Here is a 71,881-nt window from a genome sequence, read left to right on the forward strand (position 1 = left end):
TCACGCCATTATGCGGGCCGCAAGTAGAGGTGACATGGGCCGCAATTTTGAGACCCAGGCATTAGAGCCTCTTAATGCGTGTTTTCTTTAGGGTTCCACCGGCGTGGAATTACCAAAAATAGAGAGGGCATAGCCTAACATATGAAACAGGAAAAGACCGCCGTGTAATCCCGTTATTTCAACAATGTAACTGTATTCTGAATACCACCTTTTTAAATGGTAACTGTAACGGAATACAGTTACTCATATTTTGTATTTTAAATTCAAACATGTATTCCGTTACTCCCCAACTCTGTTGACTGATTATTGACCCGAGGATGAGGAGAGGCCAGCACACCGCACTATACATCAACGGGACTCAGGTGGAGAGGGTGAAGACCTTCTAATTCCTCTACAGGTGCACAGTGGAGAGTATCCCGACAAACTCCATCATAGTATGGGAACAGCACCACTCAGGACAGGAAAGCTCTCCAGCGTGTCATTAAACGGCACAATTCATCTGTGGAGTACCCTTCCCACCACTACAGGACATTTACAACACTTGGGTCAGGAAAAGGGCACACAACATCATCAAGCACCGCACCACCCCACAGCACACATTGTTCTCACTCCTGCCATCTGGCAAATGCTACAGGAGTGTGAAAGCAAGGACAACCAGACTAACAAACAGTTTCAATCCAAAGGCTATCAGGCTACTGAATTACTGACTTATGACCTGTAATTTGCAATTTTGTACAGTTGTATACAACATAACACAACTTCAGACACTATCAACATTTTAATACCACATACTCTGTATATATTTACCACTGTGACAGTGTTGCAACTACTTGCAATTTAAATTCTGACTACACCTACACATAAGCTACAAGTGCTACAAACTTGTACTTGTTTTACTTTATTTATTATTTTCAATGCTATATTCTATGCTCAGAGTTAAGTTTAGTCTTTATTTTTATTTTTATTTTATGTTTGTTTTTATTTAGTTGTGTGAAGGGAACCTGCAAAGTAAGAATTCCATTGCTCTGCTTAACCACTTGAATCTCTTGAATCTTTCACAGGAGTTGGGCCTAGAAGCTGAAGGCTCTGTTACCCATTCTATTTTTGAAAACTATAGAATATGGCAAAATGGTAAATTGTTATTGTACATGTACAACGAAATTGTGTACAGTGAGGAACTACACTAAGCCTACAGTATAAGTGTTGTGTTGGGATAGTAAGGTAGTATCAAGTCTCTAAGATATGAGTTTTGGAATATACTTCCAGAAGCTTGGAGAGCATGAAAGCTACTTAAAGACATTACAAGAAAGCTTGCCTAAGAGAGGTCAGATTGTGTTGTAAAATAAAGGTGGTCATCCCAAATATTAACTTTAAGCTTGTTAGACTTGTGCAGGGGCAGCATTGTTGCCGTACAACAAGAAGGTCCACGGCAACTCCAGCATCTGGGCCTTTCTGTCTGGAGTTTGCATGCAGTTTGAATCAATGCGAGTTCTCTCTGGGTAATATCTCTCCCACAGTGCAAACACATGCAGTTAGTGGGGTTAGGTTAATTGGTAATTCTAAATCGCCTGTAGGTGTGTATGGTATATGAGTGTGAATGGTTGTCTGTCTCTGCCTGTAAGCACTGCAAAAGACTAGCAACCTGTCCACGGTGTACCCAGCCTCTTGTACTATGGCGGCTGAGATAAATTCCAGCCCCGCAAGATAGATAGATGGATGGGTGGAATTGTCCAAACTCTACATTTCCCTTATATACTGTACTTGCATATGTGTTTGCACATTTCAAAATTACCGTTTCTATTTGCTACTTTCATAGCAAAATAAAAAGCAATAACAGGTGCCTCAAGACTTTTGCACAGTACTGTTTTTATCATAAAGTAGTAAAACATCTCAGTTTAGGCATTTGGTATGTTTATAATATGTTATATGGTCAATAAAATATTAATTTATGAGATTTGCAAACTGCTGGATTCTGTCTGTGAAGGTTCTCAGTCATCCAGGTCATCGTAGTCTAAAGAGCTTGGAAAGAAAAGCATCTGGACTTGTTTAAGTTGCTTGAAGACGTTGCACCTCTGTCTGCCATCTATAATCCAGTTTTGAGAACCCTTCCTAGATGCCTTAACGCCCACTCACATCCTGGGCCATCTAACCTCAGGAAATCACATGATAGGATGGGGCCAGGTTTCACAATGAGCTCACCCGAAACTCTGGCTGATTGTGACCCACACCTGTTTTCACACCTCGGCTCATATGATTAGGTAGAGGATCATCAGGGGGTCCTTTGTCCCTCTTTGGGGGGGAAACTCCCACTGGGTTTATATCTGGGACTCTCCACCATTTGACCCTTAGAACCGAAGAAGCTACTCAGATGAGAGGTGAAACGTCTTCAAGCAACTTAAACAAGTCCAGAGGCTTTTCTTTCCAAGCTCCGTAGACTGGTGGATTCTGTTTTTTTATTGATGTTTTAAACCAAGTTCCAACTTTTAAAATTATTTGATTTTTCTTCTAGAAAACTCTTAGACACCTGCCACAGCATTCTGCACATATAGTAGACAGTACCCTAAACATATACATACCCATGGTGAGAAAAGGCAGTTTGTCATAAGAACCATGAGGGTAAACACTGTACAGGTGAGCTCCAGTCACATCAACTCCTCCAACAATCAGAGATGACCCCACGTGACCCTGGTACCTGACAAATCAAACAGATGGCATTACCACAACATCCAGCTTTTTTTGTTAGAGGAATACGGAGCACATCCTCCAAAATGTGCACATGTGAATAAGCAACAAAACAAAAACAATAGAGTACAGAGACAATGAGGGTACACGAATGCTTATCGCTCCAGCAAGCCCTAGTTCAGAAGCTAATGATAGAAAATTATCCAATTTAAATTTTAGTAAAATAATAGTGTGTAACCCTTGTTTATTTTCCCATAATAAGTTAGCTTTACCCAACCATAGCAGCTCTATGCCCGACAATTTGAATATTGCTTGTTTAGCATCCAACTATTAGTTACTTATGCTCTATTGCTCTCACCTGAACAGCATTTGTTTGAGCTGTCTGGTAACCATAGCAACAAGTGGGGGTCGCCCAGTGTTGAGCATGTGAAGTTCCACATTGGATGACATGATTTGTGTAGTTATCTCTGCATCTGCAGCAACACCAGCTCCACAGCAGCTACAAAACATACAAAAAAATTGTTAGACAAGTCAAACAATAACCCGTTTGACGAACATGGCATAAGTATCTCTGCTTAGCCTTTGACGCATAAAGAAAAAAAAGCCACATTTTTGTACTTTTGTACATTTTTATGCATTTTTTAATTTCTTTTGTTTTGGAGATACATGGCAGAACGGTATACCATGTATTGCCTCAAGTCTTATTATCCCTCTCTGTTTTTATTCTTCTTTGTCTCTTTGTTTTTTGTGTTTTTAAGAGAGAAGGAGAGAGATCTGAAGAAAGTAAATAAGCCATATAGTTGCTGAATCTGTCCTCATTTTGAAAATTAAGTCTGTCCTCCGAAGTAGACCCTTGCCTCAGCAAGTATAAGTGTCAGTATAACAATGCATCCATAGTGTCTATAGCTGTCCATGTGTATGACACCCAGGAAGGTGCCAGTTTGCTCTGATGATGTGTGGTGCATCTCCTGCCCTGGAACTGGAGAAGCATCAGACAAGGGGCACCAGGAGACAAGGAGGAGGAGACATGAGAACTAAGGAGGCATTGGCCAAGTCAGGAACTGAAAAGTCATCAGCAATTTTGAAGAAAAAAATTAAATGTTAGCAATAGTATTTGCATTCTAGCTATTGGAATGTTTTTCTCTGAAGAGAGAATGATGGCAGAATCAGCACTAGACGAGCAGATAGGGGCCACAAGAGGTAGACTTTGGAATGTGACCATTTAGTTTGTAAGCTGATTCAGGCAGATGGCTGGCTGATGGGCCATACTGGTTTAAATCTTGACATCAGGAAAGAAATCAAGAAACTGAATAAAATGAAGCTGGCATGCTAGGAGCCTTGCCGCCATCGGGGGTCTTGTTTTCTAGTGAGAGCTATCTTCAAAGTGAGTGAGGAGTCAATTCGACTTGTCCTGTAAAATTAATGAGTAAACTTACTAGATTTTTGGAGCAATGTAGTGAATTTTCATGCAGTTTTTGTCAGCCACAACCATGTCATCTGTAGCTCTGGTATCTGCTCCCAAGATGACTCCATCCTAACACCACAAAAAGGAAATATAAAAGTTAACACACTTTAAATGATAATTCAGCTTCCTAGTGTATTACTAGTGTTGTCCAACCACTGATGATTAATCCAAACCTTGTATACAATTCCAGCAATGGTGGTGCCTGTCTTCCTGGCATTAGGAGCTTTGTAACCAGCCTGAGACAAATTAGACTCCAGCACGGCATTCCTGGTAATGACACGGCAGAGAAAAGGGAAGACAGAGAGCCTCATATTAGTGTGAAATCGCTAATCTTTTTTTTTTTTTTGTTCCGCCATTAATGTCGTAAAGCCGTTTTTGTAAACGCTGTTAAATCCAGTTTGTGTACCTGCGGCTGTTCTCAAAAGAGAAACCTCCCGGCTGAAGCGCAAAGGAATTCAGACTGTGCAGCATATTAGGTGCTGATTCTAAAGTAAAAGACTAAAAATCAAAGAAAACCCTTGTCGCGGTGCGTCAGTTTGTGTAGGTGCTTCTCAGAAGTTTTCGCTTTTACTTTCACTTCTCAGAACAAGTCCCGCCTTACCCGCTGTAAAAAAATATCCACATCCGTCTGACATTTGCTCTTTTCTCTTATCTGTTCTCGTTGTTTATTGTTATTCGTTCTAAACAATTATTCATTTCCATGAAAAATGTGTTCAAAGAATAGTAAAGATATATGAGTTTTGTTAATTTGTTAACACGAATAATCTCATAAACCACTAAAATTAACTTCTGAATTACATTGGTAATGTTTCTTTGCAGTGTATTAAACGTTACCTGCAAAGATGGAACCTGCTCCCGGAGGCTTAAACTGGCTTAAAGTGGCAGTTTAAGTGAGGCATCAGGATGAAACCTTTAGTCTGGGTTTAGTCTTTTTCTCCTCGCTTTTTTTTTTTTTTTTTAAATGTTAAGGCCTAGACATCTATTGTAGACTATCTTTTCACCATTAGTGGTCAAGAACTGAACTGGAATTCAAAAAATAAAATAGCGTTATGGCACCTTCAGTAGGTTATTAAATCTGTCAGTTTAACTGTCTAAGATATTTTTTAATGTACTGCAGGCTGGCGACAATAACAAACGGACATCAGTCTCCTTACACCCTAAACATATCCCTTTTTTTCTCCTCGTGTCATGGCGCAGATGTTTACGTTGGGCTTGTAACATAGTTAAAAAGGTTCAAGTAGCCTTTTTGTTTGTACTGATACATAAAGAAAGTTCTGCCAACAAAATAAAAATAAATAAATAAATAAATAAATAAATACAGCTAAATAGGACAATGTCACCATCTAGTGTCAAAAGTCATCCCGCACTGACTAGAAATGGCAAATGACTGTGGATAATCCTCAGCGTGATGAAGGATTAACGTTAGTGGTGTGATACGATGTTGGTATTCGCCCTAAACCAGGGCCAGGGTCATTACTGCCAATGCCAATACTGATATAGATACTTTTAAATTTAATTCAATTCACTTTTATTTATACTGGTTGATTGGTGCTGCGGCACTGATGCGGATGCTGTACCAGTATGTTGTGGTGAAGAAAAAGCGCTTATGTATGGAAAGATTTTCACGGACACAATACATACTCAACTCTACTGCTCCAGCCACAGATGCATTTTCCTTACAAATGTGGGGCCATTTAAGGAGACATAAACAGGCTTTAAACAGTGTGAGATTTACTGGGAACAAGCATTGTTACAACAAGGAAATCATCAACCAAACATAAGTGTCTAAAATTTTTGTACTAAGTTTATTTGGCCAATCTGCACAGCTTTATGTTGTGTCACATATATCATTTCAGAAAGGGCTCTGTAATACACTTGAAATGGGCCACACGTTGGAACAGAGAGTAGCAATGTGGCTCTGAAACAAGTATTAGTAGAGAAATACTTAAATATATCTTTTGATATATGTACAGCGGTGCCACTGAAGCAGATAAGGATGCTCAGCTCACAGCTGACTCACAGTTCAAGATGAAGGCAAACATAGAGAATCAAGGCTGAGATGGTTTGGACATGTACAGAGGATGTTGAAGGTTGAGCTGCAAGGTGCGAGTAGAAAAAGAAGACAGAAGAAGAGGAGGTTAGGGTGAGTGTGAGACCTAACAGGACCTAAAATTAATTAGTAAAAAAAAAATCTTGATCAGTCGGTTTATTTGTTTATTTATTTTTGCATGAAGAAATTAATGATAGTTTGCTACCTACTACAGACACATGGCTGTCTGTGATGACACCTCAAAGGAGATGTTTCTTTTTTGTCTGTTGTTTTTTTCCAGCCTTGTGTCTGTTGTGTTTGTTGGTGTCAATTTTGTCTGTCATATCATTGTTTTTCTGCTCAGTTTCTGTATGTTATTCTTTACAGAAGAAAATTGATGGTTTCTTACTCCACCTCTACCTTTGAAATGAAGTCTTTGTAAATTGGCAGCAGATTTGGCAGCTAATGCTTCCCAAATGATTAGGGAAGACTAGCTTCACTACCTAAAGAATTACAATTCTCTGAGAATGTATATGCCCCCTTCCTGATTTCTGACATTTTTGCCTTGTTTTGAGATCTTTTAGCCTAATGTTGTTCATGAGACTAAAATCATCTCACTGTGGTAATGTAAATATAATATGGCCAATATTATATGTATTGTCAGATTATCATGATATAACAGCAGTGAGCTTGAACTCTGGGTCAAAGATTCAAGTTGCAGTTATTTATATTTCCTATTACCGTAAATCTTCACTCAAAGACAAGTATCTGTGACAGTATAGATGTATTATATATAAGAGACAAATATTGTTTGTTTAATATGTTGGCATTACTAAATTTGGCTCAATGCTTACATACATGTGTAAAAAGAAAATGTACGAGCTGTGAAAACTGTTTCTGACAAAATGAAGAGTAGACTGATATATTAAATATTCCTTTATTGTGTGAGAAAATCAGACCATGTCATAACTAGGGCTGGGTATCGTCACTGATTTCTAGAATCGATTCAATTCCGATTCACAAGGTCCCAAATCGATTCGATCCACGATTCGATTTAATTCGATTCGATTCGATTTAAATCTGGGAAATTTTGACAGTCAGAAGTATAATTCAGATCAGAACATTTACATATTTTTGTATCTATAAAAAGGAAGCTGACACTCGCAAGACTTTATCCAAGGTGTGAGCATCACAGCAGATGCCTTTGTGTCAAAGTAGCTGAAGATAAAACACAGAAAAACATGAAGGTGATTTTCCTGGCCTGGGATTTTATAAAAATATTCTGCAGTACATCAAAAACGAAAGAAAACCATTAATTAATGAACATTACCTCTGACGTTACAGCGGTTTTATTAGACACACGGCTAAGCATTTTGCATTTTGAATAATATTAAAAAGTTTAAATTTGTTCAGTATTGAACAGCAGAAATGAGGCTTTCTTTTCGGAAGAATGTAAAAGGGAAAAAAACAGCGGCCGACAGCCTGTAAACAACAGTAGACTTGTGCGTAACAAGCAAGCGAATAATGCAGAAAGCGAAACTGTTCGAGAGAGAGAGGGGGGGGAGAGAGGGAGAGAGAGAGAGAGCTGCGCATCGCAATGGAAGCAAAACAGTAAAAGAGTGAATTCATGACGATGTTTATGTGAAGCGTTTGGATCTTCTTTTGCTGCTGGTTCGGTCAATATTGTTTGGAGAGAGATCAAACTAACAGCTTTAGAATCAGCGCATAAAGGGCGTGAACACAAAGCGCGGACCCGGATCAGCGAGCTGTCGGCTTTCAGCCCCGACTGTGAGAAAGGCGACATCTAACTGATTCTGATCCGCGGGTCGCGCTGTGTGTTTAAGTCTATGTGCAGAATCCCTGTACCTGCTCTCATTTACTGTTTGGTGGTTCTTGAAATTTTGTGAGATGTCACCAGAGATTCTGGCATTTCGGACAAAATAAATTTATATTAAAAAATCGATTCAGGATTTTAATGAATCGATTTTACGTTATCCAAGCCAGAATCGATTTTAATCGATGAATCGATTATAAAAACCCACCCCTAGTCATAACTGCTTTAAGTCATACAGAATAGATATCAGAGCCTTAAACAGGATGACTTCTGCTAAATCGCTGCAGGGCACTGAAGCTGGTTTTATGCATAAAACCGGAATAGTGTACAGGGAAGGCCAAGTTTGCGGCCTACAGGAAGCGGTGTCTGAAAAGGGCTGGGAAAATCATCAAAGACCCCAGTCACCCACCACATGGACTCTTCACCCTCCTGCCCTCTGGGAGGCGCTACAGGAGCCTCCGGACTAAGACCACCAGGTACCGGAACAGCTTCTTCCCCACAGCTGTCAGACTCCTGAACTCTGCCTCCTGACATCTGACCCACGTTAACACATGGACTGAACATACACACACCCACAATGGACAACCGTACCCTCAAACACACAATAATAACATGGACTGAACCACCACTCACAACCACTAGCACTTTATATAGCCTCTGTAGGAATTATATCTCACTTATCTTAACTGCACTACTGTATAGCTCTGTGTAAATAATCATTCTGTACATTCGATAATTTTTAACCCTACAACTGTTTACAACTTGCATAGTTCCCATTTCTGTATAGCTGTATATCTCAGATTTCTGTAAAGTTATTTATTTCATATTCTGTATAGTTTTTCATATTTATATCCTGTTCATATCCTGTACATAGCTTGTACTCACTACAGCCTGTACATACTTATAGTTATAGAATATTCACAACATACTTCATACCGTGTACATTATAACATACCATAATAGACCCATTTCTGTAATATACTCACATATCTATATTATTGCTAATATATATTGTAATATATCTATATCACTAAAGCACTTCTGGATGGATGCAAACTGCATTTCGTTGCCCTGTACCTGTGCATGTGCAATGACAATAAAGTTGAATTCTATTCTATTCTATTCTATTCTAAATGGGTCAAACTGGGCAGAAAGTACACAAACACATAACATCCTCATAGAATATGATGTAACATATAGATCAACTTACCTCAGAATATATAAAGCATATAAACAATTACAGCAATATGATGCAACAAACACAGCAGTGCTACTAATCCAAAATACTCAAAGCTTCATAGAACTGAAACAAACATTTGTTATTCTGCTGCTGATACATACTTTAGGTTTCTGAATATTAAACTTGTTTCTGCCTTTCATAGTGTGTAACTTGAAGGCCCTGAGTACTTTCTCCCACACTGAAAACACTGGAATGATAACATTATTTGAACATTACCTAATAAGACTGATTCAGGGCAGACAATTAGTTATGTTAAACTTTTCTAGTAGTCCTTCACAAACAGGGAACAGTCTGTCTATTCTCTCCATCTGTCAGCTGCTGCTGGCTCTTCCTCCTCCTCTTCCTCACACACTGCTGAGTTTGTCCTGGTGGATCATCAGGGGTGCGAAGCCTCACAGATGATGCGCAGCAGTGGGTCCCTCAGTCTGTCCTCACTCTGGACACTTGCAGTTGTCACACATGGAAATCAAATGTGTGATAAGCTGCAGGATTCAAACACAAGTGTAACTTATAAACACATGTTCATACTTTTATTCCACAATCAGAGAAAAAGAAACAGAGAGAGAGTGCAGGACAGACAGACAGGTGACAGTCTCGGGTGTACACACTGCTACAAAACAGCACAAGAGAAGGAGGATTTAGTGTTTGTGTTATTAGGAGTGCTAAACAAGAAGAGTTCCCAGATGGTACAGTGGACACATGTGTGACTCCTGTGATTAAAGCATCTTTCTTTCAGCTTAACGAGTGAACCGTCAGCTCGTTCAAACACACGTTAAAATCCGTTTGGCTCGACACCACCGAACAGAGGCAGCAATATAACATAGCTAACATTAACAGTGCAGTGAATCCTGCTTGTGCAGTGATATTCAGGACTGCAAACCGAGCAGCATCACTCGGCTTGTTGTGTTTGTGAATATATGACTGACTTTAATTATCCATAAAATCATCACATTCTCTGTAAGATTAAGGTCGACTATTGGTCGTCGCGTGGCGGTGACATAATCGCACTTAAAATGCGTACTTCAAGCGTGCAGACCCTGAATTGGGACACAGCCAGTGTTTCTTAGTTCTTTCATGTCCCTGCACTAAGTCTTGCTTATAGTCGTCTCAGTGGTCATTGTCGTAGTTTTCGCTGTTCTTAGTTTCTCCAGTTTAGGTTTTAGTTTAGGTAGCCACAGTCCCTGCTGTTTTGTTATGCCTTTGTATCAGCCCACAATACAGGCTCGCCTTTTTTTAAAAGTTCAGTTCTGCCTCCTCGCCTGTGTCTGCTCCTGGGTCCTCCATTCTCTCTCCACTCGGTCTGCGGGGCAGACCGTGACAATGGGGTGGAGGACATCTAGAGGGCTGTGATAGAAAAGGATGTTAGCGGCAGATAGAGGCTGATGTGGCGACCTTTATAGGGAGCAGCTGAAAGAAGAATTAGAAAAAATGCACTCTGGGATTAACACACAAGTCACCACCTGATACACATTGAGACATCCTTTAGAATGGGCAGAGCAAGAACTCTTGCTCTTCGTCTAATAATACTCTGCTGCCCGTATTATTACTAGGACTTCTTCTACCCACCACATCTCCCCCAATCCTGAAGCAACTTCACTGGCTCCCGGTCAAATTTCGCATCCATTTTAAAATAATTCTGTATACATTCAAGGCTATTCATTCTCTCTCTCCACCGTACCTCTCTGACTTATTACAGATGAAGCTCCCATCCCGCTGCCTCAGATCTTCATCTTCTCTTTCTCTCTCTGTTCCCTCTGCTCGTCTGATCACAATGGGAGGGAGGGCCTTTAGCTGCTCTGCCCCTCGACTTTGGAATTCCCTACCCCCGGACCTCAGAAATATTAGTTCATTCTCTCTTTTTAAGTCCACCCTCAAAACTCATCTGTTTAAAATTGCCTATTCTTAAATTTCTGTATGTTTTAACTTTTATCTTCTATTTTTATCATTGTGTATATTTCCAGTTTTTATCTGTTGTACAGTGTCCTTGGGTGCTTTGAAAGGCGCTATTTAAATAAAATGTATTATTATTATTATTATTATTATTTGATTCGTACTTTGAAATATAACTACTTTTTTTCAACATTTCACAACTCCACAAGAACAAAAATACACACAAATACACATGGGGAAACAGTTTGTCTTGAAACAACAACTGCAATCTCTTAATTTCAACTTTATATTCAAAATGATCCATTGTAATTTTTTTCTTAAATTTCTCCCATTGCTCTTTTTTTTCTCATGGTCTGATTTTTGTTTGTTTTCTTTGTTGTCTGTCCAATGGCATATCAAGATGAAATAAATGTAGTACATTAACCTTAGTCACCATTGCCCCCTTCTCTGTTGCCCATACCCACTCAAACTGCAGGACCACCTTTTACCTGAAAATGTCCCTGTTGGGGCATTATAATTAAAACCACAGAAAAAATGCGTTTTATAACCACTAGTGAGATTTGGAAAATATTTAAGTTGTTTTTTTAAAACTTCTGTTGAGCACTAAAAATTGTGAGGATACTCATTTCTAATCTTTTCCCTCTCAGTCTCTTCAAGTAACACCACAAAAGACCCAGCCAATGCCCAGACAATACACGATCAAGCTGCTTTTATGGTCGAGCTCCCTGGAGTGATGTGGACAGCAAATGGGTTACCTGCTTAACCATAAATTCCGCTTCTGTCAGAAGTGTACGGGGACGGCCAAGTTTGCGGGATCATAAAACCAGCTTCAGTGCCCTGCAGCGATTTTGTAGAAAGGCAAGTAGAGACTTGTATCCTTTTTTATATCCTGAAAGCTTCGTCTATAGTTATCGTCTTCTAAATATTCATTTATTAAAACTATCGATAAAATCTATGAAAACGTCTTACTACATATAAAACTGTATCATTTGCATATATAATATTAAAAGTAAATGTAAATGATTCTGCAGCAAGCAGAAGGAGGCTCTTAACATATGATTATAAGCTTCTGCTTTTATTTACATTAGTGTACTTCCTTTTAGAAACTGTCCGTAGGCATGTTAATGTGCTGTTCCCACACTTCTCATCAATGCCTTGCACAGTATGTAAAGCCTGTTGTTTGACAAGGGTCTAACAAAGAGTGACTAATTCCAATTTCCAACGGATCAGGAATATCATGCTGCTTTGTCATGTAGCTAAAGTCAGTGCCAAGGGATTCCTGATGTTGTGTATTCTTGTTCTGAAGGCGAAAGGCGGAGACATACGGGAAATAAGAGCGCAAGTCCCACCAAACACACACAGCAAAAGTCTCCGATTCGTCAAGGTTGTTTAATTGACAGTTTGTCTGTAAAATCAGCAAACAGCATTTAGTCACGAGTGCACTTCACCAGATATCAAAACGCTTAGTCAATATGGCAGACACACAGCAGAAATGGTTTAGGGCCATCACGACGTTGTGAGATCGGCTAATGAGTAGCGCCGCTACGTAACCTATTGCGACACAGGCTTACCCTTGACGGGAAGTGGGTGGTCTTATACCAAGAACCAGACGCACGGTGAGCGAGAAATGGTATCTAAAAATTGTTTAAGTTGTCTAGACACTTGCTGGGTGTACATAAATATACTACGCGGCTAACCAGCATTGTACAAGGACAGTAACGGATAACTTTTACGTAAGTTATGACCGATTTCTTTTGATTGTTTTTGTGGAAACACTACAATTAGCAGGAATGACAATGTGAGTTCGTTGGCTAATGCGACGTGACTGCCGTGGACATGGGTTCCTAGCATCGACGCTAGCTGCTGTTTCGTAGCATCGTAATGAAATCCTAAATTTAAAGTGTCTTTGCCACATTATTAGTATCACAGTTATTACTGTTATTACTGTGGTATTACAGTTATTACTAAACGTATGAAAAACTCAGTAAATGATTATTCAGTTTAATTAACTCAACGCTGTACGATACGATGATGCTAAAACAAGCTGCGAAGTTGTGTGTTTGAAACAAAACAGATACAATTCTTTCCTAACTGGTGTTATTTATTTATTTGTGTCTTTCTATATAGTCGTTGTCATCATGGTCTCTGCGGCTGTGCTCCATCTGTGGGTTTTAGCTTGGCTGGCTTCTGTTCTCGCTGCTGGTCAGTATCATCAACAGTACAATTCATCTTTAGTCACTGGGGAGTGTTATCTTTTAGTATACACGCAAGAATGAATCAAAATGGACACTCAGAATGTAGATTGTTTTTGACAACATTTTTAGTGTCATATTTCCTGCTGCCCCAGTGTGGGTATAATAACACACTTTCAGAAGGTTTTTTTAAGCATATTTTACCACGTTCAAGGTAAGGTAATTCAATTGTGAGTAAAAAATACTGGCTGAATTGATATCAGCTCAGTAATAAATACAAGTACTAGTAAACATTGCTGATTACATATTTGAGAATTATTATCTGTCAAAGGGAAAACGGCGATGCAGCTTCATGTGAGATGTGGACCAAAGGGTTATTTTAGAGGTGATGCAGTTGTTACCTAATAAAAGCCTTTCTTTAGTGCTGCAAAGATGATGCACAAAATAGAGCTTTCTCATCTGATTCCTTGTGTCCTAGCATGTGTGTTTTGTGGCGGTGATAGAGCGAATAATCTTGATTCATTGCTTATTTCTTTATATTGTGGTTCTAGAGAACCAGATTTTGTACTCATTTTTATTGACATATCTTTAAGCATTAGTTCCCCTGGCTTTCTGATGGTCTTTTACAGTTTTCCCTAAGCACTGGCTGCTTCCCCCCCCACTCATTTCACTTTCATTTTCAGTCCAGTCTTTGTTCCTGGCCATTATCATAAGAAGGTTGTTTCTTTTCTTTGTTAAGACCCTTAACACTAAATCATTCAAATATAAAAAGGCACCTAACTTAGTGTTGTCTACACATAACAGACAACTTAGCAAAGAGCCTATTTTAAGTTGCCAGGTTGGTGGACAGTGGAGGACAAAAGAAGTGACAGTCCTAAAACACTATCTACAGTAATTGAAGAGTGTTTGAAAATTATTTCCTTAAAAATAGAAGAAACAAAATCCAGCAAAGACCTGATCAGGTGATCAATCTACTATTTGCTGAAACCTCATCAGTAATGGTCACAATCAATAAGCCACATTTAAGGAGGGAAACAGGACAGAAAGGCTGAGGCAAGCCAAATCATACAAAAAATAGACTCAGAATCAGTTCTGAGCAGTTGTGCTACATGTAACACTGGCTTTATTTGAATGAATTATCTAATTAGTCATCTAGACACTGGTTCTATCCAACTAATGTGAGAGTGGAAACAGTGTTTTGTCATTGACATTGTGTACCAGTTCAAAATGCAAATGAAGTGTTTTGTTTTAACTTTACCTCTGCAGGCCTTTTTTGTAAAGGCTGAGATAAACTGTACTTTTCAAAATTGAAGAATTGAGGTGATTTAAAGAAAAAAAAGAGCAGGCCTCTGGACAGAGAATTCTAATTAAAAAGTTAAAGTTGAAAATACAACACATATATAGTTTTACAATTTTTTTTTTATTACATATGGTTAGTAAGGACAAGTGAGAAAAAGCACATGCAGTTGATATTGAAACAGACAAGCTCAGGTAAGATGGGGAGCAGCATATGGAAAGGAGAGATAGACAGAAGAGCAGTGTGAGACCTAACAGGACCTAAAATTAATTAGTAAAAAAAAATCTTGATCAGTCGGTTTATTTGTTTATTTATTTTTGCATGAAGAAATTAATGATAGTTTGCTACCTACTACAGACACATGGCTGTCTGTGATGACACATCAAAAGAGATGTTTCTTTTTTGTCTGTTGTTTTTCTCCAGCCTTGTGTCTGTTGTGTTTGTTGGTGTCAATTTTTTCTGTCATATCATTGTTTTTCTGCTCAGTTTCTGTATGTTATTCTTTACAGAAGAAAATTGATGGTTTCTTACTCCACCTCTACCTTTGAAATGAAGTGATGGTTAAAGCTCTTCCTATTGTCTTTGTAAATTGGCAGCAGATTTGGCAGCTAATGCTTCCCAAATGATTAGGGAAGACTAGCTTCACTACCTAAAGAATTACAATTCTCTGAGAATGAATATGGCCCCTTCCTGATTTCTGATATTTTTGCTTTGTTTTGAGATCTTTTAGCCTGCCTCGCTCTGTCAAACAAGTTCTACTTTTGTTGGTTTTTATCGATCTGGGTGTGACCACCGAAATTAAACTCAGCTTTCTGAAACATATGATTAATCACAGTTAATTCATAATTTATCAAGAACTGAGATAGTGCAAACATTATATTGAAGTTCTTCCTCCCAATGGTGGCACAGGTAGCTATTAGGTTCGTAGGCAATTACCTTTTCACATAGGGCCTTGTTGGTTTTGATATCTTTATTTCCTTTATAATTCAAATAATTTACAAAATCAATTTTGTATTTACCTGGGTTTTCTTTGTTTAAAATACAGTTTGTTTGATGATTTCAAACGTAAGCGTGAATGATGCGCAAAAAAAATAAGCATTTATGGTAAAGGTTAAATAATTTGTACATCTGTACTTCATATGTACAGATGTTTGGGGGCCATCAGAATCCCTCCAGCTTTCTCTGTTTCAGGGAAGCTAGTTACAAGCCAGCATGATGAGCACAACGTTTTAGCTATGCCCACCTCCACCTCAACCTTATATATCCCAAAAGTTGGGAAATTGTAACTGCAATGTTAATTATGTAATGACTGTAAAGACATTGTGCTGTACTGTAACTAGTGTAAAAGATGATTATTTTTCTGACTTGGTATAACCATGGACACCATGTGTGTCCATGTTGCCATGACAGGCGGAGTTTAATGTTGCATTAAAAAGAGGAATGTGGTCACGTCTCATCACACTTAGCAGCAGATGTTCCTATTGTGGTTGTATTGCTTAGACTGTGACAGGAACTGTGGGTAATTTGATGGCTCAGACTCACAGAAATGTATTAATAATCTTGTTGCTGACACAAGCACAGTGCTCATCAGCTATATTTTTCTGAGTTTTACTCTGCATGTGGGTTTACTTTTTTTTTTTGTGTGTGTTTGGTTTTTTGTTTTGACCTTCAGAAGACGACTATCATTTGGTGATAGCCCCACAGTCTCCAGTGGTTCAGATTGGGTCTAACTTGACAGCTATCTGCATGATCAACAACACAACTGAAGTCACAGCAGATGATCTCTACTGGAAGCTTTCTGAAATTATACCCAAAGAGCATTACATCAAGATCAACAGTTCAGCACTTAATGTCACTGTCACCATCAGAAGTGAAAAGTCTGAATGGTTATTTTGCAGCTGCAAGACAGAGTCACACTATGTTGTCCTAAACAGGGGCAAATTTACTCATGGGATTTGGCTGAGGAAAGGCTGTAAGTTCTTATTGTCATAACTTGAAAATCTATTGCTGTTTTTACCCAAATGCAGCTATAATTCTTTTTTTTTTCGATCGGTTGTGATAACAGTAGTTTGTTTTCCTTTCTGTGTTTCCAATAGTATATGATGACAGAATTATTAGCCCCCCTATGAAAATTTAATTTTCAAGTATTCAAGTATTTTCCAAGTGCTGTGAAACACAGCTTTTCCAAATATCTTGGTTTTATTTTGGATATCTATATTATTTTACTTTGCACACAGAAACAAAATTAGTTAAGACAAACTAATACCAGGGTTAAAATGATTAACCCTGATGCTATTAGTCAATTGTGTATCATTTTTTGGAGAAAACAGCCTGTAGTGTTGTCTTGATGTATGTTGAATCATACAGGCAAGGAAATGCCAAAAATGTTCATCTGGCTGTAGTGTTTAAAATGGGAGAAACGTTGATACCATAGATGTATCTGGAGGCTGAAGGGTACCACTGGCCGTTGCCAGTATTTATTTATTTTTGGGGGGTGAAATACTTCTTATTGTGGGCTAATATAAATACTTAATGCTGTTTTCTAAATAAAACTAGTCTGTTAAGAAATACTATGTTGAAAATCCCTTTCTCTGTTAAAAAGCAAACAGCAAAACTTTGATAAAAACTTTGAATTTCATAAAGGGGTAATTATTTTGTCCTCATTTGTAAGCTGAATTTAAATTTAATATATATATATATAAACCACCTGATAATGATACAGAAAAAATGCACTGAAAATTGTAATTTTGTGGCATGCAGAGATAAACTTTGTGAGTTTAGTTTTTGTTTTGTTTAAATATCAGATCGCCCGGAGAAGCCAAAGAATCTGTCCTGTATAGCAGTTCAGGAGAGCGACACTATCTCATCAAACATCAAATGTCAGTGGGAAGCAGTAGGACATCAAACGGAAGCTGTCCCTACAAATTATACACTGTTTATTAGACAAACGGGGTGAGTACACGCTTCATGAATCATTACTTTTTTTGTTTACAATTCTGTTTTTCATTCATTATGGTGAAACTAAGTCAAGCTGTATGTTAAAGCCAGCTCATCACAGTAGTGTTGTATTACATTTTTATGTTCCTGGTATGGACAATTTAAACATGTAATGTCTGTCAGTGTCAAGTTGTATAGCCACACGGCCACAATCAAATATGAACACACGAAACATGGGCACCTTGACACATAGGGGGTAATTTATCCTGACCACTTAATCTAACATGCATGTGTTTGGACTGTGGGAGGAAGCTAGAGTACCTCAAGAGAACCCATGCAGGGGCAAAGAGACCATGCATACCCTGATTGTGCAAATCTTTGCACCATTATGCCACCTAAATGTAATGTGACTTTTTAAACTAGTAATGAATACCAGTTGTCAAGCTTTGTGTAGGTTTTACTGTCAAGTAAATTGTCTTCTACTTCTTTTTTTAGTGATAAAATTTATACTGCATCAATATTAGGGCCAGTAAACAAAACCACAGTGGATCTGAATCTCTTTCCTCATCATATGGAACTGGAGATTTGGGTGGTGGCACAAAATGAACTTGGAAAAGAAGAGTCTGAACATCTGATAAAGCTTGCTAATTGCTTTGGTAAGTAAATAGTACATTTGATTATTATGTTTAACATATTTGCATGTTCTGAGCCAGTAGTCTAAAACGTATATTCAGATTAAGTGATGTTGATTGTCTTGAATTCTGTGTGTGTGTGTGTGTGTGTGTGTGTGTGTGTGTGTGTGTGTGTGTGTGTGTGTGTGACAGTAAAAACAAAGCCTCCATCCGTCGCAGTCATTTCAGAGGCAGTTTTTCCCACCTCCCTTGTGATGAGCTGGAATTCTTCTATTGATAAAAGTTATCTGGAAACGATATATGAAATTAGATTCTGCCCATTGGGATCTCAAAAGTGGTTTTATGTAAGTATGTTTGTATACCCTTCCATCAAAAATTGCCATTGTAAAAGACAATATTACCATATTTCTAAAAGATTCAAACTATTGTGTAAACCTGTAAATCAGTTAAGATTCCAGTGTTGTGTTATGTATTAATGAACAAATCTGCAGAAATTGTATTACTGACAATTTTAAGAAAATCTGATTTAGTTTCATGACATGTTGAATCTGTTCTCCACAAAGCTCTTGAGAGTGATTGAGAATGAAGGTTTACTTTAGCACAGTAATATGTTTTTTTGTGTTCTATACAACCTTCTACAGTGTCCCTGTACAGTGTGTACACCATTTTATCTTTGTAGCACTTGCTCAAGGTGCTCAAATGGTAACACAGTGGCTCTGTGGTTAGTACTGTTGCCTCAAAGCAAGAGGGTCCTGTATTTGCTGAAATCTTAGAGTCTTAATATTTTAAATGTGATTCTTCTCAGACTGGTACATATTAACTCTTGTTTTATTTTTAAGTGACATATGGTTTATGTTTTTAGGTACCTCTGGCAGACACTTCGAGGTATATACAGTCCTTTAGACTCCAGAACCTGCAACCAGACACAGTTTATGTCACTCAGGTACGGTGCAAATATAATAATAATAACAAGCACTGTGGTTACTGGAGTGACTGGAGTAGCAACGTTACCGAGAGAACACCAGAGGATTGTGAGTATTATGAATTCCAGTTCGGACTAGTTTCAGTAAAAGCATTTCATCAAATGAAATATTTTGCTACAGACAATTAGCACAGTTATGATTAATAAATTGTTCACTTAATACTATGTTATACACGATGAATAAACTATTCAGACTCTGAAGTCCTCAAGAGCTTTTTGTATCCAAAAGCATAAAGATTGAAAATAAAAACCTCTGGCAGTGAGAAGATTTACTGAACCTGTGAAACTGCATACATTGTCCACCCATGTGTTTACGGGTTCTTTTGTCCTTTTGATAAACTAAAAGATTTAATATTCTGTTCTTTTTCTTTTACCTAGTACCAAAAAGTAAACCAGATGTATGGATAATCACGTCGGAGGAAGGCCTAAATAAACGACAAATTGAGTTCATTTGTAAGGTAAATTTCCATCACATTCAATTTAACATTTAAAAACAGTTTTATCTAACAATACTCCTGTTGTCATAAGCACAAAGCATTAGAATTTATTTGACATGAAAGGTTTAACATAAATGATAGACATTCTACAGATGGACCAAAACATTTAGATACATTTTTAACTGAACTGAACCAGTTAAAAACACAAACAAAAGGAACTATTGCTGCCAACCCTAACTCACCACAGCCAACATGTTAGAACAGACTGTCATAGACTATTTTCATAGTCTTCAGTATAGTTAATTATAGTTAAAATATTTTATTCATTATAGCAAGCAGTTTGATGAATGGCTAGATCAATAAAATTTTAACAGAATAGAATGAATGAGTTGGACAGATTGCGATATAGTCCTGGATATAGTCAATGGTTTGAATAACAGATTTAAAAATTGGAATACGAGAGGTCATTTAATAATATTTGTTCTTTTCTTTCAGACACACTAAAGATTTCCTTAATTTTTATGTATAGCCTTATTCGGATAATATAACAATCCAGTTTAAAAATCATCTTATTTTATTGTCACACCAAGTTGTAGATTTGCACTTTGCACCAGTTGTTGTAATTGCATATGTTTGCTTTTCAAATATATGCTACTAACAGGCAAGTTACATATTGTAACATCAACAGTGTTAACATAGATAAAGGGTGTTTCTCTCATCTCTTGTTTATTTTTTAAGGCATAATTTGATATTTGTGGCTATACCAAAATTTTGGCAAGTAACTAATATCAGCCAATATATTGGCCCCACAGATTTATCTGTCGGGCTCTATTGAACACACTGTTCAGTGTGATAAATAACATAAATAATTTTGTTTCATAGACACACTGGCATTTTGGTTTTTTTTTTAGCATTTATGCTAGCCCTTCTTAGGCCCTAGGGACCATTTTTGGCCCATTGACTTCCATTATAAACGCTATTTTTCACTGCAGAATTATTAACGTTAATGTCTTGGTGATTACTTATGTTTCCCTTTCGTTTTGGTCTATGAGCCTTAGAGTTGTAATTTTTTTATTTGTCCACCGGGTGGCGCCCTTGCTCCACATTTGATCCCTGCTGGAAAACAGCGGGCTGCTTGGACAGACCTGCCGGAAATGAAGCCTCATTTCCGGCGTGCAGCAGCAGCTTCGCCCGCTGATCGGGCGGGACCATTTTTTGGTCCCTAGTATTTAGTATTTATTGTCATTGTCAAGAACAATGAAATTGCGTTTGGGGCTTCCATACAACCCAAAAAAAAGAAGAAAATAATAAATACCCCTTAAAACCCAAGTGTACATATTTAACCCAGTGTGACTCCAATGCAATAAGACAATCCTTAGCAATAATGTTCGTAGAAATTCAGACAAAGACCTGAGAAACATGACAAAATACAACAATGCAACCTATTCAATATTATTGTACTGTGAGATATGATATCAGATATGATAGTTATCTATTTAAGAAAGAGGGGGGGGGGGGGCAGGAGGGGGAAGAGAATAAAGATATGATGCACCAATGCAGACCAGTTCATTGCTATTAAGAAGTTGGATATGGTTATTGTCCGTGAGAGGGGGGCAGAGAGTTCAGGAGCCTCACAGCCTGTGGATACAGGCTGTTGGCCAGTCTGGATGTTCTGGCCTGTATAGACCTGTACCTTCTCCCTTAGGGCAGCAGATGGAAAAGGTGGCGCGCAGGGTGATGTTGGTCCCGCAGGATACTGTGCACCCTCCTCAGACAGCGAGTGGGGAAGATGTTACTGATCTCTGGCAGACTTGTTCCAATAATTCTGCCAGCTTCTTTCACCACCCGCTGGAGTGCTTGCTGATCGGCCTTGGTGCAGCTGGGGAACCACACTAGAAATCCATACGTCAGAACGCTGCTGATGGCACAGTTGTAGAAGTTCAACATCAGAGATCTGGGAATGTGTGCGCTCCGCAGTCTCCTCAGGTAGTAGAGGCGCTGTTGGGCCTTCCGTACAACTGAGGTGATATGGTTGCCCCAGGACAGGTCCTCGGTCACAGTTACCCCCAAGAATTTAAAACTGCTCACCCTCTCCACCGCCTCACTGCCAATGAAGAGAGGCAGATGGTTGTTATGACCCCTCTTCCGGAAATCTACAATGATCTCCTTGGTCTTTTTGGTGTTTAAGACCAAGTTATTGTCGTGGCACCATGACTCTAGTTGTTGCACCTCTGTCCTATAGTTTGTCTCATCATTGTTGGATATAAGTCCGAGCACTGTAGTGTCATCTGCAAACTTAACAATGAGATTGGACGCGCAGGAGGAAATACAGTCATGGGTGAAGAGAGTGTATAGCAGAGGGCTCAGAACACACCCCTGAGGGGCACCGGTGTTGACCACAAGGGTGGAAGAGGTGTTCTTACCCACTCTGACACTCTGTCTACGGTTAGTGAGGAAGTCCACAATCCAGTTGCACAGAGAGGAGTTAAGTCCCAGTTGGTGGAGTTTGGGACGGAGTTTGTATGGCCGGATGGTATTAAAAGCCGAGCTGTAGTCTACAAAGAGGAGCCGTGCATAGGTGTTCCTGTGTTCCAAGTGCTTCAGTAATGTGTGCAGCACTGTGGCGATCGCATCCTCGGTTGACCGGTTCTCCCTGTATGCAAACTGGTGTGAGTCCAGGGATGGTGGAAAAGCAGCTCTGATGTGTTTAATGACCAGTCTCTCCAGGCATTTGGCGGGAATGGGGGTGAGTGCCACAGGTCTGAAATCGTTCAGACATGTGACATTTGACTGTTTTGGGATGGGAACGATGGTTGCTGCTTTGAAACAGGATGGTACCAGTGAACAGGACAACGAGGTGTTATATATAGAGGTGAAGACGTCCGCCAGGTCCGCAGCACAGTCTTTTAGCACCCGGCCCAGCACTCCATCCGGCCCGGCCGCCTTCCTGGTGTTAATGCTCCGGAACACACGCCTCAGCTCATGAGTGCTCAGGACCGGAGCAGGGTCGGTTGAGGGGAGAGGGGACAGGACAGGGTCGGTGTTCTCCCTGTCAAAACGGGCATAAAAGAGATTTAGATCCTCAGCCAGAGTAGAACTGTCGGCTGAGGGTGATGGTGTTCTTCTTTTGTAGTCCGTGATAGCCCTGATGCCCTCCCAGACCTGCCTTGGGTTTGTGTTGTTCTCAAACCTGGCCTCGATACGCTCGATAGGACCATGAGAGGGTGCATTTTTTTTTAGTCATCAGGAAATGACGTATTTGTTGTCACGTGGTATCGGACGTGTGGGCTGGAAAAAGCAGTCCCCGGTGATCGTGCCCCGGTGATCGTCGCGACTTACCCCGGCAACATGCACTTATTTCGGCCTAGAGGAGGAGCATTTGCCGCCTGGAGACCATTTTCTGGTCCTGAAAAAAAAAAAAAAAAAGGCGATCGAAATGAATGTTGGTGCCAATCTTTAGTCCATCTAAAGGCCTAATTATAATAACAATTGAATATTACCTCAAATGGTTTTTTTGGAAAATATTCAAGTTTTATGTTTTTTGGGGCAAAAAAAGCAGTGCGCTCATGTGACGAAACCGGGATATAAAGGGTTAAAATCCGCGAAATGTAATTAAAACTTGACATGAATATTTCAAGGAGAAGTAGGTCTAAAAGATTGGCTAATTTAAAGTGGAATAAAATATTAATATATAAATTTTTTATAGCACTTTTTTGGGCGTGGTCGATTAGGACCGATAGTGTGTGCATTTTATGAAATGCGCTCCTGCAAAAAAAATAAAAGTGGATCGAAATGAATGTTAGTGCCAATCTTTGGTCCATCTAAAGGCCTAATTATAATAACAAACAAATATTACTTCAAATGTTTTTTTTGGAAAATATTTAGTTTTTTGTTTTTTGGAGCTAAAAAAACAGGGCGCTCATGTAATAAAACTGGGATTTAAAGGGTTAAAACAACGAAAATATAATTAAAACTTTATATGAATATTTCAGGGAGAAGTAGTTTTAAAAGACTGACCAATTTAAAGTGGAAAAAAATATGAATATATAATCTTTTTATTGCACTGTTGGGGCGGGACCATTTTTGGTCCCCAGGGCTCTAAAGGGATGCATTTTTAAGGGCCAGCCAAGGGCTAGCAGTCATGTTGGTTGTTTTTGTGTAATAATGAGAACTGTCTGCATACTGTCTGCAACTTTGCTCATCCAGGATCCAGAGTTTTCCAATGGGAGGATAAGAAGATTTAACATAATGATTGAGAAACAAAAGGATAGTATCAGGAATGGAACTTGGGAGATTATTCCAGTGAACAGAAGTCTGACAGATGGCAGCTCAAGTAAAAAACAGATCACTCCACTAAAAACGATTACCTTGGATGATGAGGAGTCTGTGACCGTGTATGTCACAGCCATAAATTCTGTGGGGGCATCTCCTCAGGCAAAGTTGATCATTTCCCGCAAAACACGGGGTAAGTGTCCATGTTGACCTTGAATTTACAGGCGTGACATTTAGACACAACTGTGACATATAATCTAAAGCAGTCCAGATAATATTTTCAGCATAAAATCACACACACAAATTAGAATGTTCTTGATTAATAAGTAACAGTAACAGAGACGTACGATGGTATCCAAAGGGACCCAGCAGCAACCATGAACCAGGATGCCATGTGGTTTATGATCATAATTTTTAACTCTCAGCTGTTTGCGAAGCCCCAGGTATAAAACTGCAGTTAACAGAATCAGTATAGTGGTGTGAGTAATGTATGATTATATGCCTAGTATACACATAGTAGATAATTTCAGAACTTTAACTCAAAGTTCTTAGCAGGTTTTAACTCGAGGTCAGATGAGTTTTATAATTTACTAAATGTAGTTTATTCACTAAGTCTGGTCCAAATCAAGACCGAATGTATGACAAATTGGGCTATGGTTATATTTGTTATTTCATGTGTGTGTGTGTCTGTTACAGAACCTCCTGCAGTGGAAAAAACGGAGGTACAGTCCCATAACGGTCAGCTGTTTCTTTCATGGAAACCCCCTAACAGAACAGTGTCCGAGTATGTGGTGGAATGGGTCAGTGATGGTGAGAGAAACTGGCAGAGGGAAAATGGAAAAACAAACTACACTGCAATTAAAGGTATTTTTTCTGTTTTTCTGAGGGTTTAGGAAACAAAAAGTTGTTGTACAACCCTCTTGAAGAAATATGGAATAACCACGTTTGGAGAATGTTCATTTAGTTGTTTAAAGGCATATGGCACCCATCATAAAATCTCTCTCGTGTCATGGCTGTTGTTGAAGCTGTTGTTTAGTTTGAGCTGTCATAAAGAGGAGACTGACTGTACTGTGCAGATGGCACTTTAGGTAGATCTTTTTAAAAAGCGATAAAAAGGTGGAGTCAAAAAGCTAGTCTCTGATTTCATTGTTTAATGATAATGATATGGCGTTATAAAGAGTCAAGTTTCTTATTGATAAGCAACACAAATGATAAATATGTTATAGTGACTTTAATACAACCTTGTTAAAGCAAGAAAGTATTCTCTTGTAACAAGGAATTAATATATTTTGCATACACTGCAGCGGATCTTAAAGCAAAACCTTTAAGTTAACTTTTACTATGGCTGCTAATACTAATAGCTTCTGTTGCTTTACTCTAACTGCATGTTGTATAAGATTGCTATTAATTAAAGAGTGCTTTTCCCCCCTTTTTTAACCTTGATGTCAAATCTAGGGGACCTTAAGCAATTTGTTCAATACAGAATATCAGTGTACCCTATATATGGCAAACTGGTTGGGAAGCCAGTCCTTGAACGAGCCTATTTTGAACAAGGAGGTAAGAGATCATACTTGTCAATTAATCAATAGTAAACCATTGTATTTTGAATTGTTGTGGATATTATAATTTGAATAATGCTGTCTCGTAAAATTGATGTTAACGCCATAACCGTTATAATGTCATTTTAACGAGATTGTATAGAATGCATTTGATGATTCTATGCAAAATTTTTATATTAATCATTTGACAAGTTATATATTGTCTATCAGTTATTTCCACAGAGATGTTCTTAAAGTCAGTTTGTTGTTATTTTTATTTTTTTGTACAGTTCCATCACAAGGCCCTATTGTTAACCTGAGTGGTGACCCAGGATGTTACACAGCCAAGCTGGAGTGGGATGAGATTCCTCTGATAAAACGACGCGGCTTCATCACAAACTACACAATATACTATCGAAGTGGGACTGAAACTCGTGGTATCTACTGGTTCCATGTTGTGCTGAACTGTTAGGTTAGCTTTTTAAAATGAAAACACTCAATTGCCAGGCTAACCTTTGATTTCTGTTGTTCTTTCTTGCAGGCATAACTGTGCCAGCTAACACCACCTCATACACTTTGACATCATTATCACGCAACACAAAGTATGACATTTGGATAAAGGCTTCAACTATCAGAGGCTCAGTCAATGGCTCTAACCACTCGTTCACTACTCTGAAATATGGTCAGTACATGATCCAACTAGTTGAGAAATGTCACAAAGTCAGTTTTACCATTTCCAAAGTGTCTGTGTAGGGTCTCAGTCAATCGAGGTGTTGTAATCTTGAGAGATTGAAAAGAAGGCTACTGGAGCGTCTTGGATGAGAGGCTAATTGAAGTTTAGATTTTTACCATTGGTTTTTGAATTGCTGTTAACCCTTTGTCTTATCTATATATCTTTTTCACCTCACAGCACCAGGAGAAATTGAAGGCATTGTGGTAGGAGTGAGCCTTGGGTTTCTGTTTGTTGTTCTCATGACCATGCTGCTCTGTTTCTGCAAAAAAGATGTGTAAGTTACCCATAAATATCTCTTGGGATGTTTACCGCCTCTCAGTGAATGGCTGTAAACTGAACACGTACATCTAGGGTTTCCATTTACTCTTTGTTGCATCTTACCTTTTCCAAGACTGCAGGCATTTTAACGTGCCTTTGGGTGTACAGCACTTTAGTCATTGGATGAGGCACATAATACTAGTTTATTTTGAGCATACCAATCTTAAAAATTGTAAACATTCATTACTTCATACACAATATTCATCATAATAGCTCCACTGAAACTGTGATTTCAATATTTTTGGAGTTATTGTATTTTTCTATATAAGTATGTTTTGTTTTTTTCTTTTCTACAGGATCAAGGACAACTTTTGGCCTCAGATTCCAAATCCCGGAGATAGCACCATTGGAAACTGGTCTCCAGATTATCCTTTGAAAGTAAGAGTTTCACATTAGTGCATAGGTGTCAAACTCTGGCCCGTGGGCCAAATGTAATTAGGCTGCAGGCCAAATTTGGCGAAGCCATACCAAATTACTATTAGAGCTGGCCTACTGGTATTATACAGCTAATATATATATTGTTTAGTATTAAGCTTTGTTTGTTCCATATTCAGTTTTTCAGCAAAACGTGTTTGAGTCCATAAGAAAAGATTCATTCTTATATCTGGAGGAATAAATATCTTTCAATAAATATTAACGTTAGCCTGCGACTTTGTTCCAGTTTTGAATTTTGGCCCACTGTGTATTTGAGTTTGACACCCCTGCATTAGTGTGTCAGCATGACCAGAATAATGGTAATAAAAAAAATATTAAACCACCAGGACATAGCACAAATGATTGCTTGCATAAAGCAGATTGCTCATTCTCAACCCTGTTTGTCATCACTGCATAGACATTTCTGTTAGCTAATGACACTTGCCTCATACAACAAGGTCAGAGTACTGAGTGAAGAACTGTCTTCCATGTTTCGTGTCATGCATAAAATGTCAGCTGAAAGCATTGCAGGTACAGCTTTCAGAGAGGTCCAGTGACTAAAAGAATTACCCCATTAATAGTGTCCTAATTTACAAATCCCTTTCATAGGAGAGGAAGCACAGAGGTGTCAAACTAACAAGCTTTTTTTTATTGAAACATTTTTGCCTCTATTGGATAGTGGAGCAGTGCAGATAGAGAAGAAAGTGGTGAGGGAGGGGGAAAACTTGCAGCAAAGGGCCACGGTTTGAACTCGAACCTGGGCTGTACTTTGGCCAAGTGGCATGTGGATGCCTGCTGAAGCACTGAGTTACAGTGGCACGGCAAAATTAGGCTTTAAAACTGACTAATATGTCTAATATGTCTTTATCTGTAGATAGCTTAATACTGTCCCGTTTTGTATTTAATCAGATGCATTTCTCTTTTGCTTTCTTTTTCTACAGGCAGAGGCACCAAGAGAGAACTGTCTATCTGGCATCAGTGTGCTTAATGTGGATGTTTGTGATGCAAAGTGTGTATTTGAGGAGGACAAGGCAAGTCTGCCTCTGAAAAAGGACAAGTATCTGTCTGAGGAGCACAGCAGTGGAATCGGTGGCTCCTCCTGCATGTCCTCACCTCGACAGAGTGTGTCTGACAGTGATGAGGGTGGTGATATGGCTGACACCACGGCCAGCACTATTCAGTACTCCTCTGTAGTCGCCTCCAGTGGTTACAAGGGCCAGAACCCAAGCTCTCTGCCCCAGCAGTCCATTTTTTCACGGTCTGAGTCCACACAGCCACTGCTGGACTGTGAAGAGAACCATGACACCATGGTGCAGGAGGGCAGCAGACAGTGTTTCCTGAGACAGCCCTGCTTTACTCACAATGCAGGGAATGAAAATGCCACCGACAGTAATGACTTCAACCCGTTGGAGATGGAGCAGCAAGAGGTGCTGGACTTCTGTCCCCTGGAAGAAGACACTGAACACACAGCACCTGCAGATTGCCAATCTGATGACTGGATACCAGCACCGGTCTCCAGCTACATGCCTCAGCTGGGTGGCTACAGGCCACAGTAAGAACTCAGATGGCTCGTCTGATACATGCATCACCTACATATGTGGTCTTGTGCCTTTGTTAGTCCTGGGTGTTTATTTAAAGTATTGAACAAATCCCAGTATATCTTTTGCACTTAATCAAATGTAAATAGTCCCATTATATTACACTGTAAAGAGTAATGTGAATTAGAGCTTGCGGTTGTCGTTTGCACGCTTTACTCTCACAAGGAAAAATTACATAGCCAGTTCTTTGTAAATAAAACAACATCTTCAACATAATGACGAAATACAATTTTATACTAACATAAACTGCTAATGGCATGCCAGACTGCTCAGTGCAGCCTAATGTCCTTAATCTCACTTGAATTTTAATTTTTAAGTGACAGTTTATAGCTGAATGTAAAGTCTTATGTTTTTATTGCATTTATTAAAGGCACCATGAAGCTCTTAAAATGTTGAAACTGTTGTTTTTCAGTTTTCCTAATGTTAATTCCAGATGTTGTTGGAAGATGTGTTTTCTCACCTAAGGCTGTGTCAAAGCAAGCATTATATCTTAATTTGTTGTATCACAATGTTAAAACAATTTGGAATACCGTGTGGTCATAAACAGCATTGCTTCAGCTCTGATCAATCACTGCTGATTGTATTTCTTTTTCAAATGTCACCATGCTAAAGCTTAACAATAAAACATGAAGGGAAGTCAGTAAGCTTCGTTTTTTTTATTTTTGCTAGACATTCCAATGAACTGCTTTGAGTCACACGTAAGTAACCTGGGAGATGCCTAATTGCTTGCTTATGGGGTACATTCTGAGATGAAGGAAACGATTCTCTCTTCCAGAGTTTCTTGCTGACTACTTGCCTCCTGCTGCACTGGAAGTAGAACATTGACAGCATATAGTGGAGCCAGTAATCTAACTTTACATTTATATCTACATTTTATAAATGTTGGAAGTCCCAGTGAGACAAGTTTGTGGACACCAGGACACTTCCTAATATGAGTGATCATCCTAAAAGGACCTTAGTCAAGGAGGTGACTAAAAACCTAATGGGCACTCTGACAGAATTTCAGCGTTGCTCTGTGGAGCAAGGAGAACCTTTCATTAACTATTTCTGCAGCACTCCAATAATCAGGTGTATATGGTATATGCAGTGTTGGTCAAGTTAGTTGAAAAAAGTAATCAGTAACTAATTACTGATTACTTCCCCAAAAAAGCAATCCAGTTTACTGATTACTTATTTTCAAAAGTAATTAGTTACTTAGTTACTTTTTAAAAACACGATTTACAACCTGAATAGGTGATAAAGCGAAAGGTCTTTCAGCCCAATTCTACTTTTTCTGTATAATCCATCATACAAAATGTAATCAAATGGCAAAGTCTCTTTTTTTAAACTTGTTTTATCAGTTTTAATCTTTTAACTTTACAGGGAGTGCAGAATTATTAGGCAAATGAGTATTTTGTCCACATCATCCTCTTCATGCATGTTGTCTTACTTTTCCTTTTCTTTGGCAAAATGGGTCAAAAGAAGGACTTGACAGGCTCAGAAAAGTCAAAAATAGTGAGATATCTTGCAGAGGGATGCAGCAGTCTCAAAACTGCAAAGCTTCTGAAGCGTGATCATCGAACAATCAAGCGTTTCATTCAAAATAGTCAACAGGGTCGCAAGAAGCGTGTGGAAAAACCAAGGTGCAAAATAACTGCCCATGAACTGAGAAAAGTCGAGCGTGCAGCTGCCAAGATGCCACTTGCCACCAGTTTGGCCATATTTCAGAGCTGCAACATCACTGGAGTGCCCAAAAGCACAAGGTGTGCAATACTCAGAGACATGGCCAAGGTAAGAAAGGCTGAAAGACGACCACCACTGAACAAGACACAAGCTGAAACGTCAAGACTGGGCCAAGAAATATCTCAAGACTGGTTTTTCTAAGGTTTTATGGACTGATGAAATGAGAGTGAGTCTTGATGGGCCAGATGGATGGGCCCGTGGCTGGATTGGTAAAGGGCAGAGAGCTCCAGTCCGACTCAGACGCCAGCAAGGTGGAGGTGGAGTACTGGTTAGGGCTGGTATCATCAAAGATGAGCTCGTGGGGCCTTTTCGGGTTGAGGATGGAGTCAAGCTCAACTCCCAGTCCTACTGCCAGTTTCTGGAAGACACCTTCTTCAAGCAGTGGTACAGGAAGAAGTCTGCATCCTTCAAGAAAAACATGATTTTCATGCAGGACAATGCTCCATCACACGCGTCCAAGTACTCCACAGCGTGGCTGGCAAGAAAGGGTATAAAAGAAGAAAAACTAATGACATGGCCACCTTGTTCACCTGATCTGATCCCCATTGAGAACCTGTGGTCCATCATCAAATGTGAGATTTACAAGGAGGGAAAACAGTACACCTCTCTGAACAGTGTCTGGGAGGCTGTGGTTGCTGCTGCACGCAATGTTGATGGTGAACAGATCAAAACACTGACAGAATCCATGGATGGCAGGCTTTTGAGTGTCCTTGCAAAGAAAGGTGGCTATATTGGTCGCCGATTTGTTTTTGTTTTGTTTTTGAATGTCAGAAATGTATATTTGTGAATGTGGAGATGTTATATTGGTTTCACTGGTAAAAATAAATAATTGAAATGGGTATATATTTGTTTTTTGTTAAGTTGCCTAATAATTATGCACAGTAATAGTCACCTGCACACACAGATATCCCCCTAAAATAGCTAAAACTAAAAACAAACTAAAAACTACTTCCAAAAACATTCAGCTTTGATATTAATGAGTTTTTTGGGTTCATTGAGAACATGGTTGTTGTTCAATAATAAAATTATTCCTCAAAAATACAACTTGCCTAATAATTCTGCACTCCCTATATGCATCAAGCAAAAATTTAATTATATGCAACATTCTCTGACTTAAATTAGTTTAACATTTAAACCTATTTTCTGCACATTCCAGCACATAAAATAAAATATTTTTTGTGTTTACACTCAGTCTTTCAAATAGATGCAAGTAAAACACAGCAGAACATAAATAAAATCAAAGACTAGCTGTTCTGTTGCTCTATTTTCACCTGTAAAGCAGGAGTGGGGTAGGCGGAGGTGTGCTCTGGTGCAGGTGTGCTGCAGCAGTCAGTTGAAGAATCCGTGAGTTTCTCTGAATTTCCCATTACGTCGTTGTGCACTCGGTGCTTGTTTAGGGGTTTTTTTGCTGTAAAAAGAAGTTTTCTTCCCACGCACAACGGACGCTAATGTTTTTGTCACTTTTTATGGAATCAAACTCAAAGTAAGGTCAGTACTTCCACGCTTTAAACGCTAGTTAAAACGCTAGTTAAACGCTAGTTAAACTGCAGGAATATCTTTAAGATATTCCTGCAGTTTAACTAATTGGTGTGTGTTATCTGGCCTCATAGATAGATAAAGTTTTGTGTCATCTGCATTGCAGTGAAAATGTATGCCATCTTCTGATGATTCTGCCTAAGTGAAGCAGAAACAGAATTGGTCCTAACACTGAGCCCTGTGTAACTCCATAATTAACCTTAGTATGTGAAGAGTACTCTCCATTTACATGAAAAAATTTGGAGATTAGATAGATATGATACAAACCACTGCAGCGCAGTCCCTGTAATACCTACAGCATGCTCTATTCGTTCTAATAGAATATTCTGGTCAACAGTATTGCTGCACTGAGGTCTAGCAGGACAAGCACAGAGATGAGTCTACTGTCAGATGCCACAAGAAAAATAATTTGTGGGGGAGCTGCTACAATTGTGACAGGAGTGTTGCTCAGCTGAGGACTGATCAGGAGCATGAAAAAACCAAGGCTTGAGGCAGAGAAAAACACGATCCTAAACAGAACCATAAAAAACCTGAGATGAGACGAGATGAGACCTGACCTGACCTGACACAATACAAACAGAGCAAAGCAAACTCCAGCACCTGGCTGTGATGTCAGCAGAGAAAGAGATGCTTGAGAGACTTGACCACCAAAACGTGATAGACAGATTTACCAACCTCAAGGTGAGGCGACATAGGTTAAAAGAAAAGAAAAAATCTGCAGAGCCATAGTAGTATCTGCAGTAAAGATCATTGTATACATTGTACCATAGGTCAAGGTGTCTCAATTTTTCAAATTTTTTAATAATATTTTGTACTCTTCTATTTTTGGAGTGTATTTTTATGTATCTGTATTATATTATACATACACATTAAAAGTGAATCTGTCCAAAAAAATGCGCTCAGTTTACTTTTTACTCACTGTTAGCATCATTCATTATTCTCCCGCAGTAATTAAGGTTAGGATATGTTTTTTTTTTTTTTTTAATTCCAATCCATTCTTCTTTGGCAGTAGTAGTCTTTAGCAGCATTTAAATAACCTTTATCAGATTTGATGGTTTTGTTACAGACTTTTCAAAAAAGTGTTTTGCTTTTCTTTCACAAATGTGGGGATTCAATTGTGTTAAAATGTACAAAACAGTGATGTCATGTTTTGTGACGAGGACCCAGGCACAGAGAGACTTGATGAATTTAAGAATCTTATGATTTAATAAAGAAATTTGCAGACTTGCACAGAGAGTGTAAAATTATTAACCTTGGACTAAATGAAGAAATGGATAGACTCAATACAGCAGGAACTCAGCGTAATTGGCAGTCCACAAATATAAACAAACAGTATATGAGCGACTTTGACCTTTGCGATGCATGGCGCTCCCTTCACCCCAACAGTAAGGAATATACTTTTTTTCTCACATGTCCAGCACTCCTACTCTCATCTGGATTATTTTTTGGTCAGCAGCTCACTGCTGAGTGACATTTCAGACACTAAGATTCACCCTATAGCTGTCAGCGATCATGCTCCTGTATCGTTAACACTAATGCACAAGAATAATACTACGCCAAGTAAAAACTGGAGATTTAATACATCACTGCTTAAAGATGAAGACTTTATTAAATATTTTAAAAAAGAATGGACTCTATATTTAGACTATAATGACATTCCCGGAACATCAGCTTCTGTTCTATGGCAAGCAGGGAAAGCTGTGATGAGAGGTAAAGTAATTTCTTTCTCATCACATAAAAAGAAAGAAGAAAACAAAAATATTCCCTAGAAGAAGCCTATGTGTCCCACCAAGATCAGGAAACATTGAACAAAATACGCAAAACAAAACTAGAATTAAATGAGATAATTGTTTAAAAAAAAAACCCAAAATTCTTAGTACAAAGACTACGCTTACAAAATTATGAACATAGCAATAAATCCGGTCTAGCAAACCAGCTAAAAATAAATAAAGAAAAAACAACTACATGTGCTGTTCAAGATTCATCTGGGAACACAATATATGACCCGAAACAAATAAACAACATTTTCAGGGATTTCTATAAAAGGTTGTATTCACCACAAATAAACCCATCTAAAAAGGAAATTTTTAGACAACATAACTCTTCCAAAATTATTGGACACTCAAGCAATGGCACTGGATTCACCACTGACACCAGGTGAACTCCAGGAAGCCCTGATAAGTATGCCCAATAATAAGGCTCCAGGTCCAGATGGCTTTCCTGCAGAATTCTACAAAGAATTCTGGTCGATTCTAGCACCAGTTTTCTACAGAACGTTGTTGGAAATTAAAGAAAAGGGCAGACTTCCATCAAATATGAATTCTGCAAACATTAATCTCCTGCTAAAACCAGGCAAAGACCCTGTATATCCCTCAAGCTATCGTCCAATATCCCTTATAAATGTAGACCTTAAAATAATCTGCAAAGCTCTCTCAAAGAGACTGGAGAAAATAACCCCCCTCTTAATTCATCCTGACCAAACTGGTTTCATAAAAGGTAGGCACTCATCAACAAATACACGTAGATTACTTAATTTGATAGACTACTCATACAGTAAAAATCTTGAAACTACAATATTTTCTTTAGATGCAGAAAAAGCATTTGACAGAGTTAACTGGAAATTTCTAATTGCCACTTTACACAAATTTGGTTTTGGATCCTCTTTCATTAACTGGTTAAAAATATTATATAATTCCCCAACAGCTTGTGTCAGAACAAATGATCAGACATCCTCCAGCTTCTGTCTCCTGAGGGGCTCCAGGCAGGGATGCCCACTTTCCCCTTCACTGTTTGCAATTTTTATTGAACCACTAGCAGCAGCAATTAGACAGAATTCAGTAATTAAGGGCATAAAATGCAAGAACGTGGAACATAAAATCAGTCTTTATGCGGATGATGTGTTACTTTTTCTCCAAAACTCACAAACCAATATCTCTGGGGTGATTGAATTGATAAACTGTTTTGCAAGAATATCAGGTTACTCAATTAACTGGTCAAAATCTACAGTCCTTCCGATTAATTGCTCTGTCATAATTGTCATAATTCTTCTTCTACACCACTGCAATCGGGAAATATTAAATATTTGGGTATTAATGTTTCTCCCAAGCTTGCAGATCTAACTAAATTAAACCATATCCCACTTTTAAAGAAAGTAGAAGGTGATATGGCTAGATGGAAATGTCTACCCATATCACTCATGGGAAGGGTTGCCGCTATAAAAATGATGGTCTTACCAAAAATAAATTATTTATTCTCAATGATCCCAACTAAACCGCCACAAGATTGGTTCAGATCTCTAGATTCATGTATGTCCAAATTCCTTTGGAAAAATAAACCCCCACGTATAAGCTTAAAAACACTACAAAAGACCAAGGATAAAGGAGGATTAGAACTACCTAACTTTCAGCACTACTTCTTAGCCAACAGGCTTCAGTTTATCTCAGGATGGCTAAAACATACCCTCTTAGACGAAACTTGGCTAGATGTAGAACAAGCACTTTGAAATAATCTAGAGATTTCAGATCTACCATTTATCACCTCAAACATCCAACGACATGAATGCTTCAAAAGCATCAGCATCAGCTCTTCTCTGACAGCATGGTGGGAGTTTCTAAAATTCACGGAGTCTTCATTAATCCTATGCAAACATACCCTGACATATTACAAAACAATAATATGATAAACTTTTCAGATTGGAGTGGTAAAGGAATCAAATATTTAGAACATATATTAGAAGGAACAGAATTAATTTCATTTGACAGACTAGTTACACAATATGGGATCATATTATAAAACAGATGAATCAATATCACTTCCTATTGCAAAATGGGAAGCGGATTTATCAGTTAACTTAGACCAAAACTTCTGGTCTCAGATTTGCTTAAAAACCTTTCATCTAATTAGAAATCCCAGTCTTCAATTAATTCAATACAAAATACTGTCATGGTCTGCGGTGGGTGACTGGAATTTCCGTAAGGCTCCTGAACTTACCTGGGATCCGCCCCTGGGCAGGGCCAACTCCTCCAGCTCGTGCAAGCCTGGAGCCTATTGCAGGCAATCAAGTCAGAGGGATTTAAGCCACACGTTTGTCATCAACCCATGTTGGTAACAGGTCCTTATGCGTCAAGTTCTTGCTGTGATTTAGCTTGTTAACAAGACTTTCTTGTGCTGCAGTTGCTGGATTCACCTTGGCTCACGCTCCACCTCTGGACTCAGGATACCAAGCAATCATTTTGAAAATCTCTCTGTGCCTCACCTGCCTGCCCTCCTGCCATCACACTCCATCTGAAGCCCCGGATCTCAGGTCAGCCTTGCCATGCCACTCAGCCTCCCCTGGATTCTCATCACCCCCCTCTCAACACTCATGTCCCCTACTGCAAGTAAGAATTGCTACTCTTACAACTTGCCACTTCAGAGCTGCCTCCACTACCTCCCTAACTCCACTATCTTCTCTCTTCAGTGTGACTGTTCCCTGCTCAGCTCCACTCTGCATCTCAGGCCCCGTTCCCCTGCCCTAGCCACGTTTCCCAGGCCACGCCACGTCAAACTCCGTCTTATTGTGTTTTTGTCCTTGCTACGTTTCTTGCACTTAAGCCTAATAAATAATTGTTACATCATCTGCTGTCTCCGCTCTGGGTTTCTGCACCTGAGTCCTGTTCAGTACAGGCCACTCGGCCTCATGACAAACACTACATAGAGTGCACTATACAGGTCATCGGATGTTCAAGATGGGCTTTACGTCTACCAACAACCGCTCACACTGCCAAACCAATTCACCGGACAATTATATCCACGCTCTTTGGTTCTGTCCACCAGTTCAGAAGTTTTGGTGCGAGATATGTGAAGACTTATCGAAGTGTCTGAAATGTAACATTCTAACTTCCCCTTTAGTGTGTTTTGTTGGGCAGCTTAGATAATGTCACTTCAGAAAAGAATATCGCCCATATGGTTTTCACTGCCCTATGCATAGCCAAGAAAACAGTCCTCATGAACTGGAAAAATAAAAATAATCTTAATTCTAACCAATATAGAAATTATCTATTAGATTACATTAGTCTTGATACAGCCTCTGCCACCACATCAGATCAATTGCTCTGGGCTCCTTTGATCAGCTCCATCACCTGGTGGGGGGTCATAGTTTGGTCCCACCTTCGCTGTTGTGATTGATGTGGGGGTAGGGACAGGCTTAGGGCGTCGGGGGGTTCTCCAGGAGCATCTTCCTTGGAGGGCTCAACCCGGGGTAGCGGTCATGGCCCATTAAGGGCTCTGTTGGCTCTTAGGTGACTGTTTCCTCGTGGCTGCGTGCAGCGTGGCTAGGGGAGGGGCGTGGGTTACTGACCTGGTAGCCTGGCTGCCCCTGGGTGGGTCCAGGACGGGCGTGAAGTTCTGGGGGTGCTCCGTCTCTGGGCTGGGGCCCTGGCTGGGCCTCGGGGGCTTGGGTCCTGGTTGGTGTGTTGCCGGGGTTGTGGGCGGGTGGGTGTATGGGGGCCCAGTCCTGGCGCAGGGTGCCGCCGGTGCATCAAGCCATCTGGGGGGCTCTTCAACTGGTGGGGGAGGTTGTTACATCTTGCAGGAACTCACTCTGCAGGAGGGGGAGATACAGGAGAGGTGGAGGAAGATCTCAGCCTGGGCGTCTATTGTCTTGTGTAGTGTGGAAGATGAGTGGATGACGGGGTGGGTGCAGTTTTCTTTGAGGTGGGGTTGGGTGGGCTGTCCCGGGCTCTGTGGGGCCGGGCGGCGCTGCTGTACTGGGCCCCGGTCCGGATGGGCCTGGGCCCCCTTTCCATGGCGGGTTGCAGAGTATGGGGGTGCCTACTGGGATCAGCGGGGGAGCTGGCCCTAGGGAGGGGTCACTTGCCCCTCCCTTCCTTCCTTCCCCATCTCCAGCTGCCTCCCTCTTCCCGCTCCACCACAATCACCCACACATGCAGGGCCTTGGGGTAAAGATGTGTCACCAGGGTGCAGGGGAGGCATCCCCCCCTCTGTCCCCTTCTGGCTGCCTGTGCCTCAATTTTATCTCACAACTTAAACATTCACATTACTCACACTCTCATTACACATACATATAGGATCTTGGGGGCTGGGCACGCTACATGGAATCCAAAAGACCATCAGGGTGTACACCTCACCCCTGGCATCGTTGCCCACCTCTCAATTTTAAATACACGTAGACATTGAGGGCTAGCAGGAGGGGCTATGCGCTTACCTGCTGCTCTCTGGCAGGTAGCTCCATGCCCTCCTGGGTTTTAAAGGCACCTTAGAACGCACATGCATCAACACTACATATGAGCGGGCGGAGGGAGGTTTGGAGGGGCAAGGGTACCTAGACCCAGGACTTAGAGTACGCTTGGGGAGTGTGATTGTGTGTAAAGTGTCTCTCTGTCTTTCTCCACGTTGGGTGAGTGTTGAGTAATTGCATATGAGAGCATGAGGGAGGGAATGGATGTTTGTATCTGTGTGTGCCTGCTTGTCTGTGTCCATATGTCAGGCCGGGTATCAGACGCCACCTCTCTGGGGATATCCCAGGTCCTCCAAGGTATGGAGGCCTATCTCCCCCACCACTTCCCCTGCCAGTGGCAGACGCCCTCAGACATCGGTGCGTTGGTGGTTCTTTGTGTCCGGGGATGGGCGCCCAGGTACACAGCAGCACACTCCTTGGTGGCTGCTTATCAGGGCCTGGAGCCTGGGGCTCGATCAGGCCACTTCGGGGGTGGGGTGCCCTCAGCCTCTCGGCCTGGGGCTCGGTCACTCTGGCACAGCTGGCTGCCGGCGGAGCTCACGGGCACGTCACTGCAACCCCGCCTGGCTTCTGCTCCGCGGCTGCTGAGTGACCCCTCATCTGGGACTCTCGTCAGCTCTTTCTGGGATAGTGGCGCAGCTGCCCCTCTGTTGGTCTTCTTTGGTCTCTTGTGTTCTGGGGGCCTCTGGATGTCTGGAGTTTTGATCTCCTCCATACCTGCTTCATGCCCTGGTGGACGGGGCTGTGGCTCCCCACTAGGGATGGGTATTGATAAGATTTTCACGATTCCGATTCCATTTTCGATTCTGTTTAACGATTCGATTCTTTATCAATTCTCTTATCGATTCTTTTTAAAAAAGGAAAACACTAAGGTCGATTAGCTTTAGAACTTTGTTTTATATCTTCTCTTTGAACAAGATAGAAATTTAGGAGTAACATGGCCTTACAAACTTAGCGGTGAGATCTTAAGAGATCCAGCCTACGGCTCTTCAATGGGGTGTCACAGGGTCCCCAGGAAAAAAATTGTAAATGTAAAATAATAAAATAAATATTCTTCTGTAGCAATAACAAAGTATAACATAAATTGTTCAGTAGCAATTACACAAGAATATCCAGTAATGTCCCTGCCTACAATTAATCACATTCACTTAGCGAAAATCGGGGGCAACTGCTGTGGCAAATGGGTTCAAGCCATTTACCACAAACTTAGTCACTGCTCGGTGACATTTGTCTATCCTGGCCTGAAAGGAGACGCTACCGCTAGACTGTAGCAAGAACTGCCAGCATCTGAGCCAGACTCTGTCTGTCTCGCTCATCATGGTCACCTAAATGCACAGTAATTGCAGGTTTTGTAATAAGGCAGATCGCGCTAACATAATATGCACTGTTAGTTGATTATTTACCTGCCGCATTAACGGGAGAGGACGTGCAAACGTTACCACTGCTGCTGGGTTGAGATTCACGAGTCCGGAGCGGAATTAAAAACATGACATTCATTTAAGGTTATCGCGTGTTTTGTGAGCAAATGCTTTTGCATATTTGTAGTGTTTCCTCCCTTAAATGAAATATCTACTTTTCAAGTATTGCAAGTTGCCCTGTTGTCATCCGTTCTCGTAAAGTATAACCAAAGTTTTGAGGCGCCATGTTTCCTGCCTGGTAAATGACGCGCCGCAACGTGGTGACGTCATTCGGGGTGACTGGAATCGTTTGCAAAAATGGCAAACAATTCCAAGGAATTGAAACAGTGGGAACCGGTTCTCAACAAGAACTGGTTTTCGATACCCATCCCTACTCCCCACACCCTCTAGCAGATCATTACATGAAGGAACCTTTTAAAAACAAGCGCGTTCATGCTCACAGGTGTACACACAGGTGCTCACACACACAAACTACACCCTTTTTGGCTCCTACCTCAAAGCACACTGTGCGCAGTCGATCTTACGTGCTGCACAATAATGTTTAATATTTAGTATTTACTGCTATATTCCCATATATCATAGTGATGCTGTTTATTCTATTACTCTCGTTTTCTTCTGCTTGTTTTCTTTTTTCATTCTCAACAGGTGAAATAAAAAAAAAAACAACAAAAAACAATAACATGTAATATTTAGTATCTACTGTTAGCTAGTTTATTGTGATGGTGTTGTTTTTATTATGTTGCTCTTTGTTGTTTGTTTTCCCTACTGGTTTTTTTTTTTTTTTTTTTTATCTCCATACAGGTGATCCAGGTGTTTTGTTTGTTTTTCTTTTTTTTCCTTCCCCCCTTCTCACCATCTCTTCTCCCCTTTTTTTCTTTCTCTCCCTCTCTCTCTTTCATTCTTTCTCCCTGTCCTATCCCCTAGTCATGTCTGTCCCGTCTTTAAAAAACGAAAATAAAATAAATACATAATTATAATAAAGGTCAATCGAATGGACCAATATGGCAAGGCCATGATGATCCACTTGGTAAAGTAAATCCACTTGGCATCTTTCTTGGCCTTCAGACAACAATTCTGATGGCTAAAGATCCAAACGGGACAGGCAAAAAAAAAGAAAAAGAAAAAAGAGAGGGTAAAATTATGATGACTGATAATGGAGATGAAGGCAACAGATGATGAGGACAGGGAGGAACAGGGGTTTAAATGCACCAAGGAGACAGTCAGAGGGAACTTGGTACAACTGGAGACATTTAAGGATGCAGGGACTGACAGAGACGGGGAAGACGTCTCATTATGACGAGTAAAGTTTACCTTGCCTGGATGGGCAGCTCTCTGGGTGCTCAGCACCCCCAAAGCTCTGATCCTAGAATTGCCCCTGATGTGAACACTGAATGCTTCTACTTCTTGGGTTTTGATTTTGATGCAAGTGTCATCCACATATCTGTACCAGTGGCTAGGTGGTGTCCCAGATGTGCTGCAGGGATGAGAGGTGAAATGTCTTCAAGAAAATTAAGGAAGAACAATCGCTTTTCCTAAGCTCTTTACATGACTTATAATGTGTCTGCTTATGTGCATTTGCTCTCTTAAGTGCATCAAAATTTTAGCAAATGTATCACTAGAGATTATTAGCTCATTTTAATCTTCTGAGCAACCTGACTGCTGACATATCACTGGTTGGTTTGTTGGTTTACAGTGAAGCTCCAGTTTCAGGTGACAGTAAGTCAAAAGGATGTTACCTGTCAATGGCCAGCAGGAGCCCAGAATTAATTTGAATATTGCTATAAATTGATATGGATTGGTTCATATCTTTTATCAGGTTGTAAATTATGTTTCACTGTTAAATTTAACTTATGGTGACAGCACAAACACCAAGAGAGGAGAGAGAGCAGGGTGAAGACAGCAAAAAAGCAGAGATAATACAAAGGGGAAAAAAAAACAGGTAAGAGTGGACATGTAGTCAAAGTTAACAAAAAATTATAAAGCTGATGTAACTCCTGTTTTGTGCACATTCATTAATGATGATTTCACATAACTAAGTTGTGTTATATTGTTATCAAATGGGGATCCCCTACCTGCTCTTATAATAATTATTATAAAATTATACTTTCATGTTTATTTTCTAGTTGAATAAAATGCATTTGTATGTGATTGTCAGAACAAAGAAGAAGCGAGGAGGATGGAGAGAGGACAGAGAGATTAGAGCTGTCCTGGATAGCCTGGAGAATTCTTTAGGTACCTTCCCAGCTGTGACAAATGGCCAGCTGGGATAACAACTTTTACTCAGGGCATTCTTGATATGATGTTCTTCTGCTCCCTGGTCGCTGTGTTTTAAGATGATAAAAGACTGTTGTTTCATCTGCCATCATGATGACATCTCTCATCCTCCACGAAATCTGAGGACCAAAGCTATCATTGTTATGATCAATGGTAATGCCAATTTGTATATTAATGATCATGGAACTGACCTCATTGTCCATTGTTGATCATTGATCATTGTTAGTCTTAGTGATGCAGCTGTACTGTGACGTCAAGATGATTAATCAATTTCAAAATATGTAAAGCAATAGTAGTCTACAGGCAGCAGTTTGACTGTTTCACAAAGACGATGATTTAATTTTTGGTATTTTATTTCAATCCTCTGTTCTGATTTACGAATGCCATAATTTGAGATATTAGGGGTTTTTGTGTCATAATAATCATCTTACAAGTTTTACCCAAATTCTCCTAAAGTCTGTCTAAAAAATGTGAGTGTATCAGAATTGCACCCTTCGGTTAGAATAAAAGTCGTGTCTCTTTAACTGAGGTATTCTCAGGACGGGGAGGGGGGTGGATAGGTTCATCGGGTTCATGTAGTATTGGACGCCTCCTCCCATTTCAGGTTGGTTGTTTCCCTAGCTCCCTTAGTAAAAGGGGAGGTATAAGGCAAATACTTGACAGAAAATGGAATGTAGGTCTGCACTGGAAATAGCTAAATAGGAGAACTTGACCTTTTATCGGGACACAGAAAGTCGACCAGCTGATGATTCCAAACTAGCTGCCATTTTCAGGTCATTCGAGGCATCTCGCTAAATTGTTTGTTGCTCCAGATATTTGTATGAGTAAGCCTGCTTTATTCGCCTGTTAATTTCCCTTTGTAATGGACAAAACGCGTTGTCCTGTGCTGTCTAGTGGTGGAATATAAATCATGATGGCTGATGGATGTTGCAAAGGAATGGAAAGAGGCAGGGGTAAGATTGCATCAGACTCTTTACCAAGACATGCATTTCCTCAGCAATATGTTCAGACCTGGTCACAGCAGCAAGGAAATGACATCCAAGAATTAGCTTCCAAACGCGTCGACATCCAGAAGAAACGCTTTTATCTGGATGTCAAGCAGAGTGTACGCGGCCGTTTCCTTAAAATAGCCGAGGTGTGGATAGGAAGGGGCCGTCATGATAACATCAGAAAGAGCAAGCTGACACTGTCTATGTCGATGGCTCCCGCTCTACGCTACTGTCTGGGAGACTTTATAGATTATTACGCCCGCATTGGACTGCGGGGGGGGCTGGCGCCTCCGCAGGTCGAGGACCACAGTAACAATGGCCAGGGCCGCGGGAACGACTCCCGTAAGAGAGCGCAGGAGCATCACGCGAACCTGTCCCCCACCGGTTCTGTTGTGTCCGATGACCATGCACATCGTGTTCTCAAGAGCGAATTTATTGAGCGAGACAACAGAAAGTACTTTCTGGACCTGAAGGAGAACCAGAGAGGCAGATTCCTCCGCATACGGCAGACTGTCAGCAAAGGACACGGCACAATGGGCTACTACGGCCAGGGCATCGAGCAGACCATAGTGTTACCCGCACAGGGACTGATTGAGTTCAGAGACGCTCTGTCACAGCTGATTGAAGACTACGGGGACGAAGAGAGCGAAGACCGCAGCCGAGCAGGCTCCAGGAATCGCAACGACAACCCCGAGCTTCCAGAGGCTGCGTCTTTTCGAGTGGACAACAAAAGGTTTTACTTTGATGTGGGTTCAAACCGGTATGGTATCTTTTTAAAAATCAGCGAAGTGCGACAGCCGTATAGAAACACCATCACAGTTCCCCTAAAAGCCTGGGCTAGATTCGGAGAGAATTTCATCAGGTACGAGGAGGAGATGCGACGAATCTTTTCTTGTCACAAAGATAAAAGGACAGATGGCCAGCAAGACAGTGAGGAACAGGAGGACTGACCTTCATGGTGCTTTTAGCATGTAGCCTAATTTAGGGTTTCAGTTTTGTCCAGATGTGACAATAATATGATGTACTGTATGTGTCCCTACCATACTACTCAGATACGATGTACTTCATTAACTTTTTCAGTTTATTTGCCAAGGGCTGATAAACTCAAAATTTTTAACATGCCAAGAAGTCAGTCATCATTTATCTCATTGCCGATTATTGTGTTGTAGCCAGTTAGTCAGGGCCATCCCAGGGTCCTGAGCCAGCTGCATCCCTGCGCTCCCCCATACCATACTCGTACCTCCCTGTTAAATTCAAGAGTGCAGTGTTCATTTGCTTAAACTTTAATTCTAAGTTACATAGAAAGTTGACGCTAATAATATCTGTTAATATTTTACCCCCAAAGCAATATGGTTAACAATTTTATGGCACACTAATGTGCAGAAATTTTGTCAGTTTAAATAAACAGAGTTAATTTGTTAAGTATAGTGTGTTTTGTGATAGGTACAATTTAAGAAATGATATAGAAAGAAAAAAAATCGGACCCTTTTATTAATGAAGAAAATACCTCATATATTGGAACTTACTATAAGTGCAATACACACAAGCAGCATTATAGAACACTTGCAACCCAACTGGACAAGTGGAGAAGAAATTAAATTACAGGAATCAGAATTGGAAATGGGAAACGAGTGTTGTACAGATTAATGCTGCCAGTTAAGACTTGGTGGGAGGGGAGAAAAATAAGACACATATTGTGACATTAATCACATACTGTTGGTGTGTGCTGCCTTTTCACTGGTCCAGCCGGAAGGTTTTCATTCATGTTAACAGTTCCAGTTTATGTTGCCTCATATGAGACACAAAACATTGCTTTAAATGTCCATGATAATGCTGGCAAAAATGAATTTAGTGACAGCTTTTCCTGCAGTGCAGTACTTTAGGCCAATCAATCTGTGCAAATGACCAGACTAGAGCATCCTGAAATGTATAAAATGTGCTGCTTACCTCGGCAGCATAATGATGGGGGGGAGACATGTGCTGTAGAAGCCTGCTTTAAATTACAAGGACACAAAGCACTACATGATGTTCTGGTTTTTGATAAGACTCTACCCTGCAGTTGTACTGTGTGTTGCATTCACAAAAATGGGGGAGGTAAAATGAATTAAAAAAACTTTATAGGTACTGCAATCCAAGTCCAGTAATTCTATCCAACACAAGCACTTAAACCTTATTTAGACTTCTGCGTGAAATCTGTGTTGCAACACTTGAAAAAGAACGGGCTTGTAGAATTTGCTGAAAGACTAGATCACTTGATGACTTGATATAATTACCTTAAAAATGGTTAATAAAACTAGAAAACAACTATATATGTAGCGGTCCATTCAGGAACCCTAAAATACAGCTCAACAGAAGAATAAAAAACTGACTGCTATCTGGAAAGACACACAGATCTAATGTCACATTTCTAGAGAGTAACTGTGTTACTGGAGTTACATTATTTATTTTATGTGATACTAATATCCTAATACTTAAATTTACATAACATATTGACAGAAGGAAAGGTATTTTACATGTGTTCTGCTGAACACACAACATTGTAATATGCTATCTTTAGTGGCTGCACCCTCTGTCGTTCAGTGTCTTTACTACATTTGACAGAGCCTAAACGTAGACCTGAAAAAAGATGCACCATGTTGCATGACTGCTTGGAGTGTGGCTGCTCTTCCTATTATTCACATGAATTTGAAACATATAGCGGATGGTACACTGATGGTAGAAAAGTTCTAAAATAATAGAGAGAAGAGGTCTATGCACTTTGACCTAGACAAACAAGCCTCCGTTTTTTGTTTTTTTGTTTTTAATCTTTTGGCTTTCACTCATTACAGCCAAGTTCTACAAGTTCTAAACATTTTGCCAAAGAGAATGCTTCTTTTCATAATTTATTTTTGGCATGAGGAGGAATAATTAAACATCAAAGTTTATACTTTAAGTACCTTCCTGCCTATTCTGTAATATTGTGTGGTGCTATGAAAATGGTTTCACACATTGTCTTTTGAGGATGTTGATACCCAGTTTTCACTATTACAGCTCAGGTCCGTTTTTTTTTTTTTTTTTAATATATATATATGACGTAAATAGATCAAAGTCAAGGTATAAACTGGGCTTGTTACCTTGATGTCAGCAAATAGCCCAGTGCTTACTGGTGAATTGGGGGTGTTGGGATCGAAAGGGCTCAACATCAAGCTCAAATGGGTCTATAGAAAATCTTAAATCAATATGCTTGTGCCTGCAGAACCTTGTATTTTACCTTTCCTTGCTGTCTATTGATGAACAAGCGATTACATTTTTTGAAAGTGTAAATGTAAGTGTAAGTTCATTTTTTACTTTAAGTCCTTAAAATCCATCCAAGTGCTGCTATTCATGAGCTTGGATGGCATTTTGCTGTATATTTGCCTATGTTTGCATTCTGTGACCAGCATGAAAGTAGAGCTGGTCACATTGACAAAGAACCCAAGCCAGACTTTGACTTGAGCATCATACCAGGATAAGGCAAAAACCTAGATCAACCTTAATGTCCTTAAAAAGGACAAAAACCTAAAAACTGAAGTACCTGAACTCTAAATGTGCAAATGGTAAAGCTAGTTTTATCTTCAGTAGATTTTAAAGCATAAACCCAATCAATTAAATAGATTCATGTTAATGCTTAATCTTAACATGATTAACTTAATTCCAGTAGCTTCTTTATACTTCCCACTACCACTGAAACACAGTGCAGTACTTTACTGTGAGTGACAACATCATTTCTGTTATAAAAAAGAAAGAAATAGTAATATAAGCAGAAAGGGATTCGTCTGCTACAACACGATATTCCTTTCTAATATGGAAATTTACAAGGAAAGTACCTCTGGAGCTGAGGTACACCCTTTGAGATTAGATAATATTTTTTAAAGTACAGGTCCTAATAAGCTAAAGTACGTTGACTGTTTGAACTTTATTTTGAATTAGGTGGGCAGCTTTTTAAATTCTCATGCAGGAAGTCATATTTCCCACGAGATGCTGATGCTTATATGAAGAGGTGTCAGAGCTAATTGTCAAGTTTATATCTGAACAGAAACAAGTCAGAAGTTAATATTTGATACCTCATGTCTGTTTTGGGGTCTTTGTCTCAGTTTCACAGATTTGAGATTTAGTGAAATGAAGAAGGGGAAAAAAGGAAAAATAATTTTAAAAAGAGTTTCAATTGTTTTTTTTGTTTTTTTCTAGTTTTAGTAGGCAATTCTTGGAATGCTTTTGTGCTTGAAAAGCACAGGATTGGTTTGGTGTGTCTGTTGTATGATCTAGTGAAGAGTTGTTTTATTTTCATATAAATGGCAAAGTATATATGGTACAAAGCACAGTTTATTTTAAAAAATTAAATGAAATGTAATAATTTAATTAACTCATTAGTGAAATGTGATTCAACATTGATTGTCACAGAATTAGGAAAATTGTCTCATCTACCCTAGATATTGGTTATGTCAATAACTGGCTGAGGCCAAGATATGGACATAAAAACAAAGTATTATGTTTGAGGTGGAATATGACATTGTTTAAAATTATGATGGATATTCGTTTTGAAAATTCCAAAATCAACAGCACTTTAAATAAAAGCTGCACTTTTGTTCTGCTGCTTTGTAATTAGTTGACATAGAGGAACTATCTCTAGATATGCCTTTGGTGTAAAGTGACAATCATAGTTCTCTGCTTGTAGAATCTGCTGATGTGTGCTTCAAAACTCCTTTCATTGTCTGTGTTGGTTTTTGACAGCTTCTTATTGAGGCTCTCAATAGTTTAACATCTATATGTGTATATTCATGCAAATGCTATATTAAATTTTCATTATCATATGTACCAAGACTCTAGAATCTCACAGAATAATGTGAAATCAAATGTTCATGTCAGGAATATTCTGTTATGTTGACATGAACAATGTGAAGAAGTACTTGAACATGAAACTACTGGTGAAAAAATGTCAAATATGGCATTTTTGAATAATAATTGACACATAACAAAATATTTTAGCTGTCATTAGTCAGACAATGCTTAATTCTTTGAGTAGTCAAATGTCATTGTGTGTTTGTTCACTTTAGCCTATTTTAACCCACATCTGCTAAAATAGCAAAGGTATGAATTGGTGTTAAAGATTAGATGGATCTACAAAGAGAGAGGTTTTTAGTTCTGCTGTATAGTTTTCCATTTTCTTTTCCATTTTTCCTACAGTTAGTTCCAGAGAGCAAAGTTCTGTTCAGAAAACATAATAATAATAATAATAATAATAATAATAATAAATAAAATAAATGTATTATAAATACTAATAATACGAAATTGGAAAACAAAATGGTTATTAAGTTTAACTAAACATAGCTTTTTAATTTGTAACAGTGCATCCAACCTTTGAGACATACAAAAAAAGAAAGCACAGAAGGCCTGCACAAACTTTAAAAAACTTCCTGAGATCAATTTGCCAGTTTGCTGACAAAGACCATGGTAATACATGAAATTCACTACCTTAAATTTGCATGAATTTGATTTGTTTGCTTCCCAGGTAAAGGGTGGAATTTTCTTGTTTAAATTATGTGTTGTCAAGCTTGCTCTGAACATCATATGTCAGAATCACAATCACAGAAGTATGAAAGCACAAGAAGCATCTTATGCAGCCATATTTGACCACTTTGAGTACTCAGAGTAAAAAAACACTACATAAGTAGAAATCTGTTTAGCATTTATTATATGTTCTCTTTAGTATCATTCAGGGGCTTTACATAGAAAATCAGTCAAAAAACAAAACAAATAACTGTTTAAGTTATAGTCAGGGGTGCGCATTCGCTGTCAAAATAAAAGACGCGCACCAGCTAAGAAGTTGCAACGTGCGTTTGCGTACATATAAAAGTCACTGTTTTTGACCGCTAGAGCAGGATTTTTACGGCATATTCCGCACCACATCTCTGTGCGTTCATCATCATTTTTTTGAAGGCAGCTCACCTCCTGCAACCACTTCTTTTGCGGTTCGGACTCCTTTTGACATTTCTTTGGAGGTGGGAGAACACCAAAGTAATTGCTTAAAGGAGCTTGCTTCTTCGACATCTTTAAGAGTTCTAAACAAATCTCTGTCCTCCCACAGAAAATCTGATGTACGCAAATGCGCGTTGCAACATCTTATCTGGTGCGCGTCTTTTATTTTGACAGCGAATACGTACCTGCGGACCACTTATGTGCACCCCTGGTTATAGCTGTAAGTACATTGGGTGAGTCCAAACTTTTACCAATTAGCCGTACTTTTTTTTTCTCCATAATGTTTGAGCCCTCATAACTTCATAATTACAGGAGTTTGCAACATGAAATTTTCATTTAGGTCCTGGTAAAAACTTTAATCAGTGTTTCATTCACTGCAAGTGTCACAATTTACAAACAAATGAACATGTTCAGCGTGATTTTGTTTTTAAAATTAAATGTAAGCAATTTCATCAGTGTCATGGGGTACATTGTAGTTTCAAGAGAAAAAAAACCCTTCAGTTTAATGTCTACTAAACGTTCATATTTTCCAAAAATGGACTTTTTCAAGGGTCATATAACCATTTGGGATAGGTGGTGGTCAAAAATGATATAGTATCTGAAAAGTCTCTTTTACTTACATTTTTATACCATTTTATACCAAAAATCCTGTTGCTATCTCTTGTATTTATAAAGTTCTGGGGGCTAAAAAAAAAAAAAAATTCTGAACAAACTTATGCACTTTGAGAGCCTGTAACTTTGACAGTTTTCATAGTATGAGGGTAAAATTTTGCATGCCTTAAGTCATCTCATTTATTGTATAAAAAAATCCAGCTGATTATGGTGGGAAGCACTGCTTTATTTTATTTTTTATGTATATTTTTTTAACCCACATGCCGACTACTGGTCTGTTTCTTTATAGCAGATGAGACTATCTCAACATCCATGGACAGTAAAAGAAAAGATAAGGCTATAGGCTGAGGGCTACAGGTTGTTGGACTTTAATTAATAGCTTGATTAAAAATAAATCTGGACTGTTAACTGGAGCTAATGTTTCCAACCCTGGCGCCTTAAAGCATCTTCACAGATTCACTGTATCTTCTGATTTTTATTCCTGTACTTTGTTTTAGCAGAAGGCATTCAGTATAGTCATCTAAAAAATTACTGAGATCATTGCTATAAATTTGGATAATATATTCATATCCATCATAATTTACCATAGTATTTTTTTAGAACTCGAACTGTATGTGTTTATATGGTTGTGCTTGTGCAGGCAGAGTGATGTGAATGTACACGTACTGAAGAAGACCTGCTGCTGTTGTTTGTAGTTTTCATCATCAGAGTTTTGAAGTGGGAAATGTAGGGATATAAATGTTTGCTAATCTTTTAAAAGTTGAGTGGATACCGAAAATGTGCAAGTGTGTAAATTTATATTCATGTAATGTAATACATTGGTGTGTCTTATATTCATGTTACCTAACACTTAAAAAACAAGGAAGTTTTGTACTTTAGCACTTTCTTTGATGTGTACTGTAAAAAATCATCTACATGTAAAGTACTGTATTAATAATCATTACTTGCCTTGTAATGTTTGAAATGATGCTACATTTAGAAATGGTAATCATGTTTTTAGAGTGTATGCATGTCCATGGTTGGGTCCCAGTATAATAAGAAAATTATAAGAAATATGGTGCTACGTTATATTATATAAAGGTGCTTCTATGGACCCCCAGCTGAATGCATGCAAAGGTGAAGTATAAAAAGTAGATAAAAGAAAATTGATGTCCTATTGCTGTTCTCAAATAGTGCTGCTTCCCAAAGATGTCAGAAATTTGGAAAAATCCAACTTTCTACTTTTAAAATGCAACAGCCCTACAAAACACAATCCAATCTCATGTTTACATACAGAAATGTGACAGCTATTCAATGTTCTCTGCAAACATGAGCACACAGTGTTATTTCCACTCCTCCAAACCCATAGAGTGAATTAGAGATAATTAGGGTGTGGCATTTTAACTTGGACAGAGAAAGTTTCAATGTTGCCCATGTTCTTCCCTATTGTTTTTCCTCCAAACTTAATCACCAGAATACCTGGAGTGTAGGAAAATTTCAACTTTTTAATGCATAGTATTTCTGAAATGTGATGTATGTGCATCACCTGCATCAGGAACACATATCTTAGGTTATCATAAATGGTGCAGTTTAACTGTAAATAATAAAATCACCCTCGAGCCCTTGGATAAACCAGAACCAGAGTCAGTCTGATGAAGGGGTTGTTATCCAAGAGTATCTTGAACTTAGAGGCACTCCATTGTTAGATGGTCTATGTTTTTTTTCCTCTTTCTTTTTGTTTTGTTTCTGTTTTTTAAACAAAAAAACAGTCATGTCTATTTACAGTTACGCTGCCCTTGTGACAAAGTCTAAAAGATCTACAGACAGACAATCTAACATAATTTTGTAGTCTTATTTCTTCCAGTGTTTATTTATTGAATAATTTATCATGTAGCAGTTTTTGGACAGCAAACATCAATATAGTCTTTGACAGGTCAAAGTTGTTTGAGTTTGGAAACCTTTGTGTTGATTGTTGCTGGCAAGGAATTTGGAAAATTAAAAGGTTGTACTGATTATTGTTGTTGTTGTTGTTGTTTTTTTCCAATAAAAGATTTTACAGGATTATTAATGGTTTCAGTTTCTATTTTAAGAATCAATCCAGCACTATACCACACTGTTATAAAAAGTTTACAGTAAATTTATATTTGATCATATCTTCCCAACTTATTAAAGGCCATGCGATATTTCATACTGCTACATACTGTAATGCTGTGCATTTCACATTACACACTGTTGCAACAATCCAACGTGAACATGCAGTAGAAACATCAGCTTGCAGATTCTCCTTAGAAAACACAATCAATAGTGTGTTTTCTTTGGAGCACACACACTCTTGATAATATTGCTTCACATCAGTTGCTTCAGTGTCACATGAAATCTTGCAAATCTGCAAAAAATAGTATAGATCCCAGTAGGAGACCAAAAATGCAATCTTTGTGCTTTTTGAGAAGAGTTTGTTTTCATGAGAAAAATGTTTGCATCAAATATTTTGCACACAGAGGTTTATTTATCACTGTCAAACAAGGTTTAAATGTTTCAGTGTTTAAGAATATGACTGGAAATGGGAGTAATTTCAGCTTAAAACCAAGACTCAGTGCCACATTGACAGATAAGAATCTATAAAGTATCATGGTGTTTTTAAGTCTGTGTCAGAAGGCTGAAAAGACCAAAATACAACTCTGGGCTCAGATGCAGACTCGAAACAACTCTAGTTGATGCAAAAACTTTGAGCCATTTAGCTTTCAGAAACCAGCTTACCAATAGAGAGAGCAGCATTAATTTTGATGATATGGCAGTTATATTTGTAGTATGAAAGGTTGGAAGAGGAGATTGCTTACTTGTGAGCAGAGGCAAGCAATTTGTAGGAGGAGGTAGCCAAGTAGCTTCTCTCCTCCTGTTTTCTACTCAAAACCCCATCCCCTTAGATACGGTGTCTTCCAGACAACAAAAAACAACAACAACACTAAAATCAGCAAAAAATATGATTTAAACATAAAAAACAAAGAAAAAAATAATATAGTATTTGCAATTGCACTAAAGAGTAAAACAGTGAAATGTGGATTATTAATCATTAGGTCTCTTCTAAGTCCCCATTAATACATAAATTAATAATTTCTCAACAAATTGATTTACTTTGCCTTACAGAAACCAGGTTGAAGCACGAGGATTATGTTAGTTTAAATAAATCAACACCCCTGATTTATAGTAATTGTCAGAATCACAGACTGAGAAGGGGGTGTGACAGCAATCTTCCACTCCAGGTTATTATGCAACTAAAGCCTCACCCATCCTAACTGGAAAACTCAAAACATAATTATATAGTAACATATTTTCTCACCTGAGTATTTTTCCAGCTCAAATGAAGATCTTCCAAATTACTGCAACAACATTTCTTCTCCGGCTTGCTGTTATCTGCTTTTAACGTGTGCATTTGTGAGTTGTACATGTGTGACAAGCATCTTTCATTTGTTTCCTTCTTTTTCCGAGAAGCCATAGCGTCCAAAGTCATATGCAGTGAGGATGTAACACTGTTAACAAGATAATGGACCTATGTGGGATTAAAGTTTAGCTAGCTGCTCTGCATTGGATGAAGGAATCCCTTCCTAAAGCATAGTTAAAGACCTGGTTCAGTCCAGTGTTCATTGTTGCTTAAGGATTTATTCAAAAATAAAATGAGTAGTCAGACAAAATACTGTTAAATGTTCAGTCTCTATTCTATATGGTAAAGGTACTGGTCACTCCCAGTGAAAATCATAGCATTTTCAGCTCTGCCACCTCCAGCTTGGGCTCCTTTCTTGTCGTTAGTGCCCCTGTCTTCAAACTATACATCATATCAGGTCTCACTATCATCTTGTAAACATTCCCTTTCATTTTTGCTGCTAATTCTTAACCTTCTGTCACAAATTAGACTTCAGCATTTGTCTCTGTCCACTCCACTACAATATACTCTTCATGACTTCTTTTGTCTGTTGCTTTGGATGGTTGACCCACGCTATTTAAACTGATTCAGGTGTGTCGACCCAGGGTGAGATCTAAAACCTGCAGGACACCGGCCCTTGAGGCCTGGAGTTGGCCAAGCCTGCTCTAGATTCTACTGTCTGCTGCCCCCCTACTGGACAGCTCCGTACCTCCAAAAATGAGATGCTATACCTGTGGTATGTCATCTGGGCTAACCACCTTTCCAGCTGCTCTTATTTCAACCTTAATCCTTGGCACTTTTTTTAACATTCAGTTCTACTTCCTAGGTCTAATTATTGGTGATTTGTTTTATATGTCCTCCCACCTGTTGTCTGTTGCCTTGTTATCCTCCGTGTTTATATTGTCAACTCTGCCCCTTGTCCTTTTTTTTGTCCTGCCTCATGATCGTGTCTTCTGTCTCAGTTTTCTTCCTTTAACATTTGTCATTTTTGGTTTATCTGTTCCTCTCTGGGGCTGTAACCAGGAAGCAGATTCCACATTGAATTGATTGAACTTACTCTGATCAGCTGTTCTGGAACAGAAAACAGTGATGGGTACAGGATGCTCATGGAGTGTGTGGCGCATTGCCTTTATTGTGTTGAGACTGTGTTGACATGTTGATTAATGGCTCATTTATTCCGATTTTTTCATACCCAATACAATTAATATACAGTATGTCAAATGATGTAAAATGCAGAATTTACAAAAAACATGTTTGCAAAGAAGTATAACTAAAAAAGTAAGAGAAAATCAAAGTGCAAGTTTTGTTTCTAGGAAATAAGTGCTTGTGACATTGGGCATACTTGTGTATGTGAGGGGAAAATGCAGGGTTAAATTACCCCAGACTGGAGAAAATGTCCCCAATTTATCTTTTCATTGTACAGCGGGTGATGGCGAGCTCCTCTCAGCATGAATACAACTATGTTGAAACTTGCACTTCCCAATAAACACAATTCTCACCGCTGTACGACACATCAGCTGAATAGGTCACGTGATTTTTCTTACAGTTACACACCCACCTATACAGGGTTTTGCTCTTTATGCTTGATGCATGCACTCATCACTATGAAGCTTAGCGTTGCCAACCTCAAAGTTAACCAGGAGCGGATCTACATAGGTTTTCTGAGGGTGGCATGGAAATCAAATGGGGTGGCCATTTGTCATTTTACACATATGCAGGTGTTACAGTCTGTAATATGCATTAGAAAAGTAAAGGCACACACAAGCACGCACGCACACACACACACACACGCACACACACACATATACCAATAAAGCCACCTCTTAGTTTACCTTCTCTGTTTCCGAGTCTTGCATGTGGGTCCTACTCCACCTGCCACACAGAGAGCCTTGACAGCTTTCCACTATCCCGCCTTCTCTATCTTCTTATTCTTAATCATTCTAACCTGATGCACAGCCTTTCCATCTCCATTGCTCTTTCTAGTAAATCTGTAAAAGTCCTTTTCCATTTACCATGTAGTTTCCTGGGGCAGTGTCAAAATGAGACATTTTCCTGGCCTCAGACCAATCTGACCAAAATCAAGTGCTAAATTTCAAGTTCTGTTGCGACAGCAATTATTTGCAGTCACTGGCCATTAACTTCTAAAGAGTTGTCATGCTCAAACCTTAAATGGCCCAGTTCTCATAGACAATAACTGGAAGCAATACAGACTGAAGCACATGAAAGTTTGAGTTGCTTGATATTATTTATTAAACTGAGAATCAGATTTAATTACTCATTACACCTTCACCCAACTGATGGTACCTGAATGCTGGGCATAACCAGGCTTGGCAAACTGTTTGGGAAAATTTATAAGCAAACATTAAATGGTTTATGTCGCATCAGAAGTCCAGAAACGTGGTGCACCACGGTAGAAAATATGTGGCGACCCCTAACGGTAGAAGAAGAAGAGGAAGGTGGAGGGCGGCATAGCGTTCGTCCGGCCTAAATACACACGAAGAAGAAGAGGAACAGGAAGAAAACCAACACATCGTCACTAAACCCAGTTGGAAGACTGCTGAGTATTTGTAAATTAAGTTCTTCTTCCTCTACGCCGTTGCTCGGCTCATTAGTCGTGTATAATTATTAATTAATTATTATTTCTTTTCGGAATAATATTTAGCTGATGTCACCGGTGGTATTAGACTTAAAAATGAATAACAACTGTGTTGATATTTGATTTCACTTCAACTTTCGAGGTGAAACAATAGCAGAGACAGCAGAACTGAGATGAGCTGAAGACCCGAGGAGAGGACACTTCACTGCAGACTGTGAGTTCTACAAAGAAGCCTGCAAGCCTAGCATCACATCTTTTTTTAAAAAAGAGATTTTTAGATACGAAACGTTGCCATTCAACTACCAGCCTTTGTTGTACACTCAGCAGGTTCTCTCGTTAAGGTGTTTAAAGTGTCTGAGCTTTACTGTACGTGACTTTGAGTATAAGAATCTTTAAAATTTACGTAAAAAGTACGTATCTGTGTAGAAATATGGTTTCGGTAGGAATTCACTATGGATTATTATATCTCAGTATCGACTTGTTACTTTGTCCAGAGAAATATTTGTGTTGTCACGTGCATGGCGGAACTATGTCTATGAGGTTAAGTCGCTAAAGGCAGAACAAAAAGCTCTTCCTAAGAAAATGTGAAATAAGTGTGGTGATTTAATGTAAAACAGAAATTATACAATTCTAAAAAGCTTGAAAATTGATATTTGGTATGAAAACACATTCCAAAGCTCGTCTTTGGATGTCAGCTGCCTTTTATTCCATTCTTTTAAGACATCCTGCACTGCTTCTGTGAGGTCTGTGCTCTGGGAATACCATCAGATGGCAATATATGTGGTTCCAAGGAGACTTTATGTCCTCTAGAAGTTTATATGAATACTACTTTCTGCTGAGTTTATGAGCTCACTCACTCATTTTGTGTAAAGTAAAAATTAATTGAACCTGAAATTCGGATTCATTAACCCACAAGACCTGTTGTCACTTATTTTTCATGTGGGTTTTGTGTATGTTGGCCTTCCCGTAGGCTTTACTGAATGGCTTCTTGATAATGATCCTTCCACTGGCTCGTCCCTTGAGTTAGGTGCTTTTTTAATGGGATGATTCATAGGACAATGTTAAGTGGCTTAACAAACAACAAAAAGACATTCCTCTGAGAAAGGCCAGGTACTAGTATTGAATTAAAAGTGAGTGAAAATGCAGCCAACACCAGAAGAGAAACTTTGAAAGACTTTCAGAAAGCCTGGAGAGTTATTGCTCAAAGAACATCTGGATCATTGGAAGCAAAATATGAAGAACTGTGGAGTGGCTCAGAAGTTTTATATAGCTGTTGTATGTTGAAGCCTTGAATGGCTTTGAAGCTTCTTCCTCATTTGTCTCTTTATTCAAAAGAGAAATAAGGAAGGAGATGAGTTTCAGGTTTAAAAATTTTGTCAAATGCACAGTACTGAGATACACAACACACAGCAGATTTTAAAAAAAAAGAGCTTTAAAAGCTATGTACATATTTATACTACATCAGTTGTATGTGCAGCAGACAGCAGTTGGTGTTCAAGACAGCTGTGAGAATGCGATTGAGTGTGCAGGAATGTAGATTGAGGTAATCTGAGGTTATAAACTCCTGTCATGTGTTTTGGAGTCTAATGGCATTGAGTTCTTTTGTTTACAGGTCCTAGATTTCACACTTCTATACCTGCAGCCTCAGGGTAGAAGTGTGAACAGACTTTGTCGAGGGTTGTGTGGGTTTTTTGATAGTTGATCCTCTGCAGAGAGGGCAGTGGATTCCTAATGACCTTTACAGCAATCTTCACTCTACAGGCGTTTGCAGTTCATAGCATTGGCAATGCTGTGCTGCAGCAGATTCACGCTCTTGCGGGTACTCGGCTTTCAAAGCTTTAAAATTAAGACTTTTGACAGCCCAAAGGAAGAGGGGTCCTAATGGGACTAGCTACTGTGTTAAGCCAAGTTACATCCTTGCAGCAACATGAGCCTTGCTTAAAACCGTTTTTTTTTGACAGTTGTGAAAATGACGTTTGCCAAATGAACTATCAATAGTTATTTTTTGCACTGGATTACTTTAATACGGGTTAATTTTTACAAAATGGTGAAGTAAGCACATCTGGAATATAAACCCACACATTCAAAAATTACCTTGAAAAATGTTGATCTGCACACAATTAAACAAACAATTGTACTAAACAATATCTTATGTTTGCTGTGGTTGTATGTGTTTAGATTTTGTAACATGTATGCTTCCAGTTAGGTGACACCTGTTGAGAAGCTAGAGCTGCAAGTCAGTAGAATCATGGAGGATGACTCCAGGCCTTTGCTGAGTTCAGAGCAGACTGGAGAGGACTACTTGCAAAGAGACTCCACAAATTCGCTAGACTTGAGAACTAAAAGGTAAATGCTGTGCTAATCAGTACAAAGTATGAATCAGTTTCTCTCCTGCCTGTCACATGCCATAGGTTCATGTTGTTCATTTCATTGCTAGATAATAAACAAGGTGCTTTATTACCTTGACTTCTTGGAATTCACTTAGCAAGCAAATACTAAGATGTTAGTTGTGAGATGTGTGAGTACTTCATTTTCCTAGCACCATTTCCTGTGTTAGTGAGTTTTAATCCAGTTCACACAATGATTAGAACCTCTCAAATCTCAAATATTCATGCTTTAATGCATGAATTTTCTTAGTCAAGCTACAGTGTGTCACAAAAGTGAGTACACCCCTCACATTTTTGTTGAAATTTTATTATGTCTTTTCATGGGACAACATTGGCAATAAGACACTTTGATACAATGTAAATTAGTCAGTGTACAGCTTGTATAACAGTGTAAAAATGCTGACACCTAAAAATAACTCAACATACAGCCATTAATGTCTAAACTGCTGGCAACAAAAGGGAGTACACCCCTAAGTGAAAATGTCCAAACTGTCTCCAAAGTGTCAATATTTTGTGTGGCAACCATTATTTTCCAACACTGCCTTAACTCTGGGCATGGAGTTCACTAGAGCTTCACAGGGTCCCACTAGATTCCTCTTGCACTCCTCCATGATGACATCATGGAGCTGGTGGATGCTTGGCCAGCCAAGTGCCTTTACCCTGAGTTTATATAGCAAGGCACTGGTCTTTTTGGAGGTGTGTTTGGGGTTGTTATCATATTGGAACACTGTCCTATGGCCCAGTTTCTGAAGGGAGGGGATCATGCTCTGCTTCAGTATGTCACAGGACATGTTGGCATTCATAGTTACCTCAATTTACTGTAGCCCCCCAGTGCCAGCAGCACTCATGCAGCCCCAAACAATGACATCCCACGTGCACTCAACTTCTTTGGTCGACAATAGCGAGGTTGTTCTGAATGGAACCTGTTCCGTCAAACTACTGTATGGTCTTGACCAGTATGCTGCAGCTCAGTTTCAGGGTGTTGGCAATATTCTTATAGCCTAGGCCATCTTTATGTAGAGTAACAATTCTTTTTTTCAGATCCTCATAGAATTCTTTGCCATGATGTGCCTTGTTAGACTTCCAGTGACCAGTATGAGAGAGTGTGAGTGCACTTAGGGGTGTACTCACTTTTGTTGCCAGAGGTTTATTCAATAATGAAGGTGTCTTGAGTTATTTAGAGAGGACAGCAAGTTTACACTGTTTCAAGCTGTGCACTGACTACTTTACATTGTATCAAAGTGCCATATCTTCAATGTTGTCCCATGAAAAGATATAACAAAATATTTACAAAAATGTGGGGTGTGTATTCACTTTTGTGTGAAACTGTTTATAAGGCCTCATCTGATTGTAACATATTAAACTTTAAATAATATAAAAAATGTAAATTGTGCAAATCCTTACTGTATGCAGTGAAATCAAAGAAGTTATGTGTTTTTACGTGACTTGAAAAATGCATGATTTTTATTGACATCTTCCAGGCCTTTCCATGTGGAACGCAAGAACATTATAAATGATGGCCCTCAAGAGACAGTATCTGCGGAGGCTGCTGTACTCAACAGCAGATTACACTACTACAGCAGACTCATGGGGTCTTCTGATCGACAATTGGTAAGTCGAGTTTATTGTCACAACCATGAATGCATCACAACCATAGCTTCTGGGCAAAAAATTTGCCAAGTGCAAACCACTTAAAACCCCCCAAAACAAAACACAGTAGCAACATAAAGCTTATAACATGTTTTGACCAACAGATTGGTGACAAATTCAATATTATTAAATACAATTTTAAAAGCATTTATTCATTGCATGGCTTTAATCCAAAAAAACTGCATTTTGGCATGAAAGCCTTTAGAAAGCCTTGATTATTCTTTGTTGTAGACACAGGCATGGAGAGCTGGTGACCGCGTGATGTAGTAGGGATTCCTAATTTAAAGTTTTCATGGATGAGTATGTAGTCACAAAAAACTGACTGGCACATAGACACATATAAGAATCCTTGTATTCACTGTCTAACAGAAATTGAAATAAAAACTTCAGGAAGTTAAAGAAAATTCACATAAATGCTAGTGGTTTTCCAACAATGGCAAACGTGTTAATCCAAAATGGTGTTAACACATTTGCCCAAAACATTTATGAAATTAACTTGAAATAACTTGTGTAATTTTAATACTAGCTATTAGTTCCTCCATACAGCCCTAATTTTGAGCACTGTCACCGTGGAAGAGATTACTCCTATCTGCATAAAATTATAGATTACCTTTAGCATCTAGCTGTACAAAAGGGCACTGAGTGTAAGCAAAGTTGTTTTTCTTTGGAAGACACTGGTAATGCCATATACTGTGTTACGCTTCTAAAAGAGCTCAGTAAATATGTTTTCATTGTACTTAGCGGTCTGATTTTTTTTCTAGCAAGTAACAGTATTTTGTAGCTGAAATATCCATCCATTTATCAATCTTTGCTTATACAAATTAGGGCCACAGGGCACTGAAGCTTATCCCAGCTGCCATAAGAGACAGGGTATATATACTCTGGACAGGTCACCAGTTAATAAAATGTTTTTTGAAGGCACTAGATAATCAACCTTTTGGGGTTTCATTTATGCTCATCTGGACGTAGCGTATTCAGTGGGAGAAAGGTTTCGTCACTCATCCAAGTGACTTCTTTGGTCTAAGCTGACTGCAGGTTTCCCCAACCTTATAAACAGTGTATTTGCACAATAACTTAAACCAGCCCATTTAATGAACAATATGGTGTGAGGTCAGTTCCTTGATAGTTAATATGCAAATTGTCATGACCACTGATCAAAGACCACTGATCAATTGCCATGAGTACCATTCACAGAGTTGGAGAATGGCTGCAATCACAGTATTGTAAATGGTACTCATGACCATTGATCAGTCGTCTTTGATCAATGGTCTTTGATCAGTGATCGATCTCAGGCTATATAAATTGGTATTATGGACTGTAATAATTTATATTACTTGAAAGAAGTCCTAAGTTTAAGCTGATAACCTTAACTAATGCTTTTAAAGTTCCAAATTTTTGGAAGGAAGCCATGATAGATCAATAGGGCATGTAACATGTCAGAATGTATTGGAAAATCCAGTTGGCTAAATCCACAAAAAGCTGCCTCAGAGCCATAGAGGCAGTACAGGTCAATTGATCACATAGCCTGTCCAAAAAGAAAACAGATCTGTAAAAACTACCAGAGCTCAGAGTACAAAGCTACTTGTTCATTTTGAGGTGAGTCATTTTTCCTGCTGCACTGCTACATCAGATCTTGGGATTCTCCCACCTGCCAAGATCCACTTTAAGCCCTGGTTGTCCCATGCAGTGCACCTGTGTCAAAGCATCTGTATTGTTGTTTCTCTTGTCATCTGTTTTTATTTTTACTTAAAATAATTTTAATTTGCCTTTCTATTGCAATTATGTTTCCATCCACTGGATATGTTAGCACATAGTTGCTTTTCATTTCATGAATTCTCACAGAAAAAAAAAGTTATTGCTACATGGTTATAACTTCAGATTCTAAGGGGCGATCGTGGCTCAAGAGTTGGGAGTTCGTCTTGTAATCGGAAGGTTGCCGGTTCGAGCCCTGGCTTGGACAGTCTCGGTCGTTGTGTCCTTGGGCAAGACACTTCACCCGTTGCCTACTGGTGGTGGTCAGAGGGCCCGGTGGCGCCAGTGTCCGGCAGCCTCGCCTCTGTCAGTGCGCCCCAGGGTGGCTGTGGCTACAATGTAGCTTGCCATCACCAGTGTGTGAATGTGTGTGTGAATGGGTGGATGACTGGATATGTAAAGCGCTTTGGGGTCCTTAGGGACTAGTAAGGCGCTATATAAATACAGGCCATAAGGGGTTATCAGCTACCTCCTAATCTTCTTCTTTTCAAAGTTTTGTAGTAACACTGAATTACAAACTGAAGATCTGAAAATGAAGCAAACCTACCTTAATAGGGGGAATGCTATTAAAGTTATCTTTGTAATTCTAAGACGTCATGACATGCACTTTTCTGAAATCTTTACCTTCACCTCTCCATTTTTCCTCCCTAGAGTCCTCCAGATCACGTGATTCCCCAGCCAGATGAGATCTACATCTATAGTCCACTGGGAACAGCTTTCAAGGTCCCAGGCAGTGATCATACCTCTAAAAACCCCAGTATCATCACCATGTAAGCCCTAGCAGTAGTAAAATGTGAAATCCACTGCACAAAGCATGTGAAAGCTACATGCTTTCTTTGTACTTAACTGGATGCATTTAACTGCTTTGATTTATTTATTTATTTTTCTTGTCCCAGATTTGCTATATGGAACACAATGATGGGCACATCTATACTCAGCATGCCTTGGGGTATAAAGCAGGTGATGTGATTCAGTTTACATACTTGATGTTTTCAGCTCATTCAAAACCACACCTAAAATCACATTTAAAAAAAAAAACAAAAAAAAAAACCTTTGTTTGAGAACTTTGTTCAAATAAAGGTTAGTGTAGAGGCCAAAAGCTCAAAATAAATATACAATTTTGACTTTATTTCAGGCTGGTTTCACCCTTGGAGTCTTCATTGTCATCTTCATAGGCCTGCTGATGCTGTATTGTTGTTATATTGTCCTCAAATCACCAAAGTCAATACGTAAGTAATTTTTACAAACTAGGTTTGGGATTAATAGACCAATACTAACAGCTTTCAAAAAGTTTACAATAGTACCTAGTTCACAATGGCTTGTTTCAGATCTCAAATGCTAGAAAAATATTTTTCATTCCATATTAGTATGCAAAATTAAGGCTAATGGCAAATTCTCAACATACACATTGTATAGGGTTCTTTGTGAGAGAGCAGTTATGTTTTTTGTTGTTAGCATTTCTTTAATATGTTGTCATTCACTTTAGCATAACTGATTAATTATGCTCTTTATAATTTGCAGGCCAGAAAGACAATTATACCCATAAATTTAAAAAATAGAGTACCTGTTTATACTTAAAATTAAATGTTTTTCCCCTCTTATTCTCTGCCCAACACTTTTTTTCAGTGTCTGCATCATAAAGATTTTACAGAATGTTTTGTTCCAGTATCATTCAGAACCTGATCTATAGAGCAATTTATTCCCCAAAATGCATGATGAAAACTAATGTATTTATTGGGATTTATCAGAAGTTGCAGTTTATGAAGACAAGTCTGTCTTCTGCAAAGTGTTACATTTTTGGGTGATCACTGTACAGGAATGTCACTGCTGTATTTATAAGATAAGATAAGATAACCTTTATTAGTCCCACACGTGGAAAATTTGTTTTGTCACAGCAGGAAGTGGACAGTGCAAAAGTTATGACGCAAAAATTAGAATACAATAAGAATAAATACAGTACACAGCTGTACAGAATAGAATAAAATAATATACTATATACAGTAGAATAAAATAGAATAAAAATATACAATAAGATAAAAATAGAATACGAATGCTATATACAACTGAGTAAAAATACAACGATGCCAGAAAAGATTATTGCACTTAGTGTTATTGCACATGTGTGGATGTGTGTGTTTGTTCAGTTAAAGTCTTTGTTGTGGAGTCTGACAGCAGTGGGGAGGAAAGACCTGCGAAATCTCTCCGTCCCACACCGTGGGTGCCGCAGTCTCCCACTGAAGGAGCTGCTCAGTGCTGTCACAGTCTGCTGCATGGGGTGGGAGACGTTGTCCAACAGGGATGACAGCTTAGCCGCCATTCTCCTGTCACTCACCACCTCCACTGGGTCCAGAGGGCATCCTAGAACAGAGCTGGCCCTTCGGATCACCCTGTTCAGTCTCTTCCTGTCCCCAGCAGAGATGCTGCCGCCCCAGCAGACCACACCATAAAAGATAGCAGAAGCCACCACAGAGTCATAGAAGGTCTTCAGGAGTGGGCCCTCCACCCCAAACGACCTGAGTCTCCGCAGCAGGTACAGCCTGCTCTGCCCTTTCCTGTAGAGGGCGTCTGAGTTATGAGTCCAGTCCAGTCTGTTGTTCAGATGAACACCAAGGTACCTGTAGCTGTCCACAGCCTCAATGTCCATACCCTGGATGTTCAGTGGTTGCAGTGGAGAATGCTTGTGCCTGCGGAAGTCTACCACCAGCTCCTTGGTTTTACTGGCGTTGATCTGGAGGTAGTTCAGCTGGCACCAGTCCACAAAGTCTTGAGTCAGTCCTCTGTACTCCTTGTCGTCCCCATCAGTGATGAGGCCGACTATTGCAGAGTCATCAGAGAACTTCTGCAGGAAGCACTGGGTGGAATTGTGGGAGAAGTCTGCAGTGTAGATGGTGAAGAGGAACGGAGCCAGAACCGTTCCCTGTGGGGCCCCCGTACTGCAGACGACCCTGTCCGACACACAGCCCTGAGTCCTCACATACTGTGGTCGGTCGGTGAGGTAGTCCAGGATCCAGGTAGTGAGGTGATGGTCCACTCCAGAGTTCACCAGCTTGTCCTTCAGAACCGAGGGAAGAATAGTGTTGAAGGCACTGGAGAAATCAAAGAACATGATTCTCACAGTGCTTCCAGCGGTCTCCAGGTGAGCGAGGGAACGATGTAGGAGGTGAATGACGGCATCATCCGCTCCAATGCCAGGCTGGTAGGCAAACTGAAGTGGGTCCAGTGATGAGCTTGTTAGGCGCCGAAGCTGAGCCAGGACCAACCGCTCCAGGGTCTTCATCAGGTGGGATGTCAGAGCCACCGGCCTGTAGCTGTTGAGGTCCTTGGGGCGTGAAGTCTTTGGCACTGGTACAACACAGGAGGTTTTCCAGAGCTGTGGGACTCTTCCCAACCTCAGGCTCAGGTTGAAGAGGTGCTCCATCACCCCACACAGTTGGTCCGCGCAGGACCTGACGACCCTCGAGCTGATGCCATCTGGGCCCGCTGCCTTCTTGCCATTAATCCTCCTCAGTTCCCTCCTAACCTGGGTGGTTGAGAGAGACAGGCTGGAGCCTTGTGTTGAGTGTGTATTGGATGCTGTTGTTGGGGGTGGGGAGGAGTGAGCAGGGTGAATAGAGGAGGTGTGAAGTGTCTGAGGTGGAACAGCAGCAGTGGGGGTGGGTGAGTCTGCAGCCGATGTTGCAGACTGCCTCATGGCTGAATCAAATCTGTTGAAGAAATGATTCAGTTCATTTGCCCATCTCACATCCCTCCCAGGCAGAGAGTTCTGCTGTTTGTGGCCTGAGATGGTTCTGAGGCCTCTCCAGACTTCACCAACGTTGTTTTGCTGAAGCTGGTTCTCCATCTTCTGCCTGTAGCTGTCCTTCCCATTCCTTATCAGTCCCCTCAACTCTCTCTGCACCCTTTTCAACTCCTCTTTGTCTTTGGATTTGAAGGCCCTCCTCTTCTGCTTGAGGACAGCTTTAATTTCTGGGGTAATCCAAGGTTTGTTGTTGGAGAAACACCGTACAGTCCTGGTAGGTACGGTGTTATCCACACAGAAATTAATATAGTCAGTAATGCATGTAGTAAGGCTGTCGATGTCCTCTCCATGGTCGTCACAGATCACCTCCCACACAGTCGACTCAAAACAGTCCTTAAGAGCCTCCTCGCTCTCCTCTGACCATCTCTGCACTGTGCGGGTGGCTGGTGGCACCCTGCGCACTAAGGGCTCATACACAGGGACAAGGTGCACCAGGTTGTGGTCAGATTTGCCCAGTGGAGGGAGAGGTGATGAACTGTATGCCTCTTCAGCATTGGCATACAGTAAGTCCAGTGTTTTATTGTCTCTGGTTGAGCAGGTCACATACTGGGTGAAGGTGGGCAGTGTGGAGTCCAAAGAGGCATGATTGAAGTCCCCTGATATTATGAGAAGGGCTCTCGGAGATTGTGTTTGCAGTCTGCTGACCACTGAGTGGAGAGTGTCACAGGCTGCATCCGCGTTGGCCGAGGGGGGGACATACGCTGTTATTGCGATAACATGCGAGAATTCCCGGGGCAGATAGTACGGACGCATGCTAACGGCTAACAGCTCAGTGATGTGCCCAGGGTTACACCATCTGTCGTTCACAAAAACTGCCAGTCCCCCTCCTTTCCTCTTACCGCTGTCTCTCGTCCTGTCCGCTCGCAGCATCTGAAATCCCGGTAGTGTCACGCTTGTGTCCGGAGTTAGCGGTGTTAGCCACGACTCCGTTAGCATCATGATGCTACATTGCCGGTACTCCCTCTGTGACCAGGTTAGCGACGTGAGTTCATCCATCTTATTGGGCAAAGATCTTACGTTTCCAATGATTACAGAAGGAAGAGATGGTCGATAACGTCTCCTTCTCGGGCGACGGCGCTCCTTCCCAGCACGACACCCCCGTCTTTTCCTCCTCAGCTCGCTGGGAATGTCGGGTCTGTCCGCCGGCAGTACCGCTGCGGGACGCAGCGCTAACAGCTGATCCTTACTGTAAACAAAGGATCCCTGCTCTGGGTCCCCAAACACGCGTGAAAAAAGTAGAAATAAACTAAGAAAAACGACCAGAACTAGCACAAAACGGTAGAACATGGTTGCAGAGTCTAATTACTGATACGTTAGTTATAAAAAATTACGAGAAGAAAAGATAAGAAAGAAAGAAACTCAGAATGAGCAGAGCTGCTGTAACAGGCTGCCGCACACGGGGGGCGCCGGAAGCTCTGTTTAATATCAGTCAGAGCCGGATCTATGGAGTATTCCTTACTACTGTAGTTTAAAAGCTTTTACACTCCGTGACCTGAAGACAGCAGCAACAGCTTTCATCTTACCTACTTATAATGTTTCAAACCTTTACTGAAGTCTGCTCTTAGCAGGTGGACATGGAATATGCTGACTGTATCAGCGAGTCAAAGAAATTCCATCAATTTAACTTGAAAAGCTCTTTGCTTGCTTTGTACATATATCTAGGATATTTCCTCCTGAGTGAAATTGATAACTAGATGAAATGAGAGATTAAAAAAAAAAAGTGTATTTGTATAAATATGAGTTAACTACTTGTTACATGCGAATATGCAGTGTTGTTAATACATCTAAACACTTGCTTTTAGATCATGGTTGCACCGGTATATTTTTGGCATAGTTACAAGAAGTTATTGTTAAGACAGAAGGTACAGAGCAAATGAATTCAGCCTAAATAAAATGGTGAAGCTTAACACTGAACTTATCGAACATTATTCCTGAATCAAAAAAACAATTTATGCTGCTGCATTTACTAAATGACTTTGCAAAAGAATGTTAGCTCATAAAGTTCACGTTTGTCACCACTGTGTACTATGGAAAAGCTTTTGTGATATATTAATGTCATATTTGGGAACCAAGTATTTACCTCTGTAATTATTCTTTGTGCTCTCCTAGCCTGTGTGGACACATCAGACTGGGAATTCCCTGATGTCTGTCAGTACTATTTTGGAAAAGTTGGTCAGTGGTCCAGCTTGATGTTCTCAATGGTGTCACTTGTTGGAGCTATGGTAGTCTACTGGGTACTCATGTCCAACTTCCTCTTCAACACTGGGCAGTTTATTTACAGTAAGAAACAATGGTTTTATCTGCAAAAGAGTGGAATTATGTCATTCTATACTATTGTTTGACATGTTAATCCTTGTTTATGTTACCATATGTGCAGCACAGTGACTTCAGAAACATTTTAAGCAAAAACAAAACTCACAGCTCTGCAAGCTTTAATTAACTTTAATTAATATGACACATAGTGGGCCTGATGTTTGTAATAACTTTTTTTTTCGCTGAGGTTAAGCCATTGGATGATCTAAAAGATATTGTTACATTATTTTTCAATTTCTGTTTAAATACACAGAAGTTACCACTCAAGGCAAGAAACACTGAGAAGATCTCTGAAATTTGCACAGAAGACATTTGCATTACACAAAGACATTGTGCAGAAAGATGTAAATTCATTATTTGCTTTATCAAGCTTTTGGCTTTTGCAAGAAGGCTCGTTTCTCTTAACCGATGGCTTCCTCTTCTCTGTCCATAGACCATGTTCACAATATCAATGTGTCAGATTCAGAGTTGGAAACCAATGGCTCAGAAAAAGGTAAGTCACTTGCTGTATGCAAAGTTTCAGCTTTATCATATACCTTTCAAAAAAGGTTATAAATTCCAAGTAAATAATTCACATCCAGGGAATCACAAAGTTACTGCTTTGTAAAGAGGACATAGACCACCTGCATACTAAATATTGTAAAAGTTAAAGCTTTTTGGCCCATATTTCCAGTCTGTTTTCAGATTTTTATTAAAGTTAGAATTAGTTTTAGAATAAAAGTCTGGGAATGTCTGATGGTTAAATCTAGAGGCAAAATGTTTGAAATGAAATAATATTAGTGAACCTCCTCACAAAGACCACCAAACAGACAGCGGTTAGGCAAAAAGCAAAAGGAGACTGGAAAAGCATGTGACTGAAAACAAAGATGTACTTTATGCCTTTGATCTGGTGCATTTTATAATTTTGTGTTACCCAGTTAATTAACAGTGTTTGCTGATATTCTGTTAATTTGTTCACCAGTCATCTGCCCTTACCCAAATACTAACCCTGGAGGGAACAACACCATCAGCACCCTTTTCCTCAGTGACAATGGAAATATGTCCGATGTGAACCCTTTTGAACGCTACTGGAGTAAAACCAACACTGTCCCCTTCTATCTCATCATTCTGCTTCTTCCACTGCTCTGCTTCCGCTCAGCGTCCTTCTTTGCAAGATTCACTTTCCTGGGTAAGACATCAAGAGGTTGACTGGAGCCACAGCGACCCCACCCTGGGTGGGAATGTATCAGGATTATCCAGATGGAAAAAAAAAACGCTTTCAGTTTTTTCAGCATTGTCCACTCATTTATCTTTCAATCCCTGGCTGCTCCAGTCTGCATGCCAAAATATCCTTGAGCAAGATAAGCCCAGGTTGCTCTTCAATGCAGCCATCGAAATGTGAGGATGTGTATGAATGTTAGATAGAAAGTACCGAAGCTTAGAAGAAAACTTCTATGAGTGGGGGAGGCATATTGTAGTATAAAGCACTTTAAGTGCTCGAGTAGAGTATAAAAGCGCTACATAAGAACCGTTCTATTTACCAACGGCAGTCGCATTGTTTTAGATTAGTCAGAAAACTTGGGCTTCGTATATAGAGGGTACTGGAATTTCTTTACAATGCACTGTTGGCATTTGATTAAAAAGGGGCCAGCATAGAAATGTATTCTTTTTGTCACATCATTTTGACTGAAGGCTCGAAAAAATGGCTAGATCCTTTTCTTTGTAGACATGGAGTTAAGACTGGTGTCTTCTCATTAAGAATTTCACATTTGCTCAAAGATGAATGAGTGGTGAAGTGCAATACTGATCATGGTTTTCCTTTATTTAACATTTGTACTTAGTTAAATAAGCATACTCTAATGTAGAGTAGAGATACGTCAATTCATTGTTAACTGTGGGGCTTGATTAATCTGCTTTCTGTGTTGCATCAGCAATTCATCCATTAATGTATTGATGTCATTCATCCATTTTGTACAGGCACCATATCAGTGGTCTACCTGATTGTTTTGGTCACTGTCAAAGCTGTCCGCCTAGGCTTTCACCTGGAATTCCACTGGTTTGACAAAACAGAATTCTATGTTCCAGGTAAAACTGGTGTTAATGCTTCTTTGAGTGTCTTTCAACAGGAATGTAGATGTATATGTAGATATTGGTAATAACCGAAAGAAATGACACCAAAGATGTCCATAAATTGTGTAATAATATGAAATAACACAGGGAAAAAGCACATGAAGAAAGGGAGGTGCAAAAAGTCATGACACCAGCTGAAAATCTAAATATTATATTATTGAGGTGCAAAACGGAGGTCCATTGGCTGTACACCCATGGAGCCATGTAATAAGGCATATTATGACCACTGACAGAGCAAGTGAACATTTTATCTTCAAAGCTGATATGTAAGAAGCAGAAAAAAAGGGAAAATGTAAGGATTTTGACAAGATTTGATGAGGGCCAAATTGTGATGGCTGCATGACTTGGTCAGAGCATCTCCAAAACGGCATCTTTTGTGGAGGTGTTGTTGGTCTGCAGTAATCAGTATTTATCAAAAGTGGCCCAGTGGTGAACGAGTGACAGGATCATGGGCAGCTAAGGTTCACTAGTGCTAAGGGGAGGGATGGCTGGCCCATGTGGTTTGATCCAACAGTTGAGCTACTGTTGCTCTAATTGCTCAATAATGTAATGCTAGTTCTGATAAAAAAGGTGTTAGAATACGCAGTACATTGCAGTTTTCTGCATATGGGCCATATCCTCAGATCAGCCAGAGTGCACATACTGACACCTGTCCACTGCCAAAAGTGCCAAGAATGGGCATGTGAGATTGAGAACTAGGACATGGAGCACTGGTAGGGGGTGCCCTGATCTGAGGAATCATGTTTTTTTTGATGTGGATGGCCGGGTACATGTGCGTTGCTTCATTCTGCCACCAGGATGAACTATGGGCAGGAGGTAAACCAGCAGAGGCAGTGTGATGGTTTGGCTGATGTTCTGCTGGAAAACCTTGGGTCTTGCCATCCATGTGGATGTTACTTTAATACATACCACCTACCTAAGCATTGTAGAACATGCGTACCCTTTCATAAAAACTATATTCCTTGATTGCTGCGGTGCTTTCAGCAGGACAATGTGCGTTGTCACAAAGCTAAAATGTTTCAGGAATGTTTGAGGAGAACAACAAGAAGTTTGAGGTGTTGACTTGGTTTCCAAATTCCCCAGATCTTAATTTATTCAAGTATCTGTGTGATGTGTTGAACAACCAAGTCCGATCCATGAAGGCCCCACATTGTAATTTGCAGCAGTTGAAAAATCTGTTGCTAACATCTTGGTGCTAAATAACACAGCACACTTTCAGGGGTCTTGTGGAGTCCATGCCTTGATGGGTGAGGGCTGTTTTGAAAGCATAAGGCAGATCAACACAATATTAGGCAGATGGCTATGTTATGCCTGATGTGTGTGTGTCTGTGTGTGTTCTCAGTTTCTTTACATTAAAGAATGTATCTATGTTTTAATTATGATCTTTCAGAGTTCAGATTGCTCTTCCCTCAGCTCACTGGTGTTCTCACTCTGGCCTTCTTCATTCACAACTGCATCATCACATTAATGAAGAACAACAAGGACCAAAAGAACAATGTGAGTGTTATTTATCCATGTTCTTCCAAATATTAGTACTCTTCAAATCTGTTTTTTGCTAAGTAAATTTAGATGACACAATTCAGTATCAAAAGCTTTAATTCTGATGCATCTAAGGTAAATTTGGTATGTTTTCAGGTGCGTGACCTGTCTGTGGCTTATCTTTTAGTGGGGCTAACCTACCTTTATGTTGGAGTGTTGATCTTTGCTGCTTTTCCCTCTCCTCCACTTTTTAAAGACTGCATTCAGCCAGTAAGATTTTCACTTTATTGTTATTTTTAAATAATTTTTATGTATGCATTTTTTTTCACCGTATGAAAAATGCTCATATTTTCCCTATACCCATTACCACTTAAAGATGCAAGTAAACCCTTCGATTTAATAACCGATTAAATGTCTTTTGGCAGCAGCAATCTCAGAAAGTGTATTCAGGTAGCTGTGGTTCAGTACAGTGCACTACATTTAGGAAGACTATTCTTCCCTGAAATGAGTCAGTGGAAGCAGATGTTTACCATCTGTGATGTATCTGGGTAAAGGGGCCTGTTATTTTCATTGCACACCATCTACATTGGGTTATCCCTGAGCAGGGCAAAAGATGGATTGTCTTTGTTGGAAGTGAGTTTATCATAGCTTTGCTATAGCATTGAAAGGTGTTGATCTGCTGTGTTGTTAAGTCTTTTGAGATATAGCTGGTAAAGGTAGATCATTTCTACACTAATAAACTGGGCTCAGTGGTTAACATGGTTACTACTGGACAATTTTGAAAATGTAGTCACTGTTAACAATCTATACCCATCCTTTACACCACGTTTTTACCTAAGGCAATGTCACCATGTTTGACTACAGCTGTCACACAGTAGACCTTGAACTACTGTATGACAGCTGTAGTAGTTCAAGGTTGAGAAGTGGTTTGCGTTGCTACGCTGAGCTTACAGAGGCAACAGAGCAGAACAAAATTTCCAGTTGTAGTAACAGTCCATCCATGGGAGGACTCCTTAAATTGCTCCAATATGTATTTAAAATAAACACAGTCAATATGTTAGAAGAGAGGGACCATATGAATTGGTTGTTGTAACTTCTGACTCTAATAAGCTTTTGTTGACATAAT

At 39.6% G+C, this 71,881-nt stretch overlaps 4 protein-coding genes across 10 annotated transcripts in view; 3 read left to right on the forward strand and 1 right to left on the reverse strand.

The window, feature by feature from the left end:
• The window catches only part of psmb10 (proteasome 20S subunit beta 10), an 11,207-nt gene extending 6,463 nt beyond the window's left edge, over window positions 1-4,744 (reverse strand). The window contains exons 1-5 of the mRNA XM_082538700.1: window positions 4,554-4,744; window positions 4,321-4,414; window positions 4,119-4,216; window positions 3,041-3,181; window positions 2,577-2,692 (exon numbers count right to left, since the gene is read on the reverse strand). Of these exons, the coding sequence (XP_082394826.1) occupies window positions 2,577-2,692; window positions 3,041-3,181; window positions 4,119-4,216; window positions 4,321-4,414; window positions 4,554-4,618 (514 nt within the window). The 5' untranslated portion in view covers window positions 4,619-4,744. The remainder of the gene's footprint in view (window positions 1-2,576; window positions 2,693-3,040; window positions 3,182-4,118; window positions 4,217-4,320; window positions 4,415-4,553) is intronic.
• A 7,890-nt stretch (window positions 4,745-12,634) lies between these two features.
• Window positions 12,635-29,130, forward strand: il6st (interleukin 6 cytokine family signal transduce). Of its 6 annotated transcripts, none has more exons than XM_082538702.1 (16): window positions 12,635-12,756; window positions 13,268-13,342; window positions 16,302-16,601; window positions 17,434-17,581; window positions 18,062-18,222; window positions 18,391-18,542; window positions 19,061-19,229; window positions 19,559-19,638; window positions 23,824-24,082; window positions 24,586-24,753; window positions 25,345-25,446; window positions 25,718-25,864; window positions 25,969-26,109; window positions 26,338-26,434; window positions 26,775-26,856; window positions 27,834-29,130. In XM_082538702.1, exons 2-16 carry the CDS (start codon window positions 13,279-13,281, stop codon window positions 28,446-28,448), a joined length of 2,685 nt encoding a protein of 894 aa, XP_082394828.1. In that variant the 5' UTR covers window positions 12,635-12,756; window positions 13,268-13,278; the 3' UTR covers window positions 28,449-29,130. The 6 variants fall into 6 exon arrangements, with proteins under 6 accessions (XP_082394828.1, XP_082394830.1, XP_082394832.1 ...); XM_082538704.1 differs by having other exon boundaries at window positions 16,305-16,601; XM_082538703.1 differs by having other exon boundaries at window positions 12,689-12,873; window positions 16,305-16,601.
• Window positions 29,131-42,262: 13,132 nt separating this feature from the next.
• Window positions 42,263-51,316, forward strand: purg (purine-rich element binding protein G). Its single transcript, XM_082539614.1, has one exon. It carries the CDS (start codon window positions 42,589-42,591, stop codon window positions 43,615-43,617), a length of 1,029 nt encoding a protein of 342 aa, XP_082395740.1. The 5' UTR covers window positions 42,263-42,588; the 3' UTR covers window positions 43,618-51,316.
• Window positions 51,317-55,082: 3,766 nt separating this feature from the next.
• slc38a9 (solute carrier family 38 member 9) overlaps window positions 55,083-71,881 on the forward strand; it is a 22,922-nt gene continuing 6,123 nt past the window's right edge. Inside the window, exons 1-13 of one of the 2 annotated variants that reach the window (XM_082540191.1) lie at window positions 55,083-55,237; window positions 55,409-55,480; window positions 57,469-57,612; window positions 59,135-59,264; window positions 61,707-61,825; window positions 61,952-62,015; window positions 62,191-62,284; window positions 66,964-67,134; window positions 67,601-67,660; window positions 68,129-68,335; window positions 69,124-69,231; window positions 70,667-70,773; window positions 70,912-71,025. In XM_082540191.1, the coding sequence (XP_082396317.1) occupies window positions 57,515-57,612; window positions 59,135-59,264; window positions 61,707-61,825; window positions 61,952-62,015; window positions 62,191-62,284; window positions 66,964-67,134; window positions 67,601-67,660; window positions 68,129-68,335; window positions 69,124-69,231; window positions 70,667-70,773; window positions 70,912-71,025 (1,272 nt within the window). In that variant the 5' untranslated portion in view covers window positions 55,083-55,237; window positions 55,409-55,480; window positions 57,469-57,514. Of the gene's footprint in view, window positions 55,481-57,468; window positions 57,613-59,134; window positions 59,265-61,706; window positions 61,826-61,951; window positions 62,016-62,190; window positions 62,285-66,963; window positions 67,135-67,600; window positions 67,661-68,128; window positions 68,336-69,123; window positions 69,232-70,666; window positions 70,774-70,911; window positions 71,026-71,881 lie in introns of both variants that reach the window. The other variant, XM_082540190.1, reaches the window with a different exon arrangement.

This window comes from Aulonocara stuartgranti (assembly GCF_965226115.1).
Source record: "Aulonocara stuartgranti genome assembly, chromosome: 7".
Taxonomy (NCBI): Eukaryota; Metazoa; Chordata; class Actinopteri; order Cichliformes; family Cichlidae; genus Aulonocara; species Aulonocara stuartgranti.

What these genes read in the sequence shown, in the direction of transcription:
- il6st (XM_082538702.1), top strand. Translation starts at nt 13,279, where the DNA reads ATGGTCTCTGCGGCTGTGCTCCATCTGTGGGTTTTAGCTTGGCTGGCT. An exon ending in GATCTCAAAAGTGGTTTTAT is followed by an intron (nt 18,543 to 19,060) that starts GTAAGTATGTTT and finishes TTATGTTTTTAG; the next exon opens with GTACCTCTGGCAGACACTTC. An exon ending in CTCCAGATTATCCTTTGAAA is followed by an intron (nt 26,857 to 27,833) that starts GTAAGAGTTTCA and finishes CTTTTTCTACAG; the next exon opens with GCAGAGGCACCAAGAGAGAA.
- purg (XM_082539614.1), top strand. Translation starts at nt 42,589, where the DNA reads ATGATGGCTGATGGATGTTGCAAAGGAATGGAAAGAGGCAGGGGTAAG.